Source organism: Bombina bombina, chromosome 4 (assembly GCF_027579735.1).
Source record: "Bombina bombina isolate aBomBom1 chromosome 4, aBomBom1.pri, whole genome shotgun sequence".
Lineage (NCBI taxonomy): Eukaryota > Metazoa > Chordata > Amphibia > Anura > Bombinatoridae > Bombina > Bombina bombina.
The window spans coordinates 11,612,468-11,673,072 of record NC_069502.1 but is presented as its reverse complement, the minus strand read 5'-3'; the positions used below and the strand labels follow the sequence as shown (position 1 = coordinate 11,673,072).

Here is a 60,605-nt window from a genome sequence, read left to right as displayed (position 1 = left end):
TGGCTGCTGTGTGATAGAGAGAGAGACAGAGGCTGCTGTGTGATAGAGAGAGAGACAGAGGCTGCTGTGTGATAGAGAGAGAGACAGAGGCTGCTGTGTGATAGAGAGAGAGACAGAGGCTGCTGTGTGATAGAGAGAGAGACAGAGGCTGCTGTGTGATAGAGAGAGAGACAGAGGCTGCTGTGTGATAGAGAGAGAGACAGAGGCTGCTGTGTGATAGAGAGAGAGACAGAGGCTGCTGTGTGATAGAGAGAGAGACAGAGGCTGCTTGTGTGATAGAGAGAGAGACAGAGGCTGCTGTGTGATAGAGAGAGAGACAGAGGCTGCTGTGTGATAGAGAGAGAGACAGAGGCTGCTGTGTGATAGAGAGAGAGACAGAGGCTGCTGTGTGATAGAGAGAGAGACAGAGGCTGCTGTGTGATAGAGAGAGAGAGACAGAGGCTGCTGTGTGATAGAGAGAGAGAGACAGAGGCTGCTGTGTGATAGAGAGAGAGACAGAGGCTGCTGTGTGATAGAGAGAGAGACAGAGGCTGCTGTGTGATAGAGAGAGAGACAGAGGCTGCTGTGTGATAGAGAGAGAGACAGAGGCTGCTGTGTGATAGAGAGAGAGACAGAGGCTGCTGTGTGATAGAGAGAGAGACAGAGGCTGCTGTGTGATAGAGAGAGAGACAGAGGCTGCTGTGTGATAGAGAGAGAGACAGAGGCTGCTGTGTGATAGAGAGAGACTGCTGTGTGATAGAGAGAGAGACAGAGGCTGCTGTGTGATAGAGAGAGAGAGAGAGACAGAGGCTGCTGTGTGATAGAGAGAGAGAGACAGAGGCTGCTGTGTGATAGAGAGAGAGAGACAGAGGCTGCTGTGTGATAGAGAGAGACAGAGGCTGCTGTGTGATAGAGAGAGAGAGACAGAGGCTGCTGTGTGATAGAGAGAGAGAGACAGAGGCTGCTGTGTGATAGAGAGAGAGAGACAGAGGCTGCTGTGTGATAGAGAGAGAGAGACAGAGGCTGCTGTGTGATAGAGAGAGAGAGACAGAGGCTGCTGTGTGATAGAGAGAGAGAGACAGAGGCTGCTGTGTGATAGAGAGAGAGAGACAGAGGCTGCTGTGTGATAGAGAGAGAGAGACAGAGGCTGCTGTGTGATAGAGAGAGAGACAGAGGCTGCTGTGTGATAGAGAGAGAGACAGAGGCTGCTGTGGGATAGAGAGAGAGACATAGACTGCTGTGGGATAGAGAGGCAGAGGCTGCTGTGGGAGAGAGGCAGAGGCTGCTGTGTGATAGAGAGAGACAGAGGCTGCTGTGTGATAGAGAGGCAGAGGCTGCTGTGTGATAGAGAGGCAGATGCTGCTGTGTGATAGAGAGGCAGAGGCTGCTGTGGGATAGAGGCAGAGGCTGCTGTGGGATAGAGGCAGAGGCTGCTGTGGGATAGAGGCAGGCTGCTGTGTGATAGAGAGAGGCTGCTGTGTGATAGAGAGAGGCTGCTGTGTGATAGAGAGAGGCTGCTGTGTGATAGAGAGAGGCTGCTGTGTGATAGAGAGAGGCTGCTGTGTGATAGAGAGAGGCTGCTGTGTGATAGAGAGGCAGAGGCTGCTGTGGGATAGAGAGGCAGAGGCTGCTGTGGGATAGAGAGGCAGATGCTGCTGTGGGATAGAGAGGCAGATGCTGCTGTGTGATAGAGAGGCAGATGCTGCTGTGTGATAGAGAGGCAGATGCTGCTGTGTGATAGAGAGGCAGATGCTGCTGTGTGATAGAGAGGCAGATGCTGCTGTGTGATAGAGAGGCAGATGCTGCTGTGTGATAGAGAGGCAGATGCTGCTGTGTGATAGAGAGGCAGATGCTGCTGTGTGATAGAGAGGCAGATGCTGCTGTGTGATAGAGAGGCAGAGGCTGCTGTGGGATAGAGAGGCAGAGGCTGCTGTGGGATAGAGAGGCAGAGGCTGCTGTGGGATAGAGAGGCAGAGGCTGCTGTGGGATAGAGAGGCAGAGGCTGCTGTGGGATAGAGAGGCAGAGGCTGCTGTGTGATAGAGAGGCAGAGGCTGCTGTGTGATAGAGAGGCAGAGGCTGCTGTGTGATAGAGAGGCAGAGGCTGCTGTGTGATAGAGAGGCAGAGGCTGCTGTGTGATAGAGAGGCAGAGGCTGCTGTGTGATAGAGAGGCAGAGGCTGCTGTGTGATAGAGAGGCAGAGGCTGCTGTGTGATAGAGAGGCAGAGGCTGCTGTGTGATAGAGAGGCAGAGGCTGCTGTGTGATAGAGAGGCAGAGGCTGCTGTGTGATAGAGAGGCAGAGGCTGCTGTGTGATAGAGAGGCAGAGGCTGCTGTGTGATAGAGAGGCAGAGGCTGCTGTGTGATAGAGAGGCAGAGGCTGCTGTGTGATAGAGAGGCAGAGGCTGCTGTGTGATAGAGAGGCAGAGGCTGCTGTGTGATAGAGAGGCAGAGGCTGCTGTGTGATAGAGAGGCAGAGGCTGCTGTGTGATAGAGAGGCAGAGGCTGCTGTGTGATAGAGAGGCAGAGGCTGCTGTGTGATAGAGAGGCAGAGGCTGCTGTGTGATAGAGAGGCAGAGGCTGCTGTGTGATAGAGAGGCAGAGGCTGCTGTGTGATAGAGAGGCAGAGGCTGCTGTGTGATAGAGAGGCTGCTGTGTGATAGAGAGAGAGAGACAGAGGCTGCTGTGTGATAGAGAGAGAGAGACAGAGGCTGCTGTGTGATAGAGAGAGAGAGACAGAGGCTGCTGTGTGATAGAGAGAGACTGCTGTGTGATAGAGAGAGAGAGACAGAGACTGCTGTGTGATAGAGAGAGAGAGAGACAGAGACTGCTGTGTGATAGAGAGAGAGACAGAGGCTGCTGTGTGATAGAGAGAGAGAGACAGAGGCTGCTGTGTGATAGAGAGAGAGAGACAGAGGCTGCTGTGTGATAGAGAGAGAGAGACAGAGGCTGCTGTGTGATAGAGAGAGAGAGAGACAGAGGCTGCTGTGTGATAGAGAGAGAGAGAGACAGAGGCTGCTGTGTGATAGAGAGAGAGAGACAGAGGCTGCTGTGTGATAGAGAGAGAGAGACAGAGGCTGCTGTGTGATAGAGAGAGAGAGACAGAGGCTGCTGTGTGATAGAGAGAGAGAGACAGAGGCTGCTGTGTGATAGAGAGAGAGACAGAGGCTGCTGTGTGATAGAGAGAGAGACAGAGGCTGCTGTGTGATAGAGAGAGAGACAGAGGCTGCTGTGTGATAGAGAGAGAGACAGAGGCTGCTGTGTGATAGAGAGAGAGACAGAGGCTGCTGTGTGATAGAGAGAGACTGCTGTGTGATAGAGAGAGAGACAGAGGCTGCTGTGTGATAGAGAGAGAGACAGAGACTGCTGTGTGATAGAGACAGACAGAGACTGCTGTGTGATAGAGACAGAGACAGAGGCTGCTGTGTGATAGAGACAGAGACAGAGGCTGCTGTGTGATAGAGACAGAGACAGAGGCTGCTGTGTGATAGAGACAGAGACAGAGGCTGCTGTGTGATAGAGAGAGAGACAGAGGCTGCTGTGTGATAGAGAGAGAGACAGAGGCTGCTGTGTGATAGAGAGAGAGACAGAGGCTGCTGTGTGATAGAGAGAGAGACAGAGGCTGCTGTGTGATAGAGAGAGAGACAGAGGCTGCTGTGTGATAGAGAGAGAGAGAGAGGCTGCTGTGTGATAGAGAGAGAGACAGAGGCTGCTGTGTGATAGAGAGAGAGACAGAGGCTGCTGTGTGATAGAGAGAGAGACAGAGGCTGCTGTGTGATAGAGAGAGAGACAGAGGCTGCTGTGTGATAGAGAGAGAGACAGAGGCTGCTGTGTGATAGAGAGAGAGACAGAGGCTGCTGTGTGATAGAGAGAGAGACAGAGGCTGCTGTGTGATAGAGAGAGAGACAGAGGCTGCTGTGTGATAGAGAGAGAGACAGAGGCTGCTGTGTGATAGAGAGAGAGACAGAGGCTGCTGTGTGATAGAGAGAGAGACAGAGGCTGCTGTGTGATAGAGAGAGAGACAGAGGCTGCTGTGTGATAGAGAGAGAGACAGAGGCTGCTGTGTGATAGAGAGAGAGACAGAGGCTGCTGTGTGATAGAGAGAGAGACAGAGGCTGCTGTGTGATAGAGAGAGAGACAGAGGCTGCTGTGTGATAGAGAGAGAGACAGAGGCTGCTGTGTGATAGAGAGAGAGACAGAGGCTGCTGTGTGATAGAGAGAGAGACAGAGGCTGCTGTGTGATAGAGAGAGACTGCTGTGTGATAGAGAGAGAGAGACAGAGGCTGCTGTGTGATAGAGAGAGAGAGACAGAGGCTGCTGTGTGATAGAGAGAGAGAGACAGAGGCTGCTGTGTGATAGAGAGAGAGAGACAGAGGCTGCTGTGTGATAGAGAGAGAGAGACAGAGGCTGCTGTGTGATAGAGAGAGAGAGACAGAGGCTGCTGTGTGATAGAGAGAGAGAGACAGAGTCTGCTGTGTGATAGAGAGAGAGAGACAGAGGCTGCTGTGTGATAGAGAGAGAGAGACAGAGGCTGCTGTGTGATAGAGAGAGAGAGACAGAGGCTGCTGTGTGATAGAGAGAGAGAGACAGAGGCTGCTGTGTGATAGAGAGAGAGACAGAGGCTGCTGTGTGATAGAGAGAGAGACAGAGGCTGCTGTGGGATAGAGAGAGAGACAGAGGCTGCTGTGGGATAGAGAGAGAGACATAGACTGCTGTGGGATAGAGAGAGAGGCAGAGGCTGCTGTGTGATAGAGAGAGACAGAGGCTGCTGTGTGATAGAGAGAGAGGCAGAGGCTGCTGTGTGATAGAGAGAGACAGAGGCTGCTGTGTGATAGAGAGGCAGAGGCTGCTGTGTGATAGAGAGGCAGATGCTGCTGTGTGATAGAGAGGCAGAGGCTGCTGTGGGATAGAGGCAGAGGCTGCTGTGGGATAGAGGCAGAGGCTGCTGTGGGATAGAGGCAGAGGCTGCTGTGGGATAGAGGCAGGCTGCTGTGTGATAGAGGCAGGCTGCTGTGTGATAGAGAGAGGCTGCTGTGTGATAGAGAGAGGCTGCTGTGTGATAGAGAGGCAGAGGCTGCTGTGTGATAGAGAGGCAGAGGCTGCTGTGTGATAGAGAGGCAGATGCTGCTGTGTGATAGAGAGGCAGATGCTGCTGTGTGATAGAGAGGCAGATGCTGCTGTGTGATAGAGAGGCAGATGCTGCTGTGTGATAGAGAGGCAGATGCTGCTGTGTGATAGAGAGGCAGATGCTGCTGTGTGATAGAGAGGCAGATGCTGCTGTGTGATAGAGAGGCAGATGCTGCTGTGTGATAGAGAGGCAGATGCTGCTGTGTGATAGAGAGGCAGATGCTGCTGTGTGATAGAGAGGCAGAGGCTGCTGTGTGATAGAGAGGCAGAGGCTGCTGTGTGATAGAGAGGCAGAGGCTGCTGTGTGATAGAGAGGCAGAGGCTGCTGTGTGATAGAGAGGCAGAGGCTGCTGTGTGATAGAGAGGCAGAGGCTGCTGTGTGATAGAGAGGCAGAGGCTGCTGTGTGATAGAGAGGCAGAGGCTGCTGTGTGATAGAGAGGCAGAGGCTGCTGTGTGATAGAGAGGCAGAGGCTGCTGTGTGATAGAGAGGCAGAGGCTGCTGTGTGATAGAGAGGCAGAGGCTGCTGTGTGATAGAGAGGCAGAGGCTGCTGTGGGATAGAGAGGCAGAGGCTGCTGTGGGATAGAGAGGCAGAGGCTGCTGTGGGATAGAGAGGCAGAGGCTGCTGTGGGATAGAGAGGCTGCTGTGTGATAGAGAGGCAGAGGCTGCTGTGTGATAGAGAGGCAGAGGCTGCTGTGTGATAGAGAGGCAGAGGCTGCTGTGTGATAGAGAGGCAGAGGCTGCTGTGTGATAGAGAGGCAGAGGCTGCTGTGTGATAGAGAGGCAGAGGCTGCTGTGTGATAGAGAGGCAGAGGCTGCTGTGTGATAGAGAGGCAGAGGCTGCTGTGTGATAGAGAGGCAGAGGCTGCTGTGTGATAGAGAGGCAGAGGCTGCTGTGTGATAGAGAGGCAGAGGCTGCTGTGTGATAGAGAGGCAGAGGCTGCTGTGTGATAGAGAGGCAGAGGCTGCGGTGTGATAGAGAGGCAGAGGCTGCGGTGTGATAGAGAGGCAGAGGCTGCGGTGTGATAGAGAGGCAGAGGCTGCGGTGTGATAGAGAGGCAGAGGCTGCGGTGTGATAGAGAGGCAGAGGCTGCGGTGTGATAGAGAGGCAGAGGCTGCGGTGTGATAGAGAGGCAGAGGCTGCGGTGTGATAGAGAGGCAGAGGCTGCGGTGTGATAGAGAGGCAGAGGCTGCGGTGTGATAGAGAGGCAGAGGCTGCGGTGTGATAGAGAGGCAGAGGCTGCGGTGTGATAGAGAGGCAGAGGCTGCGGTGTGATAGAGAGGCAGAGGCTGCGGTGTGATAGAGAGGCAGAGGCTGCGGTGTGATAGAGAGGCAGAGGCTGCTGTGTGATAGAGAGAGGCTGCTGTGTGATAGAGAGGCAGAGGCTGCTGTGGGATGAGTGGATAGAAACAATACTGTTGCTTAGGGGGAGGCTGCATGGAATTGCTAAGTCCCGTTACATACACAAGTGCCCTTCCGTTTGCAGACCTAGAGCGGGGCCCACGCCAGCTGATGAGGACGGGCATCGCACTGATTTTTGTTGGTCACGTAAACTTCATTATTGGTGCCATTGTGCACGGGACAGTCCTCAGACATGTGTCAAACCCAGAGAAGCGAGTAAGCCCTGAATACTGCACAGCCAACATCACATCTGTAGTGTCTGGCCTACTGGTGAGTACAGGGCTCCAGGGGCCACATAGCGCCAATATCCCCCATAATGTAACATTGTATTACTGCTGCCTCTGTAGCCCCCAATGATGACCTGACCTTTGTCTCCTCCCACAGAGCATCACGACTGGCATCTGTGCTATACTGGTGTCCCGAAACCTGAACAGAGTGAAGATCGTAAGTGACCCAGTTCTGCATACAACGCCAAACTCTGTGTCTGTCTGTCTCTCAAGACAAGAATACTTTATTAGCATGACATTATTGCATGTGTTGCCAAAGTAATCTGTTTTATTGTAACATATCAATAACAATTTATAAAGTAGGAGTATAGTGGGTAAATATGATAGTTCATTTACTCTGATTGGGGGTTCTAGTCATGTGACAGTCTGCTACATATCTTACTACTATCCTTGTAGCTCTCTTGTTTTCTCCTAAGAGTACGCATAGTCTTTCTTGTTCCGACATCTGTGAGAAGTCTGTTATTTCTTTCATTATTACTGGGAAGTATTTATCCCTTAAGGGTTTGTATCTTGTACAGTACAAGAGAAAGTGCGCTTCAGTCTCTATGTCCCCACTGTCACACTGTGCACATTGTCTGGCTGCCCTGCGTCTCCATTGTGCCTGATATCTGCCAGTCTCTATTTCCAGCTGGTGGTCAGAGATTCTGTATTTAGTGAGTATCTGTCTGTGCTTTGGGTTGGTGACACTTGTGAGATACTCAGCTAGTTTGTACTCTCTCTGTAGTGACCTGTAACACTCCCTCTTGTTCTGTTACCCAGTCTGTACCTCCCAGTGCCCAGTGTACCTCTCCTTCAGAGCTGTTTGTAAGGTGTTTAGTGACGTGTGAGATACTCAGCTAGTCTGTACTCTCTGTAGTGACCTGTAACACTCCCTCTTGTTCTGTTACCCAGTCTGTACCTCCCCGTGCCCAGTGTACCTCTCCTTCAGAGCTGTGTGTAAGGTGTTTAGTGACACATGTGAGATACTCAGCTAGTCTGTACTCTCTCTGTAGTGACCTGTAACACTCCCTCTTGTTCTGTTACCCAGTCTGTACCTCCCAGTGCCCAGTGTACCTCTCCTTCAGAGCTGTGTGTAAGGTGTTTAGTGACACATGTGAGATACTCAGCTAGTCTGTACTCTCTCTGTAGTGACCTGTAACACTCCCTCTTGTTCTGTTACCCAGTCTGTACCCCCTAGTGCTCAGTGTACCTCTCCTTCAGAGCTGTGTGTAAGGTGTTTAGTGACACATGTGAGATACTCAGCTAGTCTGTACTCTCTCTGTAGTGACCTGTAACACTCCCTCTTGTTCTGTTACCCAGTCTGTACCTCCCAGTGCTCAGTGTACCTCTCCTTCAGAGCTGTGTGTAAGGTGTTTAGTGACACATGTGAGATACTCAGCTAGTCTGTACTCTCTCTGTAGTGACCTGTAACACTCCCTCTTGTTCTGTTACCCAGTCTGTACCTCCCAGTGCCCAGTGTACCTCTCCTTCAGAGCTGTGTGTAAGGTGTTTAGTGACACATGTGAGATACTCAGCTAGTCTGTACTCTCTCTGTAGTGACCTGTAACACTCCCTCTTGTTCTGTTACCCAGTCTGTACCTCCCAGTGCCCAGTGTACCTCTCCTTCAGAGCTGTGTGTAAGGTGTTTAGTGACACATGTGAGATACTCAGCTAGTCTGTACTCTCTCTGTAGTGACCTGTAACACTCCCTCTTGTTCTGTTACCCAGTCTGTACCTCCCAGTGCCCAGTGTACCTCTCCTTCAGAGCTGTGTGTAAGGTGTTTAGTGACACATGTGAGATACTCAGCTAGTCTGTACTCTCTCTGTAGTGACCTGTAACACTCCCTCTTGTTCTGTTACCCAGTCTGTACCTCCCAGTGCCCAGTGTACCTCTCCTTCAGAGCTGTGTGTAAGGTGTTTAGTGACACATGTGAGATACTCAGCTAGTCTGTACTCTCTGTAGTGACCTGTAACACTCCCTCTTGTTCTGTTACCCAGTCTGTACCTCCCAGTGCCCAGTGTACCTCTCCTTCAGAGCTGTGTGTAAGGTGTTTAGTGACACATGTGAGATACTCAGCTAGTCTGTACTCTCTGTAGTGACCTGTAACACTCCCTCTTGTTCTGTTACCCAGTCTGTACCTCCCAGTGCCCAGTGTACCTCTCCTTCAGAGCTGTGTGTAAGGTGTTTAGTGACACATGTGAGATACTCAGCTAGTCTGTACTCTCTCTGTAGTGACCTGTAACACTCCCTCTTGTTCTGTTACCCAGTCTGTACCTCCCAGTGCCCAGTGTACCTCTCCTTCAGAGCTGTGTGTAAGGTGTTTAGTGACACATGTGAGATACTCAGCTAGTCTGTACTCTCTCTGTAGTGACCTGTAACACTCCCTCTTGTTCTGTTACCCAGTCTGTACCTCCCAGTGCCCAGTGTACCTCTCCTTCAGAGCTGTGTGTAAGGTGTTTAGTGACACATGTGAGATACTCAGCTAGTCTGTACTCTCTCTGTAGTGACCTGTAACACTCCCTCTTGTTCTGTTACCCAGTCTGTACCTCCCAGTGCCCAGTGTACCTCTCCTTCAGAGCTGTGTGTAAGGTGTTTAGTGACACATGTGAGATACTCAGCTAGTCTGTACTCTCTCTGTAGTGACCTGTAACACTCCCTCTTGTTCTGTTACCCAGTCTGTACCTCCCAGTGCCCAGTGTACCTCTCCTTCAGAGCTGTGTGTAAGGTGTTTAGTGACACATGTGAGATACTCAGCTAGTCTGTACTCTCTCTGTAGTGACCTGTAACACTCCCTCTTGTTCTGTTACCCAGTCTGTACCTCCCAGTGCCCAGTGTACCTCTCCTTCAGAGCTGTGTGTAAGGTGTTTAGTGACACATGTGAGATACTCAGCTAGTCTGTACTCTCTCTGTAGTGACCTGTAACACTCCCTCTTGTTCTGTTACCCAGTCTGTACCTCCCAGTGCCCAGTGTACCTCTCCTTCAGAGCTGTGTGTAAGGTGTTTAGTGACACATGTGAGATACTCAGCTAGTCTGTACTCTCTCTGTAGTGACCTGTAACACTCCCTCTTGTTCTGTTACCCAGTCTGTACCTCCCAGTGCCCAGTGTACCTCTCCTTCAGAGCTGTGTGTAAGGTGTTTAGTGACACATGTGAGATACTCAGCTAGTCTGTACTCTCTCTGTAGTGACCTGTAACACTCCCTCTTGTTCTGTTACCCAGTCTGTACCTCCCAGTGCCCAGTGTACCTCTCCTTCAGAGCTGTGTGTAAGGTGTTTAGTGACACATGTGAGATACTCAGCTAGTCTGTACTCTCTCTGTAGTGACCTGTAACACTCCCTCTTGTTCTGTTACCCAGTCTGTACCTCCCAGTGCCCAGTGTACCTCTCCTTCAGAGCTGTGTGTAAGGTGTTTAGTGACACATGTGAGATACTCAGCTAGTCTGTACTCTCTCTGTAGTGACCTGTAACACTCCCTCTTGTTCTGTTACCCAGTCTGTACCTCCCAGTGCCCAGTGTACCTCTCCTTCAGAGCTGTGTGTAAGGTGTTTAGTGACACATGTGAGATACTCAGCTAGTCTGTACTCTCTGTAGTGACCTGTAACACTCCCTCTTGTTCTGTTACCCAGTCTGTACCTCCCAGTGCCCAGTGTACCTCTCCTTCAGAGCTGTGTGTAAGGTGTTTAGTGACACATGTGAGATACTCAGCTAGTCTGTACTCTCTCTGTAGTGACCTGTAACACTCCCTCTTGTTCTGTTACCCAGTCTGTACCTCCCAGTGCCCAGTGTACCTCTCCTTCAGAGCTGTGTGTAAGGTGTTTAGTGACACATGAGATACTCAGCTAGTCTGTACTCTCTCTGTAGTGACCTGTAACACTCCCTCTTGTTCTGTTACCCAGTCTGTACCTCCCAGTGCCCAGTGTACCTCTCCTTCAGAGCTGTGTGTAAGGTGTTTAGTGACACATGTGAGATACTCAGCTAGTCTGTACTCTCTGTAGTGACCTGTAACACTCCCTCTTGTTCTGTTACCCAGTCTGTACCTCCCAGTGCCCAGTGTACCTCTCCTTCAGAGCTGTGTGTAAGGTGTTTAGTGACACATGTGAGATACTCAGCTAGTCTGTACTCTCTGTAGTGACCTGTAACACTCCCTCTTGTTCTGTTACCCAGTCTGTACCTCCCAGTGCCCAGTGTACCTCTCCTTCAGAGCTGTGTGTAAGGTGTTTAGTGACACATGTGAGATACTCAGCTAGTCTGTACTCTCTGTAGTGACCTGTAACACTCCCTCTTGTTCTGTTACCCAGTCTGTACCTCCCAGTGCCCAGTGTACCTCTCCTTCAGAGCTGTGTGTAAGGTGTTTAGTGACACATGTGAGATACTCAGCTAGTCTGTACTCTCTCTGTAGTGACCTGTAACACTCCCTCTTGTTCTGTTACCCAGTCTGTACCTCCCAGTGCTCAGTGTACCTCTCCTTCAGAGCTGTGTGTAAGGTGTTTAGTGACACATGTGAGATACTCAGCTAGTCTGTACTCTGTAGTGACCTGTAACACTCCCTCTTGTTCTGTTACCCAGTCTGTACCCCCCAGTGCCCAGTGTACCTCTCCTTCAGAGCTGTGTGTAAGGTGTTTAGTGACACATGTGAGATACTCAGCTAGTCTGTACTCTCTCTGTAGTGACCTGTAACACTCCCTCTTGTTCTGTTACCCAGTCTGTACCGCCCAGTGTACCTCTCCTTCAGAGCTGTGTGTAAGGTGTTTAGTGACACATGTGAGATACTCAGCTAGTCTGTACTCTCTCTGTAGTGACCTGTAACACTCCCTCTTGTTCTGTTACCCAGTCTGTACCTCCCAGTGCTCAGTGTACCTCTCCTTCAGAGCTGTGTGTAAGGTGTTTAGTGACACATGTGAGATACTCAGCTAGTCTGTACTCTCTGTAGTGACCTGTAACACTCCCTCTTGTTCTGTTACCCAGTCTGTACCTCCCAGTGCCCAGTGTACCTCTCCTTCAGAGCTGTGTGTAAGGTGTTTAGTGACACATGTGAGATACTCAGCTAGTCTGTACTCTCTCTGTAGTGACCTGTAACACTCCCTCTTGTTCTGTTACCCAGTCTGTACCTCCCAGTGCCCAGTGTACCTCTCCTTCAGAGCTGTGTGTAAGGTGTTTGGTGACGTGTGAGATACTCAGCTAGTCTGTACTCTCTCTGTAGTGACCTGTAACACTCCCTCTTGTTCTGTTACCCAGTCTGTACCTCCCAGTGCCCAGTGTACCTCTCCTTCAGAGCTGTGTGTAAGGTGTTTGGTGACACATGTGAGATACTCAGCTAGTCTGTACTCTCTCTGTAGTGACCTGTAACACTCCCTCTTGTTCTGTTACCCAGTCTGTACCTCCCAGTGCCCAGTGTACCTCTCCTTCAGAGCTGTTTGTAAGGTGTTTGGTGACTCTCTCATGGGCTGTGCTTTTGCTGATGTGGTTTTGCAGGTCTGATGTATATTCTCTAAATGCTTTTGATGCTGGGTCACAGAGTGCTTGGTGGTAAAGTGTGCTTGTGTCACTATTTGTGAGGTGACACCAGAATTTGTACACCCGTTTTTGCATTGGTAGCAGCAATGGGAATCTTCCCAGCTCTGCTCTGCACCCATTGTTAGGGGCGCTTCTGTGTACCCGCAGTGCATATTTACAGAATTGGAGATGTGCAATTTCTGTGAGAGTTTTGTCCCATTCTCGGTAGTTCTGGGTCAGTGTTGGGCCCCAGACCTCACAGCCATACAGCAGGATTGGTACAATGGTGCTTACAAATACCTTAAGTAACAGTTCTGTAGGAGGGCTTAGACTGTCCCCTTAAGTAACAGTTCTGTAGGAGGGTTTAGACTGTCCCCTTAAGTAACAGTTCTGTAGGAGGGTTTAGACTGTCCCCTTAAGTAACAGTTCTGTAGGAGGGTTTAGACTGTCCCCTTAAGTAACAGTTCTGTAGGAGGGTTTAGACTGTCCCCTTAAGTAACAGTTCTGTAGGAGGGTTTAGACTGTCCCCTTTAACAGTTCTGTAGGAGGGTTTAGACTGTCCCCTTAAGTAACAGTTCTGTAGGAGGGTTTAGACTGTCCCCTTAAGTAACAGTTCTGTAGGAGGGTTTAGACTGTCCCCTTAAGTAACAGTTCTGTAGGAGGGTTTAGACTGTCCCTTTAAGTAACAGTTCTGTAGGAGGGTTTAGACTGTCCCCTTAAGTAACAGTTCTGTAGGAGGGTTTAGACTGTCCCCTTAAGTAACAGTTCTGTAGGAGGGTTTAGACTGTCCCCTTAAGTAACAGTTCTGTAGGAGGGTTTAGACTGTCCCCTTAAGTAACAGTTCTGTAGGAGGGTTTAGACTGTCCCCTTAAGTAACAGTTCTGTAGGAGGGTTTAGACTGTCCCCTTAAGTAACAGTTCTGTAGGAGGGCTTAGACTGTCCCCTTAAGTAACAGTTCTGTAGGAGGGCTTAGACTGTCCCCTTAAGTAACAGTTCTGTAGGAGGGTTTAGACTGTCCCCTTTAAGTAACAGTTCTGTAGGAGGGTTTAGACTGTCCCCTTAAGTAACAGTTCTGTAGGAGGGTCTAGACTGTCCCCTTAAGTAACAGTTCTGTAGGAGGGTTTAGACTGTCCCTTTAAGTAACAGTTCTGTAGGAGGGTTTAGACTGTCCCCTTAAGTAACAGTTCTGTAGGAGGGTTTAGACTGTCCCTTTAAGTAACAGTTCTGTAGGAGGGTTTAGACTGTCCCCTTAAGTAACAGTTCTGTAGGAGGGTTTAGACTGTCCCCTTAAGTAACAGTTCTGTAGGAGGGTTTAGACTGTCCCCTTAAGTAACAGTTCTGTAGGAGGGTTTAGACTGTCCCTTAAGTAACAGTTCTGTAGGAGGGTCTAGACTGTCCCCTTAAGTAACAGTTCTGTAGGAGGGTTTAGACTGTCCCCTTAAGTAACAGTTCTGTAGGAGGGCTTAGACTGTCCCCTTAAGTAACAGTTCTGTAGGAGGGTTTAGACTGGCTAGCGGCTTCTTTATTGCATGGAAGGCTCTAAGGGCTTTTTCTTGCAGTGTTTTGATGCCCAGTGTAAAGCTCCCTGATGCACTCAGTGTAAGCACAAGATGGGTATAATGTAATGAGTGCTCTACCTCTTTAGAGAACAATAGGAATTTGAGTTTTTGCTGGAGATTTTGGGGCTTTCTCTGGAAAATCATGACTTTTGTTTTTTCCATATTCACTTCCATTGCCCATGACTTACAGTGTCTGCAGTAGGTCTAGTTTTTCTTGCAAACCCACTGCTGTGGGGGACAGGATGAGCAGGTCATCTGCATATAAGAGACAATGGATTTCCTTCCCATTCAGGGATATACCTGGTGCTGTGAATTTCTCCAGTTCTGTGGGCAGATCATTAATGTACAGGTTGAATAATGTGGGGCTGAGGCTGCATCCTTGTCTGACGCCTCTTTTGTTCAAAGCTCTTTGTTTGTAGTTTGTTTATCTTTACATTTGAGGGATGAATACATTGTCTTTATTATGTCATATGTCTTCCCACCAATTCCACTTTGCAGCAGTTTCATGTATAGGCCAGGGTGCCAGATTGAGTCAAATGCTTTTTTGAAGTCCACAAAACATGCAAACACCTTCCCTGATGGTGAGCTTTTCACATACTTGTTAGTTATAGCTTGTAATGTGAAGATGTGGTCTGTGGTTCTTTGTTTAGGGAGGAAACCTATCTGACTCATGTGCAGGGTTCTGCTGTCTATTAGAACTGTTAATATTCTCTGGTTCAGGATTGTGCAGAAGTTTGCTCACATTGCTGTTTACACAGACTCCCCTGTAGTTATTTGGGTCAGTTTGATCCCCATGTTTGTGGATTGGGGTAACCAGACCTTCTGTCCATGTTTCTGGGACGTGCCCTGATTGTAAGAGGATATTAAACAGTTTTGTGAGAGCCTCTTGGAGCTGTGGGCTGCTGTGAATCAGCATCTCATTTAGTATTTGGTCAGATCCACAAGCTTTTCTTGGTTTTAATGCCCTTATGCCTTCTGCAACTTCCCGTAGTGTGAAGGGGAAGTCTAGAGGAGTTTGATAGTTCTTTATTACATCTTCTAAATTTAACAGTTTTTCACGAGTTTCTTTTTGTGACGTATTGAGCTTATTAGGTTCTAGATCTTTGTATAATCTGTCCATATGTCACCATCTTGGATTGGAATATGCCCAGTGGCTTTTGAGGTGAATTTTTTTCTACAAGCTCCAAAAGGAATTATCTGATTCTTGAATTTGGGAAAGTGTTTTATTTAGGTGGTTTATTTCTTTTTAAAGACACAATGAGTCCACGGATTTCATCCTTGTGGGATTACGCCTCCTGGTCAGCAGGAGGAGGCAAAGAGCACCACAGCAGAGCTGCTATTTATAGCTCCTCCCTTCCCTCCCACTCCAGTCATTCTTTTTGCCTACGTTAGTGATAGGAGATGGCAAAGTGAGGTGTTCAAAAAGATTCTTCAATCAAGAGTTTATTATTTTTAAAGTGGTGCTAGAGTGTGCTGCTTTGTTCTAGGGTGTAGGCGTAGTCCATGTCAGTCTCTTCAGTAAGACTTTGGTGGCTTTAGAGTAATGGGAGCTTGTGGGACATAATTCTCACTGCGCCTCCCATATTTCATACTGCCTTAACTTTTCCTATAGTCTGAGGGAATATGACTCAGTCTTGATTTCTCTGCAGGTCAATGTGAGGAAGAGGACCTCTCACACCTGTGAACTGCCTTGCTGTCGGGCAGCAATGTAAGGTAAGTGCTACTTTTATTTTCTGGGAGCAGAGACAACTCAGAACAGAGTAAGCACATTAAGATATACCTTTCACGGCATACAAAGGGGCTCAATTTAACTTGGGGCACTTTATTTCATGGATAAAGTCTCCTAGGCTGGAAAGGACCGTTGACAGTATTTTATAGCAGGCTAGTTTTTGAGTGCCGTTATGTTGGCTGGATAAACTCTCCTAGGCTGGAGAGGCCGTTGACAGTATTTCTCTTGTAGTGTATCCAGTCCACGGATCATCCATTACTTATGGGATATTAACTCCTCCCCAACAGGAAGTGCAAGAGGATTCACCCAGCAGAGCTGCTTTATAGCTCCTCCCCTAACTGCCATTACCAGTCATTCTCTTGCACCCAACGAATAGATAGGATGTGTGAGAGGACTGTGGTGATTATACTTAGTTTCATACCTTCAATCAAAAGTTTGTTATTTTATAATAGCACCGGAGTGTGTTATTCCTTCTCTGGTAGAATTTGAAGAAGAATCTACCTGAGTTTTTCTATGATTTTAGCCGGAGTAGTTAAGATCATATTGCTGTTTCTCGGCCATCTGAGGAGAGGTAAACTTCAGATCAGGGGACAGCGGGCAGATTAATCTGCAAAGAGGTATGTAGCAGCTTATGGAATTGATGAGAAAATTCTGCCATACCGATATAATGTAAACTCAGCCTTAAATGCAGTAGCAGCAACTGGTATCAGGCTGTCATGTATGTATATTTTACACTTCAGTATTCTGGGGAATGGCACTTCACTGGAATTATACTGTATGCATAAAACTTTAGCCTAATTTGCAGGGACTAGCAACAGGCTTTTTAATAACACTCAATTTATTAATGTTAAACGTTTTTTGCTGGCATGTAAAATCGTTTAATTTTCTGAGGTACTGGGTGAAAAAATGTTTTGGGCACTATTTTTTTCCACTTGGCAGTCGTTTTATTTAATTTATGACAGTTTACTGATCTCTCTCACTGTTATGTGTGAGGGGGAGGGACCTTTTTTGGTGCTTTTGCTACGCATCAAAAAATTCAGTCAGAAGTTTATTGTCTTCCCTGCATGATCCGGTTCATCTCTACAGAACTCAGGGGTCTTCAAAACTTGTTTTGAGGGAGGTAATCACTCACAGCAGAGCTGTGATTAAAAAAAACGTTTATTTCTGTATTTTTTTTTTTCTGCTATCAGGGTTAGTTATCCTTTGCTAATGGGAGCAATCCTTTGCTAAAATTGTGTTTTTTACAAAGATTTGATGCTATAACTTTTCAGTTTATTATTTTCAACTGTCATAACTTTTTCTGTGCTTCTTATAGGCACAGTACGTTTTCATATTATAGTAAATTACTTGAAAAGTATTTCCAAGTTGCTAGTTTATTTGCTAGTGTGTTAAACATGTCTGATTCAGAGGAAGATATCTGTGCTATATGTGCTAAAGCCAAAGTGGAGCCCAATAGAAATTTATGTACTAACTGTATTGATGCTACTTTAAATAAAAGTCAATCTGTACAAATTGAACATATTTCACCAAACAACGAGGGGAGAGTTATGCCGACTAACTCGCCTCACGTGTCAGTACCTGCATCTCCCGCTCGGGAGGTGCGTGATATTGTAGCGCCGAGTACATCTGGGCGGCCATTACAAATCACATTACAGGATATGGCTACTGTTATGACTGAAGTTTTGGCTAAATTACCAGAACTAAGAGGTAAGCGTGATCACTCTGGGGTGAGAACAGAGTGCGCTGATAATATTAGGGCCATGTCAGACACTGCGTCACAATTTGCAGAACATGAGGACGGAGAGCTTCATTCTGCGGGTGACGGTTCTGATCCAAACAAACTGGATTCAGATATTTCAAATTTTAAATTTAAGCTGGAAAACCTCCGTGTATTACTAGGGGAGGTGTTAGCGGCTCTGAATGATTGTAACACAGTTGCAATACCAGAGAAAATGTGTAGGTTGGATAAATATTTTGCGGTACCGGCGAGTACTGACGTTTTTCCTATACCTAAGAGACTTACTGAAATTGTTACTAAGGAGTGGGATAGACCCGGTGTGCCGTTCTCACCCCCTCCGATATTTAGAAAGATGTTTCCAATAGACGCCACCACACGGGACTTATGGCAAACGGTCCCTAAGGTGGAGGGAGCAGTTTCTACTTTAGCTAAGCGTACCACTATCCCGGTGGAGGATAGCTGTGCCTTTTCAGATCCAATGGATAAAAAGTTAGAGGGTTACCTTAAGAAAATGTTTGTTCAACAAGGTTTTATATTGCAACCTCTTGCATGCATTGCGCCTGTCACGGCTGCAGCAGCATTTTGGTTTGAGTCTCTGGAAGAGACACTTGAATCAGCTCCATTAGATGAGATTACACACAAGCTTAAAGCCCTTAAGTTAGCTAACTCATTTATTTCAGATGCCGTAGTACATTTAACTAAACTTACGGCTAAGAATTCCGGATTCGCCATTCAGGCACGCAGAGCACTGTGGCTAAAATCCTGGTCAGCTGACGTTACTTCTAAATCTAAATTGCTTAATATACCTTTCAAAGGGCAGACCTTATTCGGGCCCGGGTTGAAAGAAATTATCGCTGACATTACAGGAGGTAAAGGCCATGCCCTGCCTCAAGACAGAGCCAAACCTAAGGCTAGACAGTCTAATTTTCGTTCCTTTCGTAATTTCAAAGCAGGAGCAGCATCAACTTCCTCTGCACCAAAACAGGAAGGAGCTGTTGCTCGCTACAGACAAGGCTGGAGACCTAACCAGTCCTGGAACAAGGGCAAGCAGGCCAGGAAACCTGCTGCTGCCCCTAAGACAGCATGAATCGAGGGCCCCCGATCCGGGAACAGATCTAGTGGGGGGCAGACTTTCTCTCTTCGCCCAGGCTTGGGCAAGAGATGTCCAGGATCCCTGGGCGTTAGAGATCATATCTCAGGGATACCTTCTAGACTTCAAATTCTCTCCCCCAAGAGGGAGATTTCATCTGTCAAGGTTGTCAACAAACCAAATAAAGAAAAAGGCGTTTCTACGCTGCGTACAAGATCTTTTATTAATGGGAGTGATCCATCCGGTTCCGCGGTCGGAACAAGGACAAGGGTTTTACTCAAATCTGTTTGTGGTTCCCAAAAAAGAGGGAACTTTCAGGCCAATCTTGGATTTAAAGATCCTAAACAAATTCCTAAGAGTTCCATCGTTCAAAATGGAAACTATTCGGACAATTTTACCCATGATCCAAAAGGGTCAGTACATGACCACAGTGGATTTAAAGGATGCTTACCTTCACATACCGATTCACAAAGATCATTACCGGTATCTAAGGTTTGCCTTTCTAGACAGGCATTACCAGTTTGTAGCTCTTCCATTCGGATTGGCTACGGCTCCGAGAATCTTCACAAAGGTTCTGTGTGCTCTTCTGGCGGTACTAAGACCGCAAGGAATTGCGGTAGCTCCGTACCTAGACGACATTCTGATACAAGCTTCAAGCTTTCAAACTGCCAAGTCTCTTACAGAGTTGGTACTGGCATTTCTAAGGTCGCATGGATGGAAGGTGAACGAAAAGAAGAGTTCTCTCTTTCCACTCACAAGAGTTCCCTTCTTGGGGACTCTTATAGATTCTGTAGAAATGAAGATTTACCTGACAGAAGACAGGTTAACAAAGCTTCAAAATGCATGCCGTGTCCTTCATTCCATTCAACACCCGTCAGTAGCTCAATGCATGGAGGTGATCGGCTTAATGGTAGCAGCAATGGACATAGTACCCTTTGCACGTCTACATCTCAGACCGCTGCAATTGTGCATGCTAAGTCAGTGGAATGGGGATTACTCAGACTTGTCCCCTACTCTGAATCTGGATCAAGAGACCAGAAATTCTCTTCTATGGTGGCTTTCTCGGCCACATCTGTCCAGGGGGATGCCATTCAGCAGGCCAGACTGGACAATTGTAACAACAGACGCCAGCCTACTAGGTTGGGGCGCTGTCTGGAATTCTCTGAAGGCTCAGGGACAATGGAATCAGGAGGAGAGTCTCCTACCAATAAACATTCTGGAATTGAGAGCAGTTCTCAATGCCCTTCTGGCTTGGCCCCAGTTAACAACTCGGGGGTTCATCAGGTTTCAGTCGGACAACATCACGACTGTAGCTTACATCAACCATCAGGGAGGGACAAGAAGCTCCCTAGCAATGATGGAAGTATCAAAGATAATTCGCTGGGCAGAGTCTCACTCTTGCCACCTGTCAGCAATCCACATCCCGGGAGTGGAGAACTGGGAGGCGGATTTCTTAAGTCGTCAGACTTTTCATCCGGGGGAGTGGGAACTTCATCCGGAGGTCTTTGCCCAAATACTTCGACGTTGGGGCAAACCAGAGATAGATCTCATGGCGTCTCGACAGAACGCCAAGCTTCCTCGTTACGGGTCCAGATCCAGGGATCCGGGAGCGGTTCTGATAGATGCTTTGACAGCACCTTGGACCTTCGGGATGGCTTATGTGTTTCCACCCTTCCCGATGCTTCCTCGATTGATTGCCAGAATCAAACAGGAGAGAGCATCAGTGATTCTAATAGCGCCTGCATGGCCACGCAGGACTTGGTATGCAGATCTAGTGGACATGTCATCCTGTCCACCTTGGTCGCTACCTCTGAAACAGGACCTTCTGATCCAGGGTCCCTTCAAACATCAAAATCTAATTTCTCTGAAGCTGACTGCTTGGAAATTGAACGCTTGATTTTATCAAAACGTGGTTTTTCTGAGTCAGTTATTGATACCTTAATACAGGCTAGGAAGCCTGTTACCAGAAAGATTTACCATAAGATATGGCGCAAATACTTATATTGGTGCGAATCCAAGAGTTACTCATGGAGTAAGGTTAGGATTCTGAGGATATTGTCTTTTTTCTACAAGAAGGTTTAGAAAAGGGTTTATCCGCTAGTTCCTTAAAGGGACAGATTTCAGCTCTGTCCATTCTTTTACACAAACGTCTGTCAGAAGTTCCGGACGTTCAAGCTTTTTGTCAGGCTTTAGCTAGGATCAAGCCTGTGTTTAAAACTGTTGCTCCACCATGGAGTTTGAACTTAGTTCTTAATGTTTTACAGGGGGTTCCGTTTGAACCCCTTCATTCCATTGATATCAAGTTGTTATCTTGGAAAGTTCTGTTTTTAATGGCGATTTCCTCGGCTCGAAGAGTCTCTGAGTTATCTGCCTTACATTGTGATTCTCCTTATCTGATTTTTCATTCAGACAAGGTAGTTCTGCGTACTAAACCTGGGTTCCTACCTAAGGTGGTCACTAACAGGAATATCAATCAAGAGATTGTGGTTACATCTTTGTGTCCTAATCCTTCTTCGAAAAAGGAACGTCTGCTACACAATCTAGATGTAGTCCGTGCCCTGAAATTTTATCTACAGGCAACTAAGGATTTTCGACAAACGTCTTCCCTGTTTGTCGTTTATTCTGGTCAGAGGAGAGGTCAAAAAGCTTCGGCTACCTCTCTCTCCTTTTAGCTTCGTAGCATAATACGGTTAGCCTATGAGACTCCTGGACAGCAGCCTCCTGAAAGAATTACAGCACATTCTACTAGAGCTGTGGCTTCCACTTGGGCCTTTAAGAATGAGGCTTCTGTTGAACAGATTTGCAAGGCTGCAACTTGGTCTTCTCTTCATACTTTTTCCATATTTTACAAATTTGACACTTTTGCTTCTTCGGAGGCTGTTTTTGGAAGAAAGGTTCTACAGGCAGTGGTTCCTTCCGTATAAAGAGCCTGCCTGTCCCTCCCGTCATCCGTGTACTTTAGCTTTGGTATTGGTATCCCATAAGTAATGGATGATCCGTGGACTGGATACACTTAACAAGAGAAAACATAATTTATGCTTACCTGATAAATTTATTTCTCTTGTAGTGTATCCAGTCCACGGCCCGCCCTGTCACTTTAAGGCAGGTAATTTTTCCATTAAACTACAGTCACCACTGCACCCTATGGTTTTCCTTTCTCTGCATGTTTTCGGTCGAATGACTGGTAATGGCAGTTAGGGGAGGAGCTATATAGCAGCTCTGCTGGGTGAATCCTCTTGCACTTCCTGTTGGGGAGGAGTTAATATCCCATAAGTAATGGATGATCCGTGGACTGGATACACTACAAGAGAAATAAATTTATCAGGTAAGCATAAATTATGTTTTTTTCTTTCGTGATTCAGATAGAGCATGCAATTTTAAGCAACTTTCTAATTTACTCCGATTATCAAATTCTCTTGGTATCTTTTATTTGAAATGTAAGTTTAGATGGCGGCCCATTGTTGGTGAACACACTGTTTATTGGTGGGTGAATTTATCCACCAATCAGCAAGGACAAGTGCTTTCCATGTTTCTGGACCAATTTATGCATTGCTTTTACTTTTTGTGAGAGGACCCTCTTTTCAGTGAATCCACCATGAAATCCCAGTTGCAATGTTGCAGCCACTTTAACTCTTTCATTGTGCTTCTCATTGTTAAAGTGATGGTAAACTTAAAATGTTTTAAAATAAGGTCCAGAATCTAAGCAATATTTCTCTTACATTGGTGTATCCAGTCCACGGATTCATCCTTACTTGTGGGATATTCTCAATCCCTACAGGAAGTGGCAAAGAGAGCACACAGCAGAGCTGTCCATATAGCTCCCCTCAGGCTCCGCCCCCCCAGTTATTCTTTTTGCTGCTCTAACAAGTAGCATCTCCACGGGAGTGTAAAGGGAATGTGGTGTTAGTTTGTAGTTTTTTATTTCTTCAATCAAAAGTTTCTTATTTTAAAATAGTGCCGGTTTGTACTATTTACTCTGAGGCAGAAAATGATGAAGATTCTGCTGAGAGGAAAATGATTTTAGCACCTTGTAACTAAAATCCATTGCTGTTCCCACGCAGGACTGTTGAGTACAGGAAAACTTCAGTTGGGGGGAACAGTTTGCAGGCTTAACTGCTTTAAGGTATGTTTCAGTCATTTTTTTCTAGTCAAGACTTAGTAATGCTAGAAGACTGACAGGAATCCCCATGTGGGAAAGGTAAGCCATATTCTGAGACTTAGTATAGAAGGAAGGCTTATTGAAAGGGCTCAATACACTGGTGGACACTGTTAAGGGACAATCAATTATTTTTTAAGATAATCTGACATTATACACGTTTTATATTGCATTTAAAACACTTTTTGGGGTTTTATTCTGCATGGCATATATTTAGACACCTATTTTGGCTTGCGAAGGCCCCACAAACTCCTGAAGGAAGATGGAGGGGGCCTGAATTTCGCGCCTCAGTTGCGCAGTTGATTTTACAAACGGCTTCATGCAGATACATGTGAAGGGTCCAAAGATTACTTGAGGACTTCAGAGAGGCTTATTTTCGATCAAAACTAATCCCCAAAGAAGGTAGGAACACAGCAAAGGCTGTGACATGGTTAATTTGCTCCGGTTTGGGCAGTAGGGGGTTAATTGACTTGAAATTTGCTGTGCAATCATTTCAAAGCATTAGGATCATATGGTGAAAATTTCATAAAGATTGGATGATTTTTGGAGGTTTAGTAAAAAAAGTATGCGCTTTTTATTATTTAAAGGCACAGTACTGTTTTTTCAAAAATTGTATTTTACTGTATTTGAGTGCTGTCTAAGTCTGTTTAACATGTCTGAGCCTACAGATAGACCTTGTTCTATGTGTTTAAAAGCCATGGCGGTCCCACCTTTTACATTTGTGTGCTAACATATCCAAACATTTTAAAGACCATGCAGTGACACTTAAAAATGTGGCCCAAGATGATTCTTTAACGGAAGGTAATGAGCATAGCCCTCCTTTCTCTCCCCATGTGTCGACACCAGTTACGCCCGCACAAGCGATGCCTAGTACCTCTAGCGCATTGGCCCCTATTACATTGCAACAATTAGCAGCAGTCATGGATAATTCCCTTGCAGCATTTCTATCCAAACTGCCTGTTTTTCCTACAAAGCGTGATAGCTCAGAGGATGAGCAATCAGAAGTTTTGGATAATTTATCTGTTGTACCCTCACAACCCTCTGACGTGGCGGTGAGGGATGTACTGTCTGAGGGAGAAATTTGTGACGCAGGTAAAATTTCTCAGCGGGCAGAATCAGATTTCTTAGCGTTTAAATTTAAGCTGGAACACCTCCGCGTACTGCTTAAGGAGGTTTTAGCTACGCTGGTTGATTGTGACCCTATGGTGGTCCCAGAAAAATTGTGTAAAATGGACAAGTTTTTAGAAGTCCCTGTATACACTGATGCGTTTCCGATCCCTAAGAGGGTGGCGGATATTGTGACTAGGGAGTGTGAGAGACCAGGCGTACCTTTTTGTTCCCCCCCCCCCTATCTTTAAGAAAATGTTCCCCATAACTGACCCCAGGCGGGACGCGTGGCAGGCGGTCCCTAAGGTAGAGGGAGCAGTTTCAACACTAGCTAAGCGCACAACTATACCAATAGAAGACAGTTGTGTTTTCAAAGATCCTATGGATAACAAATTAGAAATTAGAAGGGTTACTAAAGAAAATATTTGTTCAACAAGGTATCCTCCTTCAACCAGTTGCCTGCATTATTCCTGTAACTACTGCAGCGGCTTTTTGGTTGAGGTGCTGGAGGAGTCGCTCCAGAGGGAGACTTCATATGACAGTCATGGATAGAATTCATGCTCTAAAGATGGTTAATTCTTTCATTACAGATGCCGCTTTACAATTAACTAAATTAGCGGCAAAAAATTCTGCTTTTGCCATTGTGGCGCGAAGAGCGCTCTGGCTCAAATTATGGTCGGCTGACGTGTCGTCCAAAACAAAATTACTTAATATCAGGAAAGGGCCATGCCCTTCCACAAGATAGACCTTTTAAGGCCAATTTGCGCTCCTTTCGCAATTTCAGGAGCGGACCTGCTTCAACCTCTGCAACCGCAAAGCAAGAGGGTAACGTTTCCCAGCCCAAAGCAACATAAAAGCCTTTGCAGGGCTGGAACAGAGGTAAACAGGCCAAGAAGCCTGCTGCTGCTACCAAGACAGCATGAAAGGGTAGCCCCCGCGCCGGGACCGGATCTAGTAGGGGGCAGACTTTCTTTCTTGCTCACGCTTGGGCAAGAGATGTTCCAGATCCCTGGGCATTAGAAATCGTTGCTAAAGGGTATCTTCTAGAATTCGAAGACTCTCCCCCAAGGGGAAGGTTCCACATTTCTCGTTTGTCTTCAGACCAGACAAAGAAACAGGCGTTCTTACGCTGTGTAGAAGATCTTCTAAAGATGGGAGTGATACACCCAGTTCCAACTGCAGAGCAAGGACTGGGTTTTTACTCAAACCTGTTTGTAGTTCCCAAAAAGGAAGGAACTTTCAGGCCAATCCCTGGATTTAAAAATTCTAAACAAATTCCTCAGAGTTCCATCATTCAAAATGGAAACCATTCAGACAATCTTACCATTGATCCAGGAAGATCAATATATGACTACCGTGGACTTAAAGGTTGCGCACCTACATATTCCTATCCACAAATATCACCATCAGATCCTAAGGTTCGCCTTTCTGGACAAGAATTTTCACAAAGGTGCTAGGGTCCATTCTAGCTGTACTAAGACCGCGGGGCATTGCAGTAGCACCTTATCTGGACGACATATTAATTCAGGAGTCGTCTTTTCAAAGAGCCAAGGCACATACAGAAATGGTTCTGGCCTTTCTAAGGTCTCACGGGTGGAAGGTGAACGTTGAAAAAAGTTCTCTGTCCCCGCTCACAAGGGTTCCCTTCCTGGGAACGCTAATAGACTCGGTACTGATGAAAATATTTCTGACAGAGGTCAGGAAGTTAAAACTTTTAACTACTTGCCGAGTTCTTCATTCTGTTCCTCGGCCTTCTGTGGCTCAGTGCATGGAGGTAATCGGGTTAATAGTTGCGGCAATGGACGTTGTTCCCTTTGCCAGAATTCATCTCAGACCACTGCAGCTGTGCATGCTCAAACTGTGGAATGGGGATTATGCAGATTGTTTCCTTAGATACAAATGGATGAGAAAACCAGATATTATCTTCTCTGGTGGTTGTCTCCGGATCACCTGTCCCAGGGAATGTGCTTCCGCAGACCAGAGTGGATCATTGTCACGACTGATTCCAGTCTGTTAGGCTGGGGTGCTGTCTGGGACTCCCTGAAAGCTCAGGGCCTATGGTCTCGGGAAGAGTCTCTTCTCCCGATAAACATTTTGGAACTGAGAGCGATATTCAACACGCTCCAGGCATAGCCTCAACTAGCGGAGGCCAGGTTCATCAGGTTTCAGTCGGACAACATCACGACTGTAGCGTACATCAATCATCAGGGAGGAACAAAGAGTTCCCTAGCGATGAAGGAAGTAACCAAGATCATCAAATGGGCGGAGGATCACTCCTGCCATCTATCTGCAATTCACATCCCAGGAATAGACAACTGGGAGGCGGATTTTCTGAGTCGTCAGACCTTTCACCCGGGGGAGTGGGAACTATTTCTTCTGCTCGAAGAGTTACAGAATTGTCTGCTTTGCAGTGTAATTCACCCTATCTGGTGTTTCATGCAGATAAGGTTGTTTTGCGTACAAAACCTGTTTTCCTTCCGAAAGTGGTTTCTAATATTAACCAGGAAATCATTGTTCCTTCTCTGTGTCCTAATTCAGTTTCTAAGAAGGAACGGCTGTTACACAATCTTGATGTGGTTCGTGCTTTAAAATTCTATTTAAAAGCAACTAAAGATTTCAGACACACGTCATCCTTGTTTGTTGTCTATTTTGGTAAGAGGAGAGATCAAAAAGCTATCGCTTCCTCTCTTTCCTTTTGGCTGAAAAGCATTATCCGATTGACTTATGAGACTGCTGGACAGCAGCCTCCTGAACGAATTACAGCTCTTTCCACCAGAGCTGTGGCTTCCACATGGGCTTTCAAGAATGAGGCTTCTGTTGAACAGATCTGTAAGGCAGCGACTTGGTCTTCACTGCATACTTTTGCCAAATTTTACAAATTCGATACTTTTGCTTCTTCTGAGGCTATTTTTTTTGAGAGACAGGTTTTGCAAGTAGTGGTGCCTTCCGTTTAGGTTACCTGACTTGTTCCCTCCCTTCATCCGTATCCTAAAGCTTTGGTATTGGTTCCCACAAGTAAGGATGAATCCGTGGACTGGATACACCAATGTAAGAGAAAACAGAATTTATGCTTACCTGATAAATTTCTTTCTCTTACGGTGTATCCAGTCCACGGCCCGCCCTGGCAATTAAGTCAGGTTCAAATTTATTTTTGTAAAACTACAGTCACCACTGCACCCTATGGTTTCTCCTTTTTCTCCTAACCGTCGGTCGGATGACTGGGGGGGCGGAGCCTGAGGGGAGCTATATGGACAGCTCTGCTGTGTGCTCTCTTTGCCACTTCCTGTAGGGATTGAGAATATCCCACAAGTAAGGATGAATCCGTGGACTGGATACACCGTAAGAAAAAGAATTTATGCTTACCTGATAAATTTCTGTTTTTACATGGGTTTCAGCCAGGAGAGCAAGGGGAATGCAGCAGTGACTGCAGATGAGGGAATACTGTTAAAATGTCAGTATTTTTTATGCCATGTTCCTGCAATATCATTTGATAAAAAAGTAAACAATTTGCTTGCTCTGTTTGTTTTGTCTTTTTTGAGGTTGTGGACAGGTGTATTTTATACTGATAAGTTCAAACAGGTGCCATTAATACAGGTAATGAGTGGAGGACAGAGGAGCCTCTTAAAGAAGAAGATACAGGTCTGTGAGAGCCAGAAATCTTGCTTGTTTGTAGGTGACCAAATACTTATTTTTCACCATAATATGCAAATAAATTCTTTCCAAATCAGACAATGTGATTGTCTGGATTTGTTTCCACATTTTGTCTCTCATAGTTGAGGTAAACCTATGATGAAAATTACAGGCCTTGTTGATGAGGATGTTTTCTTTAAATCCTTTTTTGGGCTGCTCCAGTTTTGAGGTCCTCTGGGTATATAATTTCATAGCATTCCTGGCCACTTGGGGTTCATTTTCTGTGCAGTATTATTGTTTAGATATGCAAAATATGTTTGTTTAATCCAAAGTAAAAGTGATATACACCAGCTATGGTCTCCAAAAAGATTGTATTCCGGTAACCTTTAGATCTTGTTAGTATTTAATTTGCATTCTAAGTAGTAGAAGACTCGTTTCCATGCATTAAAAGGATGTGATGCTTCTCTTGTCTCAGGGTATAGAGGTGGTAGTAGTATTTAGCTCAGAGTTTTACTTACTCTATGAGTAGATTCTAGGTTTTCCAAATAGAAGTAGAATTGTATTGTATTACAGGGAGTGCAGAATTATTAGGCAAATGAGTATTTTGACCACATCATCCTCTTTATGCATGTTGTCTTACTCCAAGCTGTATAGGCTCGAAAGACTACTACCAATTAAGCATATTAGGTGATATGCATCTCTGTAATGAGAAGGGGTGTGGTCTAATGACATCAACACCCTATATCAGGTGTGCATAATTATTAGGCAACTTCCTTTCCTTTGGCAAAATGGGTCAAAAGAAGGACTTGACAGGCTCAGAAAAGTCAAAAATAGTGAGATATCTTGCAGAGGGATGCAGCACTCTTAAAATTGCAAAGCTTCTGAAGCGTGATCATCGAACAATCAAGCGTTTCATTCAAAATAGTCAACAGGGTCGCAAGAAGCGTGTGGAAAAACCAAGGCGCAAAATAACTGCCCATGAACTGAGAAAAGTCAAGCGTGCAGTTGCCAAGATGCCACTTGCCACCAGTTTGGCCATATTTCAGAGCTGCAACATCACTGGAGTGCCCAAAAGCACAAGGTGTGCAATACTCAGAGACATGGCCAAGGTAAGAAAGGCTGAAAGACGACCACCACTGAACAAGACACACAAGCTGAAACGTCAAGACTGGGCCAAGAAATATCTCAAAACTGATTTTTCTAAGGTTTTATTGACTGATGAAATGAGAGTGAGTCTTGATGGGCCAGATGGATGGGCCCGTGGCTGGATTGGTAAAGGGCAGAGAGCTCCAGTCCGACTCAGACGCCAGCAAGGTGGAGTACTGGTTTGGGCTGGTATCAAAGATGAGCTTGTGGGGCCTTTTCGGGTTGAGGATGGAGTCAACTCCCAGTCCTACTGCCAGTTTCTGGAAGACACCTTCTTCAAGCAGTGGTACAGGAAGAAGTCTGCATCCTTCAAGAAAAACATGATTTTCATGCAGGACAATGCTCCATCACACGCGTCCAAGTACTCCACAGCGTGGCTGGCAAGAAAGGGTATAAAAGAAGAAAATCTAATGACATGGCCTCCTTGTTCACCTGATCTGAACCCCATTGAGAACCTGTGGTCCATCATCAAATGTGATATTTACAAGGAGGGAAAACAGTACACCTCTCTGAACAGTGTCTGGGAGGCTGTGGTTGCTGCTGCATGCAATGTTGATGGTGAACAGATCAAAACACTGACAGAATCCATGGATGGCAGGCTTTTGAGTGTCCTTGCAAAGAAAGGTGGCTATATTGGTCACTGATTTTTGTTTTGTTTTTGAATGTCAGAAATGTATATTTGTGAATGTTGAGATGTTATATTGGTTTCACTGGTAAAAATAAATAATTGAAATGGGTATATATTTGTTTTTTGTTAAGTTGCCTAATAATTATGCACAGTAATAGTCACCTGCACACACAGATATCCCCCTAAAATGGCTATAACTAAAAACAAACTAAAAACTACTTCCAAAACTATTCAGCTTTGATATTAATGAGTTTTTTGGGTTCATTGAGAACATGGTTGTTGTTCAATAATAAAATTAATCCTCAAATACAACTAGCCTAATAATTCTGCACTCCCTGTATATCCAGTAAAGATTCTGAGAGTTACCTTAATTCTCACAGCCTGTAGCTTAGAAGTTACGCAGCATCTTGTTTTCATCGTCAAATTTATAATCCTGTATTATCTCCAAAAAGATTGTATTCCGCTAACCTTTAGATCAGTTCCCTTCTCTGTCAGTACAATACTACCACTCACCTGTGTCTCACCACTGTATATCTCTGTTCAGCACTGGGCTCTCCTCGTCCTGGCCCTAGTGAATGGGCTCCTGTCGGCCGCGTGCTTTGTGGGTCTTGTTGTTGCGGTGTCGCTGACGATCGCTAATGGAGGGAAGAACCTGATATCTGGGTGTAACTCATCTGTGTTGCCTGCGGAGACTCGCTCTGTAATAATGAGTAATGAGTGTCCGTTCGACACCACCAGGATCTACGTAAGTTGTAATGCTGAGATGTGCATCCTGGCACTGCCGTACCTACCTCCCTATATCATCTGTAATGAGGTATAATCTGTCCCATCACCCCGGCACTGCCGTACCTACCTCCCTATATCATCTGTAATGAGGTATAATCTGTCCCATCACCCTGGCACTGCCGTACCTACCTCCCTATATCATCTGTAATGAGGTATAATCTGTCCCATCACCCTGGCACTGCCGTACCTACCTCCCTGTAACATCTGTAATGAGGTATAATCTGTCCCATCACCCCGGCACTGCCGTACCTACCTCCCTATAACATCTGTAATGAGGTATAATCTGTCCCATCACCCTGGCACTGCCGTACCTACCTCCCTGTATCATCTGTAATGAGGTATAATCTGTCCCATCACCCCGGCACTGCCGTACCTACCTCCCTATATCATCTGTAATGAGGTATAATCTGTCCCATCACCCTGGCACTGCCGTACCTACCTCCCTATATCATCTGTAATGAGGTATAATCTGTCCCATCACCCTGGCACTGCCGTACCTACCTCCCTGTAACATCTGTAATGAGGTATAATCTGTCCCATCACCCTGGCACTGCCGTACCTACCTCCCTGTATCATCTGTAATGAGGTATAATCTGTCCCATCACCCCGGCACTGCCGTACCTACCTCCCTATAACATCTGTAATGAGGTATAATCTGTCCCATCACCCTGGCACTGCCGTACCTACCTCCCTGTATCATCTGTAATGAGGTATAATCTGTCCCATCACCCTGGCACTGCCGTACCTACCTCCCTGTATAATCTGTCCCATCACCCTGGCACTGCCGTACCTACCTCCCTATATCATCTGTAATGAGGTATAATCTGTCCCATCACCCTGGCACTGCTGTACCTACCTCCCTAGATCATCTGTAATGAGGTATAATCTGTCCCATCACCCCTGGCACTGCCGTACCTACCTCCCTATATCATCTGTAATGAGGTATAATCTGTCCCATCACCCTGGCACTGCTGTACCTACCTCCCTGTAACATCTGTAATGAGGTATAATCTGTCCCATCACCCTGGCACTGCCGTACCTACCTCCCTATAACATCTGTAATGAGGTATAATCTGTCCCATCACCCTGGCACTGCCGTACCTACCTCCCTGTATCATCTGTAATGAGGTATAATCTGTCCCATCACCCCTGGCACTGCCGTACCTACCTCCCTGTATCATCTGTAATGAGGTATAATCTGTCCCATCACCCCGGCACTGCCGTACCTACTTCCCTGTATCATCTGTAATGAGGTATAATCTGTCCCATCACCCTGGCACTGCCGTACCTACCTCCCTATATCATCTGTAATGAGGTATAATCTGTCCCATCACCCTGGCACTGCTGTACCTACCTCCCTGTAACATCTGTAATGAGGTATAATCTGTCCCATCACCCTGGCACTGCCGTACCTACCTCCCTATAACATCTGTAATGAGGGATAATCTGTCCCATCACCCTGGCACTGCCGTACCTACCTCCCTGTATCATCTGTAATGAGGTATAATCTGTCCCATCACCCCCGGCACTGCCGTACCTACCTCCCTGTATAATCTGTCCCATCACCCCTAGCACTGCCGTACCTACCTCCCTATAACATCTGTAATGAGGGATAATCTGTCCCATCACCCCCGGCACTGCCGTACCTACCTCCCTATATCATCTGTAATGAGGTATAATCTGTCCCATCACCCCTGGCACTGCCGTACCTACCTCCCTATAACATCTGTAATGAGGTATAATCTGTCCCATCACCCCGGCACTGCCGTACCTACCTCCCTGTATAATCTGTCCCATCACCCGGCACTGCCGTACCTACCTCCCTATATCATCCGTAATGAGGTATAATCTGTCCCATCACCCCGGCACTGCCGTACCTACCTCCCTATATCATCCGTAATGAGGTATAATCTGTCCCATCACCCCTGGCACTGCCGTACCTACCTCCCTATATCATCCGTAATGAGGTATAATCTGTCCCATCACCCCCGGCACTGCCGTACCTACCTCCCTATATCATCCGTAATGAGGTATAATCTGTCCCATCACCCCGGCACTGCCGTACCTACCTCCCTATATCATCCTTAATGAGGTATAATCTGTCCCATCACCCCCGGCACTGCCGTACCTACCTCCCTATATCATCTGTAATGAGGTATAATCTGTCCCATCACCCGGCACTGCCGTACCTACCTCCCTATAACATCTGTAATGAGGTATAATCTGTCCCATCACCCTGGCACTGCCGTACCTACCTCCCTGTATCATCTGTAATGAGGTATAATCTGTCCCATCACCCCTGGCACTGCCGTACCTACCTCCCTGTATCATCTGTAATGAGGTATAATCTGTCCCATCACCCCTGGCACTGCCGTACCTACCTCCCTGTATCATCTGTAATGAGGTATAATCTGTCCCATCACCCCTGGCACTGCCGTACCTACCTCCCTATATCATCTGTAATGAGGTATAATCTGTCCCATCACCCCTGGCACTGCTGTACCTACCTCCCTGTAACATCTGTAATGAGGTATAATCTGTCCATCACCCTAGCACTGCCGTAGCTACCTCCCTATAACATCTGTAATGAGGTATAATCTGTCCCATCACCCCGGCACTGCCGTACCTACCTCCCTATATCATCTGTAATGAGGTATAATCTGTCCCATCACCCCGGCACTGCCGTACCTACCTCCCTATAACATCTGTAATGAGGTATAATCTGTCCCATCACCCCGGCACTGCCGTAGCTACCTCCCTGTATTATCTGTAATGAGATATGTGCCTTCACCCTGGGCACTGCCGTAATTACCTCGCTCTAATATCTATAATATCTAATGTTATAGACTGGCATGGTTGCTGGTGAGTACGCTTGTTGTGGCTGGGTTATAGACTGCATGTTTTCTGGCACATGCGCGTGTTGTTGCTTGGTTATAGACGGGCATGGTTGCTGGCACATGCACTTGTTGGGGTTGGGTTATGGACTGATATGGATGTCGGCATGTGCTTGTTATGGCCTGGCATGGTTTTCGGCACATAAGCTTGTTGTGGCATGGTTGCTGGTGAGTACGCTTGTTGTGGCTGGTTTATGGACCGATGGTTGCTGGTGAGTGCGCTTGTGGCGGGATTATGGACTGATATGGTTGTCGGCACATGTGCTTGTTGTTGGCTGGGTTATGGACTGGCATGGTTGCCGGCACATGCGCTTGTTGTTGGCTGGGTTATGGACTGGCATGGTTGCCCCGGCACATGCGCTTGTTGTTGGCTGGGTTATGGACTGGCATGGTTGCCGGCACATGCGCTTGTTGTTGGCTGGGTTATGGACTGGCATGGTTGCTGGCACATGCGCTTGTTGTGGCTGGGTTATGGACTGGCATGGTTGCCGGCACATGCGCTTGTTGTGGCTGGGTTATGGACTGGCATGTTTACTGTGATTGTGTGAGACCTCAGTTTGTGTTGGCTTCTCATTCTCCCTCATGTCTCCATAGGACACAACCCTTGCGCTATGGTTCCCCTCCATGTTCCTCTCGGCCATTGAGGCTGTATTATCCGTGCGCTGCTGTGTGGTCGCGTTTATACTGCGTGGAATTGGCCCTTGTGGTGAGAACTACCTCAGAGAAAAGGTATGTAGGAATATCAGCCATGTTTAAAAAGGATCAGGGTTTGGGCTCACTAAATACAAAAGGGGGGAGAAATAGTTTTTCATCACACTCTAACTCCACAATGAACCCATGACCCAGAACTAATCACCTAAGGTTTACCTGACAGATTACACCAAAGGGGGATTATTTGTTCAGCACGGTAATATTAGAGATGCTGCCCCCCCCCCCTGCCCTCTGGTCACTACCATACATCTCTCCCCATTATACTGGAGATACAGTTACCCTAATGTTGTATTGATGTATTTATGCTTTTGTATACCTGTCTGTACTATTTTTGGGGCCGACATATGGGCACAATGTATGGCCATTATATACATTATACACGTTTTATTTGCACATCTTATAAGAGATTTACAGTTGGTAATATGTTTATTACATTGTTTGAAAAAAGCTTTATTAAGTGTGAAAATATAACAAACAAAAACAAGGATCAGGGTGCCCCCAGTCCTGCCTTATACCTATTCTTGTGCGTTCCTGCAGCTTGGCCTCTAGTGTCCCCAGAAGGGCTGCCATCCTGTTGCTTGTAGTGGCCCTGCACTCTGATTTGCTGATGGAACAAAGGCCTGTAAATAGAAGCCCATTGCCAAAAGAGCTTTGCACTCCATTGGTGGCGTCGTGAGCACTGTTGGTGATATTCACCCTGGACTGAATAACTCTTCAGACCACGACAGGTTAAAGAGGGTTCGTTTATTGAAAATCACACTGCAGTGAGAAGAGAATGAATACAAAGTTTTTCTCTGGGGGGGTCAGTCCCCTTCCCAAACATTTATACAGGAGGCAGGGCATTCCTGAACTCGATATCTAGGCTAATACAGTTTATGATTGGCTGGCTAAAATGCAAGGGTTTCCACCAAATATGGTTATAACATAAGTAAAAAACACAGTTAGACAGAATTCCATTCACTAAGTTCTATTCCTCAAAGTAGCTGGTTTAACTGTCTGACCGTATATCAAAAAAGGGCAAAGGTCAGGGATGAACTAATGTCTGCTCTTATGTTAACAAAGAGAGCTGTGTAAAAAGCATATCATTCTACAAGCTTACTAATTTATGGTATTCATCCATCCATATACTCACATATGTTTGGCCTACCAGGATAACAAGGGAATTGAATGTTTAGATACAAGGATAGAAAAGGATTAGATTTAGAAGAAAAATAAAGAGACATACACTAGCTACTATAAAACATTGCCCTTAAGCATGACTTCTGACTAACAATGCCTGCATAGAAATTAACCCATTCAGACCTCACTAAGCACTGCAGGAAAAACAGTTACAGATATTGCTTATTATTTTCAACCTTGGCTCATGGGCTCATCCCCCTTCTTTATTTTTTTATTTTAGCTGCAGGAAGAAGAAGCCGAGCGAGAGAAACAAGAAGATGGTGCGAGGCCAGAGACTCACCAGCTGATTGAAGCAAGAGCATAAAATGATCCTGGTATGCCATCGAGGTAACTATATGTGCCCAAGAGTGAGTGGGTAAACCAGCCCTTTTGTAGGTGAAGCAATAGGGTTGTGGTGGTGGTGTTGTCAGTCCCTATAGCTCCGTAATGAGCTCCCATGAGAGACACTCGCTCATCAATACCTTCCTCAAAAAGCTCCTCATGGTCAGAAGTGGCTGCTACACTGTGTTCAAGTATCTGACCCAGAAAGTTGATAAATCCACAGACCCGGAGGCACCAAGAATTGAACCAGTTGCTTTATATGTATTCATTTGCTGCTCAGCATAGCCACTTGCTGTCACTGTCCTTAGTATTGTCTCTGGCTCTCTCACTGGGTAACTTGCTGCTCAGTATCGTCTCTGGCTCTCTCACTGGGTAACTTGCTGCTCAGTATCGTCTCTGGCTCTGTCACTGTGTAACTTGCTGCTCAGTATCGTCTCTGGCTCTCTCACTGGGTAACTTGCTGCTCAGTATCGTCTCTGGCTGTCTCACTGGGTAACTTGCTGCTCAGTATCGTCTCTGGCTCTCTCACTGTGTAACTTGCTGCTCAGTAACGTCTCTGGCTCTCTCACTGGGTAACTTGCTGCTCAGTATCGTCTCTGGCTCTCTCACTGGGTAACTTGCTGCTTAGTAACGTCTCTGGCTCTCACTGTGTAACTTGCTGCTCAGTATCGTCTCTGGCTCTGTCACTGGGTAACTTGCTGCTCAGTATCGTCTCTGGCTCTCTCACTGGGTAACTTGCTGCTCAGTATCGTCTCTGGCTCTGTCACTGGGTAACTTGCTGCTCAGTATCGTCTCTGGCTCTCTCACTGGGTAACTTGCTGCTCAGTATCGTCTCTGGCTCTCTCACTGGGTAACTTGCTGCTCAGTATCGTCTCTGGCTCTCTCACTGTGTAACTTGCTGCTCAGTAACGTCTCTGGCTCTCTCACTGGGTAACTTGCTGCTTAGTAACGTCTCTGGCTCTCACTGTGTAACTTGCTGCTCAGTAACGTCTCTGGCTCTCTCACTGGGTAACTTGCTGCTCAGTATCGTCTCTGGCTCTCTCACTGTGTAACTTGCTGCTCAGTAACGTCTCTGGCTCTCTCACTGTGTAACTTGCTGCTTAGTAACGTCTCTGGCTCTCACTGGGTAACTTGCTGCTCAGTATCGTCTCTGGCTCTCTCACTGGGTAACTTGCTGCTCAGTATCGTCTCTGGCTGTCTCACTGGGTAACTTGCTGCTCAGTAACGTCTCTGGCTCTCACTGGGTAACTTGCTGCTCAGTAACGTCTCTGGCTCTCTCACTGGGTAACTTGCTGCTCAGTAACGTCTCTGGCTCTCTCACTGGGTAACTTGCTGCTCAGTATCGTCTCTGGCTGTCTCACTGGGTAACTTGCTGCTCAGTATCGTCTCTGGCTGTCTCACTGGGTAACTTGCTGCTCAGTAACGTCTCTGGCTCTCTAACTGGGTAACTTGCTGCTCAGTAACGTCTCTGGCTCTCTCACTGGGTAACTTGCTGCTCAGTAACGTCTCTGGCTCTCTCACTGGGTAACTTGCTGCTCAGTACCGTCTCTGGCTCTCTCACTGGGTAACTTGCTGCTCAGTACCGTCTCTGGCTCTCTCACTGGGTAACTTGCTGCTCAGTACCGTCTCTGGCTCTCTCACTGGGTAACTTGCTGCTCAGTACCGTCTCTGGCTCTCTCACTGGGTAACTTGCTGCTCAGTAACGTCTCTGGCTCTCTCACTGGGTACCTTGCTGCTCAGTAACGTCTCTGGCTCTCTCACTGGGTAACTTGCTGCTCAGTATCGTCTCTGGCTCTGTCACTGGGTAACTTGCTGCTCAGTATCGTCTCTGGCTCTGTCACTGGGTAACTTGCTGCCCAGTAACGTCTCTGGCTCTCTCACTGGGTAACTTGCTGCTCAGTATTGTCTCTGGCTCTCTCACTGGGTAACTTGCTGCTCAGTAACGTCTCTGGCTCTCTCACTGGGTAACTTGCTGCTCAGTATCGTCTCTGGCTGTCTCACTGGGTAACTTGCTGCTCAGTATCGTCTCTGGCTCTCTCACTGTGTAACTTGCTGCTCAGTATCGTCTCTGGCTGTCTCACTGGGTAACTTGCTGCTCAGTAACGTCTCTGGCTCTCTCACTGTGTAACTTGCTGCTCAGTATCGTCTCTGGCTGTCTCACTGGGTAACTTGCTGCTCAGTAACGTCTCTGGCTCTCTCACTGGGTAACTTGCTGTCATTGTCCTTAGTATCGTCTCTGGCTCTCACTGGGTAACTTGCTGCTCAGTATCGTCTCTGGCTCTCTCACTGGGTAACTTGCTGCTCAGTATCGTCTCTGGCTCTCTCACTGGGTAACTTGCTGCTTAGTATCGTCTCTGGCTCTCTCACTGGGTAACTTGCTGCTCAGTATCGTCTCTGGCTCTCTCTCACTGGGTAACTTGCTGCTCAGTATCGGCTCCGGCTCTCTCACTGGGTAACTTGCTGCTCAGTATTGTCTCTGGCTCTCTCACTGGGTAACTTGCTGCCCAGTAACGTCTCTGGCTCTCTCACTGGGTAACTTGCTGCCCAGTAACGTCTCTGGCTCTCTCACTGGGTAACTTGCTGCTCAGTATCGTCTCTGGCTGTCTCACTGGGTAACTTGCTGCTCAGTATCGTCTCTGGCTGTCTCACTGGGTAACTTGCTGCTCAGTATCGTCTCTGGCTGTCTCACTGGGTAACTTGCTGCTCAGTATCGTCTCTGGCTCTCTCACTGGGTAACTTGCTGCTCAGTATCGTCTCTGGCTCTCTCACTGGGTAACTTGCTGCTCAGTAACGTCTCTGGCTCTCTCACTGGGTAACTTGCTGCTCAGTATCGTCTCTGGCTGTCTCACTGGGTAACTTGCTGCTCAGTATCGTCTCTGGCTCTCTCACTGGGTAACTTGCTGCTCAGTATCGTCTCTGGCTCTCTCACTGGGTAACTTGCTGCTCAGTAACGTCTCTGGCTCTCTCACTGGGTAACTTGCTGCTCAGTAACGTCTCTGGCTCTCTCACTGGGTAACTTGCTGCTCAGTAACGTCTCTGGCTCTCTCACTGGGTAACTTGCTGCTCAGTATCGTCTCTGGCTCTCACTGGGTAACTTGCTGCTCAGTATCGTCTCTGGCTCTCTCACTGGGTAACTTGCTGCTCAGTATCGTCTCTGGCTCTCTCACTGGGTAACTTGTTGCTTAGTATCGTCTCTGGCTCTCTCACTGGGTAACTTGCTGCTCAGTATCGTCTCTGGCTCTCACTGTGTAACTTGCTGCTCAGTAACGTCTCTGGCTCTCTCACTGGGTAACTTGCTGCTCAGTATCGTCTCTGGCTCTCTCACTGGGTAACTTGCTGCTCAGTATCGTCTCTGGCTCTCTCACTGGGTAACTTGCTGCTCAGTATTGTCTCTGGCTCTCTCACTGGGTAACTTGCTGCTCAGTATCGTCTCTGGCTCTCTCACTGGGTAACTTGCTGCTTAGTATCGTCTCTGATTCTCTCACTGGGTAACTTGCTGCTCAGTAACGTCTCTGGCTCTCTCACTGGGTAACTTGCTGCTCAGTATCGTCTCTGGCTCTCTCACTGGGTAACTTGCTGCTCAGTATCGTCTCTGGCTCTCTCACTGGGTAACTTGCTGCTCAGTATCGTCTCTGGCTCTGTCACTGGGTAACTTGCTGCTCAGTATCGTCTCTGGCTCTCTCACTGTGTAACCTGCTGCTCAGTGTCGTCTCTGGCTCTCTCACTGGGTAACTTGCTGCTCAGTGTCGTCTCTGGCTCTCTCACTGGGTAATTTGCTGCTCAGTATCGTCTCTGGCTCTCTCACTGTAATTTTCTGCTCAGTAACGTCTCTGGCTCTCTCACTGGGTAACTTGCTGCTCAGTAACGTCTCTGGCTCTGTCACTGGGTAACCTGCTGCTCAGTAACGTCTCTGGCTCTCTCACTGGGTAACCTGCTGCTCAGTATCGTCTCTGGCTCTCTCACTGGGTAACTTGCTGCTCAGTATCGTCTCTGGCTCTCTCACTGGGTAACTTGCTGCTCAGTATCGTCTCTGGCTCTCTCACTGGGTAACTTGCTGCTCAGTATCGTCTCTGGCTCTCTCACTGGGTAACTTGCTGCTCAGTATCGGCTCCGGCTCTCTCACTGGGTAACTTGCTGCTCAGTATTGTCTCTGGCTCTGTCACTGGGTAACTTGCTGCCCAGTAACGTCTCTGGCTCTCTCACTGGGTAACTTGCTGCCCAGTAACGTCTCTGGCTCTCTCACTGGGTAACTTGCTGCTCAGTATCGTCTCTGGCTGTCTCACTGGGTAACTTGCTGCTCAGTATCGTCTCTGGCTCTCTCACTGGGTAACTTGCTGCTCAGTATCGTCTCTGGCTCTCTCACTGGGTAACTTGCTGCTCAGTATCGTCTCTGGCTCTCTCACTGGGTAACTTGCTGCTCAGTATCGTCTCTGGCTCTCTCACTGGGTAACTTGCTGCTCAGTAACGTCTCTGGCTCTCTCACTGTGTAACTTGCTGCTCAGTATCGTCTCTGGCTCTCTCACTGTAATTTTCTGCTCAGTAACGTCTCTGGCTCTCTTACTGGGTAACTTGCTGCTCAGTAACGTCTCTGGCTCTGTCACTGGGTAACCTGCTGCTCAGTAACGTCTCTGGCTCTCTCACTGGGTAACCTGCTGCTCAGTATCGTCTCTGGCTCTCTCACTGGGTAACTTGCTGCTCAGTAACGTCTCTGGCTCTCTCACTGGGTAACTTGCTGCTCAGTAACGTCTCTGGCTCTCTCACTGGGTAACTTGCTGCTCAGTATCGTCTCTGGCTCTCTCACTGGGTAACTTGCTGCTCAGTATCGTCTCTGGCTCTCTCACTGGGTAACTTGCTGCTCAGTATCGTCTCTGGCTCTCTCACTGTGTAACTTGCTGCTCAGTATCGTCTCTGGCTCTCTCACTGGGTAACTTGCTGCTCAGTAACGTCTCTGGCTCTCTCACTGGGTAACTTGCTGCTTAGTATCGTCTCTGGCTCTCTCACTGGGTAACTTGCTGCTCAGTAACGTCTCTGGCTCTCTCACTGGGTAACTTGCTGCTCAGTATCGTCTCTGGCTCTCTCACTGGGTAACTTGCTGCTCAGTATCGTCTCTGGCTCTCTCACTGGGTAACTTGCTGCTCAGTATCGTCTCTGGCTCTCTCACTGGGTAACTTGCTGCTCAGTATCGTCTCTGGCTCTCTAACTGGGTAACTTGCTGCTCAGTATCGTCTCTGGCTCTCTCACTGGGTAACTTGCTGCTCAGTATCGTCTCTGGCTCTGTCACTGGGTAACTTGCTGCTCAGTATCGTCTCTGGCTCTGTCACTGGGTAACTTGCTGCTCAGTATCGTCTCTGGCTCTCTCACTGGGTAACTTGCTGTAGCACAGTCCAAAGGAAACAGCAGCACTCACCAATTATGCAAAAACTTCCATCTTTATTGGGATATTCAAAGAGAAAAATACGTCATTTCGGACCTCTAGTCCTTAGTCATGTCAATACATAAATGCAGGTAACACACCTTAATATAGGGGATGGGGGTTAAAAAAAACCACACCTACCAATTAACTTTTTAACTGTGAAAACACAAATACTATTGCAGTGTAACCTGACTGAAAGAGGATGCGACGAGGAACCTGACGAGCACATAAAGATACATATACATAAAATTGTTTATACATAGTTGCAAATAGCAACAGTACAGAATATCAGATACAAAATATCATTGTTACATTTCTTAAGAAAATTCAAAGAAAAACAGGTCATGTTCTTTATTCCAATAGGAAACAGTTTCTAATTTATTAATCCAAAATACCTTTTTTTTGTTTTAAAAACAGCTCTCTGTCTCCTCCCCTCCTTGGTATGCTAATGTGATCAATAACTTGAAACCTAAGTTGGCATATGCTGTGACCTGCCTGAATAAAATGTTCTGCTACTGGGGGGGCGTGTCCTAGCCGCAGCAGTGAGGAGTCGCAAATTTGAGGAGCTCTCTATAAACTCATAATTTGTCGGTAATCTCTTCTCTAGTCAGCTTCTATCACTCCTAAACTGTGCAACTAACAGAGAAACCGCTAAGGACCTATTTGGTACCAACTATTACCTTGTTTACACCGACAAACACAAAAAAAGCAACTTGAGTCTCCACGGATTGACGACTGCGGCCTCATATTTATTTTACATTTCACCATCCCCCCCCCGGTTGGTTAGCAGCCGGGTAAAGCAGACTTACGCTAATGAAAACCCTATTATCTACTCCCTGGAACCTTATACTTTGACATGGAGTGGGATCTACATTTGCAGTTGCAGATCATGCTTGAAACGCTGACACTACGGATGCATCGCAATTTTGATGACCTGCGCCATACCTTGCGAACAGCCAGTGGTAACGCAGCACCTCAAGATGGAGCCAGTACTCGCCTTCCTACTCCAGCCAGCAGTGATCCTCCGAGTAATAGTATGGTGGAGAAACCGGAGATCACCCGATCTGCAAGCAACACCCCGATCTCTTATAACACCGGAGCCGCCTCCTTCATCCATATCTGTCAGACAGAAATTGCCATTGAACCTATCTCAGCCGTTCCTGGGAGGGTGCGGCCGACCCCCGGAGATACGTGGGGGCCCCAAAGAGGAAGTCTGACTTAGTGTTTATGCAGCGGAGGGGTAATCGAGGAGCCGCCAGAAAGGGTATTGTGGAGATTTTTGTCACTCATAGCTCACACTCACCTACATCTGAAGCCCTGATTTATGCTAAACTGTTGACTCTATGGACATCAAAAGGTGTAGCTGACTTTTGTACAGGTAATTGGCTTGATACGGGCCAGCCACCCAGAAGAGGACTGAGCTAATCATAAGGACTTCTTTCCCTGATCGAAATAGTGGACATCGCTGTTTTAATTTAAGGTCCGCTTTTTGTTTGCATATAGTTGTTTGTTTTTTGAGCCCTTCCTGCCTATGTGGATCCTTATCTAGCGCTACTAAGCCTGTTGTGCACAACTCATCGCCCACATGGCCGCCTCCTAGTTCTGTTTTGACACACTTCTTTATATACAACCCCAGTTTTGATCGTGCTTGGACGGTATTAGGATAACATCAGTAACTAGTTTCCACCCAAATTCAATTGTGGGGAATAGTTATCTCACTTCTGAGGTATAAGTTTTATTGTTGACTCCTGTCTAATATGCAACAGAGGTATATGTCGTTATACAGGGGGATGTGATGCCATGCTGTATTTAAAAGGAGACCATTAGGCTATAATGTTAGATATCTCAAATTGGTTTTTGCCACTAGATGCCTATGTTTAGGTTTTTCTCTCCTTCCTAATACATTTGTTAGAATGATGCTGTAGGTGCTTCGCGAGAGACATAGGAAACCGCTTCACTATGGGCCTGATACATTCATTATCCGTTCATCATTTAATATCTGTCCTTTTCCTCCTCATGCTTAATATGTCACTATCTGATCCTGTATTATGTCTGCACCCGGATTTGTTCAATGTTACATGTATTGGTATATTGGTCATCTTACCTACCTGATGTATCTATGGTTACCCCACCTCCTCTCGTAATTATTACTGCTGACATCCCAATCGGCCCATATTATTCCCTCTAATTGAATCTACTTAGTACCCTCTCCATGTCATAGTTTAATCACTAGCCCAATTTGACATTATATCACTCTACCTATCCCTCCCTCCCCCTTATACGAGTGGCTTTGGCCCACTGATTCCTCCTCCGCCATCCCCTCTAAAAAGAAAGAGGTCCCATTTTAATACTAAATGGTTAGCCGCTGATTATGTAAGTTTTTTACTCTGACGCATACTTGCAAGTATGTCTGTGAATTGTTATGAATGTCTTTGTAACAAAACATACTAGAGGTCTTTATCATAATTTCTTAATTTTTATGTTATCCAGCCTCATAAGCAATGTACTTTATGTGGATTTAAATGTCAGATTATATCACCTATACTGTTTATTTGCTGACTATTGTCTATGCCCAAATCTAAATCATAACCTTGTTGTTCTTCGCTACTTTTGAAACCTCAATAAAAACACAATTTAAAAAAAAATGTTCTGCTACTGGATTTTTTAGCTTGCTATTCCTAATATCAGACCTATGTTCACATATTCTCTCCCGGACCATCCTAGTGGTCTCTCCGATATAGCTCCGCAAACATGGGCATTTGATTATATATATGGCATAAGTAGTATTAGATGTAAATAAACCCCTAATGCTATATTTCTTGCCAGTGCGGGGATGGTAGAAATATTTACCTTTTACCATGCTACAGTGACGTGCACTCATAGGAGGCAGGTGAGGCAGTGCCTTCCCCGGGCCAGATGGTGCATTACAGCCTTATTTATAAAAATAATAAAAAAAATTATTCTTTTTTTTTTTTTTATCTTAAAAGGTGACCCCCCCCAACGCCCCCACCCCTCCACCAAATTCATTATTTTATTTCCATTTTGATTTAAAAATAAAAAAAGTAATATACATTCATTTCTCCAACATAGGTGTGTCCGGTCCACGGCGTCATCCTTACTTGTGGGATATTCTCTTCCCCAACAGGAAATGGCAAAGAGCCCAGCAAAGCTGGTCACATGATTCCTCCTAGGCTCCGCCTTCCCCAGTCATTCTCTTTGCCGTTGTACAGGCAACATCTCCACGGAGATGGCTTAGAGTTTTTTAGTGTTTAACTGTAGTTTTTATTATTCAATCAAGAGTTTGATATTTTAAAATAGTGCTGGTATGTACTATTTACTCTGAAACAGAAAAGAGATGAAGATTTCTGTTTGTAAGAGGAAAATGATTTTAGCAACCGTTACTAAAATCGATGGCTGTTTCCACACAGGACTGTTGAGAGGAATTAACTTCAGTTGGGGGAACAGTGAGCAGACTTTTGCTGCTTGAGGTATGACACATTCTAACAAGACGATGTAATGCTGGAAGCTGTCATTTTCCCTATGGGATCCGGTAAGCCATTTTTATTACAGAAAGGAAAAAAAGGGCTTCACAAGGGCTTTTTAAGACTGTAGACATTTTCTGGGCTAAATCGATTTATATATAAACATATTTTATACTCCATAGCCTTGAGGAATTATTTTAATCTTGGGAATTATGTAAAATAACCGGCAGGCACTGTATTGGGACACCTTATTCTCTAGGGGCTTTCCCTAATCACAGGCAGAGTCTCATTTTCGCGGCCTCTATTGCGCACTTGTTTTTGAGAAAGCATGACCATGCAGATGCATGTGTGAGGAGCTCTGATACATAGAAAAGACTTTCTGAAGGCGTCATTTGGTATCGTATTCCCCTTTGGGCTTGGTTGGGTCTCAGCAAAGCAGATACCAGGGACTGTAAAGGGGTTAAATATAAAAACGTCTCCGGTTCCGTTATTTTAAGGTTAAAGCTTCCAAATTTGGTGTGCAATACTTTTAAGGCTTTAAGGACACTGTGGTGAAATTTTGGTGAATTTTGAACAATTCCTTCATACTTGTTTCGCAATTGCAGTAATAAAGTGTGTTCAGTTTAAAATTTAAAGTGACAGTAACTGTTTATTTTAAAACGTTTTTTTGTACATTGTTATCAAGTTTTTGCCTGTTTAACATGTCTGAACTACCAGATAGACTGTGTTCTGAATGTGGGGAAGCCAAGGTTCCTTCTCATTTAAATAGATGTGATTTATGTGACACAAAATTTAGAGAAAATGATGCCCAAGATGATTCCTCAAGTGAGGGGAGTAAGCATGGTACTGCATCATCCCCTCCTTCGTCTACACCAGTCTTGCCCACACAGGAGGCCCCTAGTACATCTAGCGCAGCCAATACTCCTTACTATGCAACAATTAACGGCTGTAATGGATAATTCTATCAAAAACATTTTAGCCAAAATGCCCACTTATCAGCGAAAGCGCGACTGCTCTGTTTTAGAAAATACTGAAGAGCATGAGGACGCTGATGATATTGGTTCTGAGGGCCCCTACACCATCTGAGGGGGCCAGGGAGGTTTTGTCTGAGGGAGAAATTTCAGATTCAGGGAAAATTTCTCAACAAGCTGAACCTGATGTGATTACATTTAAATTTAAATTGGAACATCTCCGGCGCTCTGCTTAAGGAGGTGTTATCCACTCTGGATGATTGTGGAGAATTTGGTCATTCCAGAGAAACTATGTAAAATGGACAAGTTCCTAGAGGTCCCGGGGCCCCCCGAAGCTTTTCCCTATACCCAAGCGGGTGGCGGAACATTGTAAATAAAGAATGGGAAAGGCCCGGGTATACCTTTCGTCCCTCCCCCCATATTAAAAAATTGTTTCCTATGGTCGACCCCAGAAAGGACTTATGGCAGACAGTCCCCAAGGTCGAGGGGCGGTTTCTTACTCTAAACAAACGCACCACTATACCCATAGAAGATAGTTGTGCTTTCAAAGATCCTATGGATAAAAAATTAGAAGGTTTGCTTAAAAAGATGTTTGTTCAGCAAGGTTACCTTCTACAACCAATTTCATGCATTGTTCCTGTCACTACAGCAGCGTGTTTCTGGTTCGATGAGCTAGAAAAGGCGCTCAATAATAATTCTTCTTCTTATGAGGAGATTATGGACAGAATTCATGCTCTCAAATTGGCTAATTCTTTCACCCTAGACGCCACTTTGCAATTGGCTAGGTTAGCGGCGAAAAATTCTGGTTTTGCTATTGTGGCGCGCAGAGCGCTTTAGTTAAAATCTTGGTCAGCGGATGCGTCTTCCAAGAACAAATTGCTTAACATTCCTTTCAAGGGGAAAACGCTGTTTGGCCCTGACTTGAAAGAGATTATCTCGGATATCACTGGGGGCAAGGGCCACGCCCTTCCTCAGGATAGGTCTTTCAAGGCCAAAAATAAACCGAATTTTCGTCCCTTTCGCAGAAACGGACCAGCCCCAAGTGCTACGTCCTCTAAGCAAGAGGGTAATACTTCTCAAGCCAAGCCAGCCTGGAGACCAATGCAAGGCTGGAACAAAGGAAAGCAGGCCAAGAAACCTGCCACTGCTACCAAGACAGCATGAGATGTTGGCCCCCGATCCGGGACCGGATCTGGTGGGGGGCAGACTCTCTCTCTTCGCTCAGGCTTGGGCAAGAGATGTTCTGGATCCTTGGGCACTAGAAATAGTCTCCCAAGGTTATCTTCTGGAATTCAAGGGGCTTCCCCCAAGGGGGAGGTTCCACAGGTCTCAATTGTCTTCAGACCACATAAAAAGACAGGCATTCTTACATTGTGTAGAAGACCTGTTAAAAATGGGAGTGATTCATCCTGTTCCTTTAGGAGAACAAGGGATGGGGTTCTACTCCAATCTGTTCGTAGTTCCCAAAAAAGAGGGAACATTCAGACCAATCTTAGATCTCAAGATCCTAAACAAGTTTCTCAAGGTTCCATCGTTCAAAATGGAAACCATTCGAACAATTCTTCCTTCCATCCAGGAAGGTCAATTCATGACCACGGTGGATTTAAAGGATGCGTATCTACATATTCCTATCCACAAGGAACATCATAGGTTCCTAAGGTTCGCATTCCTGGACAAGCATTACCAGTTTGTGGCACTTCCGTTCGGATTAGCCACTGCTCCAAGGATTTTCACAAAGGTACTAGGGTCCCTTCTAGCGGTGCTAAGACCAAGGGGCATTGCAGTAGTACCTTACTTGGACGACATTCTGATTCAAGCGTCGTCCCTTCCTCAAGCAAAGGCTCACACGGACATTGTCCTGGCCTTTCTCAGATCTCACGGGTGGAAAGTGAACGTAGAAAAAAGTTCTCTATCTCCGTCAACAAGGGTTCCCTTCTTGGGAACAATAATAGACTCCTTAGAAATGAGGATTTTTCTGACAGAGGCCAGAAAATCAAAACTTCTAAACTCTTGTCAAATACTTCATTCTGTTCCTCTTCCTTCCATAGCGCAGTGCATGGAAGTAATAGGTTTGATGGTAGCGGCAATGGACATAGTTCCTTTTGCGCGAATTCATCTAAGACCATTACAACTGTGCATGCTCAGTCAGTGGAATGGGGACTATACAGACTTGTCTCCGACGATACTAGTAGATCAGAGGACCAGAGATTCACTTCGTTGGTGGCTGTCCCTGGACAACCTGTCACAGGGGATGAGCTTCCGCAGACCAGAGTGGGTCATTGTCACGACCGACGCCAGTCTGGTGGGCTGGGGCGCGGTCTGGGGACCCCTGAAAGCTCAGGGTCTTTGGTCTCGGGAAGAATCTCTTCTCCCGATAAATATTCTGGAACTGAGAGCGATATTCAATGCTCTCAAGGCTTGGCCTCAGCTAGCAAAGGCCAAATTCATACGGTTTCAATCAGACAACATGACGACTGTTGCGTACATCAACCATCAGGGGGGAACAAGGAGTTCCCTGGCGATGGAAGAAGTGACCAAAATCATTCAATGGGCGGAGACTCACTCCTGCCACTTGTCTGCAATCCACATCCCAGGAGTGGAAAATTGGGAAGCGGATTTTCTGAGTCGTCAGACATTGCATCCGGGGGAGTGGGAACTCCATCCGGAAATCTTTGCCCAAATTGCTCAATTGTGGGGCATTCCAGACATGGATCTGATGGCCTCTCGTCAGAACTTCAAGGTTCCTTGCTACGGGTCCAGATCCAGGGATCCCAAGGCGACTCTAGTAGATGCACTAGTAGCACCTTGGACCTTCAAACTAGCTTATGTATTCCCGCCGTTTCCTCTCATCCCCAGGCTGGTAGCCAGGATCAATCAGGAGAGGGCATCAGTGATCTTGATAGCTCCTGCGTGGCCACGCAGGACTTGGTATGCAGACCTGGTGAATATGTCATCGGCTCCACCATGGAAGCTACCTTTGAGACGAGACCTTCTTGTTCAAGGTCCGTTCGAACATCCGAATCTGGTCTCACTCCAACTGACTGCTTGGAGATTGAACGCTTGATCTTATCAAAGCGAGGGTTCTCAGATTCTGTCATTGATACTCTTGTTCAGGCCAGAAAGCCTGTAACTAGAAAAATTTACCACAAAATATGGAAAAAATATATCTGTTGGTGTGAATCTAAAGGATTCCCTTGGGACAAGGTAAAAATTCCTAAGATTCTATCCTTTCTTCAAGAAGGTTTGGAGAAAGGATTATCTGCAAGTTCCTTGAAGGGACAGATTTCTGCCTTGTCTGTGTTACTTCACAAAAAGCTGGCAGCTGTGCCAGATGTTCAAGCCTTTGTTCAGGCTCTGGTTAGAATCAAGCCTGTTTACAAACCTTTGACTCCTCCTTGGAGTCTCAATTTAGTTCTTTCAGTTCTTCAGGGGGTTCCGTTTGAACCCTTACATTCCGTTGATATTAAGTTATTATCTTGGAAAGTTTTGTTTTTGGTTGCAATTTCTTCTGCTAGAAGAGTTTCAGAATTATCTGCTCTGCAGTGTTCTCCTCCTTATCTGGTGTTCCATGCAGATAAGGTGGTTTTACGTACTAAACCTGGTTTTCTTCCGAAAGTTGTTTCTAACAAAAACATTAACCAGGAGATAGTCGTGCCTTCTTTGTGTCCGAATCCAGTTTCAAAGAAGGAACGTTTGTTGCACAATTTGGATGTTGTTCGTGCTCTAAAATTCTATTTAGATGCTACAAAGGATTTTAGACAAACATCTTCCTTGTTTGTTGTTTATTCTGGTAAAAGGAGAGGTCAAAAAGCAACTTCTACCTCTCTCTCTTTTTGGATTAAAAGCATCATCAGATTGGCTTATGAGACTTCCGGACGGCAGCCTCCTGAAAGAATCACAGCTCATTCCACTAGGGCTGTGGCTTCCACATGGGCCTTCAAGAACGAGGCTTCTGTTGATCAGATATGTAAGGCAGCGACTTGGTCTTCACTGCACACTTTTACTAAATTTTACAAGTTTGATACTTTTGCTTCTTCTGAGGCTATTTTTGGGAGAAAGGTTTTGCAAGCCGTGGTGCCTTCCATCTAGGTGACCTGATTTGCTCCCTCCCTTCATCCGTGTCCTAAAGCTTTGGTATTGGTTCCCACAAGTAAGGATGACGCCGTGGACCGGACACACCTATGTTGGAGAAAACAGAATTTATGTTTACCTGATAAATTACTTTCTCCAACGGTGTGTCCGGTCCACGGCCCGCCCTGGTTTTTTAATCAGGTCTGATAATTTATTTTCTTTAACTACAGTCACCACGGTATCATATGGTTTCTCCTATGCAAATATTCCTCCTTTACGTCGGTCGAATGACTGGGGAAGGCGGAGCCTAGGAGGGATCATGTGACCAGCTTTGCTGGGCTCTTTGCCATTTCCTGTTGGGGAAGAGAATATCCCACAAGTAAGGATGACGCCGTGGACCGGACACACCGTTGGAGAAAGTAATTTATCAGGTAAACATAAATTCTGTTATTGTGCAAGAAAGAAGAGGCGAGCTATCCTTTCATTGCACAATATGAATGTAACTGGAATGTGTTGTATATGGGCTGCTAGAGACTGCCACCCACTGGAATAATAGCTAGGTGCAGCAGTCTCTTGCGGCCCATATACTGCTGCTCCCACCGGAGACTTGACTCTTCAAGCCTTGGGAGCCTATTACAACTCGCACAGCCTAAGCATGGATAGCACCCCATATTTTTTTCTGAAATATATTTCTGTCCCTTGATTTTCAAAGGGCCTATATCAGCCTTGATTGATCTATCCCTGAGATTTTTACTTCTCTTATAGGCAGGCATAAAACCTGACTGAAATTCAGTAACTAAGGGGTTACATTTACTTAGAATGTGCCAATGTTTCCTAAGAATAGAGTTTATATCATTGCTCAATGCATTGAATTTTGTGACAAAAACAATCCGATCCTGTTTAGACTTCATCTTAACCTTAGGTTTCGATGTCTCAAGCAAACTATTGCGTGGCAATGTTGCTACCTCTTCAATTTCCTTGTCAATTAGCCCTATAGGATAACCCCTCACTTTAAATTTGTCACCCATCTGGTTCAGTCTCTGTCTAACCAGAGTATCATGTGATACAATTCTCCTTACTCTAAGGAGTTGACTACAAGGCAATGACCTCTTAAGTGATTCTGGGTGAAAACTATTAAAGTGAAGGAGGCTATTTTTATCTGTGGATTTTGTGTAAAGGTCTGTTCCAAAGTTATTGCCTAATTTATAGACCCTGGTGTCTAAAAACTCGATGCTTTCCTCACTATATTTCAATGAAAACTTGATATGTATAGTTGCGCTTTTCGGCTGATTAACAAATTCCCATAGGGATCCAATGTCGCCCAACCACTCACCAAATATATTGTCTATGTAGCGCCACCAGTTGGCGCCACATGGAATGATGAGATCGTTCTCAAAAACGAATTTCTCTTCAAAGATGTTAATAAATATATTTGCGTATGTTGGGGCGACCTTGGACCCCATGGCCGTACCCTGTTTTTGAATGTAAAATTCATCTTGGAATAAGAAGTAATTACATCTAAGTACAATTTCAAGAAGATCTAAAAACAAAGTCAATTTGACAACTATTGAATGTACTAAACTGTTGTAAAACCTTTTTCACTGCTCCCATGCCAGATGTATGTGTTATGAAGGTGTATAGGCTAGATACATCTAATGTGTATAGAATGCTTTTATCAGTGGCAATGTTTAAATCACTTAATTTAACAAAAAAAAATAGATAAAAAATAACCACAGATAAAAATATTAGTCGAGTTGGCGCGATCAGGCTAACTTTCCAAACATTACAAAGTGTTAATGATAAATTAGTCTAAAAGGTGATCTGATAAATTATATAAATATAAAAAATACAATAGAAACTCTGGATGCACAAATTATCAAGCAGACCGAAAATAAAGTCGATAAGCAAATGGCTACACAACTGACATACCAATGAATGATATATCAAACGTTAAAAGACAATATTTCTCCAACATAGGTGTGTCCGGTCCACGGCGGTCATCCTTACTTGTGGGGATATTCTCTTCCCCAACAGATAATGGCAAAGAGCCCAGCAAAGCTGGTCACATGATTCCCTCCTAGGCTCCGCCTACCCCAGTCCATTCTCTTTGCCGTTGTACAGGCAACATCTCCACGGAGATGGCTTAGAGTTTTTTAGTGTTTTAACTGTAGTTTTTATTATTTCAATCAAGAGTTTGTTATTTTATGAAATAGTGCTGGTATGTACTATTTACTCAGAAACAGAAAAGAGATGAAGATTTCTGTTTGCATGAGGAAAATGATTTTAGCAACCGTCACTAAAATCCATGGCTGTTCCACACAGGACTGTTGAGAGCAATTAACTTCACGTTGGGGGAACAGTGAGCAGTCTCCTGCTGCTTGAGGTATGACACATTCTAACAAGACGATGTCATGCTGGAAGCTGTCATTTTCCCTATGGGATCCGGTAAGCCAGTTTATTACGATCGTAAATAAGGGCTTCAAAAAGGGCTTATAAGGACTGTAGACTTTTTCTGGCTAAATCGATTCATTATTAACACATATATTTAGCCTTGAGGAATCATTTTATTTGGGTATTTTGATATAATCATATCCGGCAGGCACTGTTTTAGACACCGTATTCTTTAGGGGCTTTCCCAAAGCATAGGCAGAGCCTCCATTTTCGTGCCGGGTGTTGCGCACTTGTTTTTGAGAGGCATGGCATGCAGTCGCATGTGAGAGGAGCTCTGATACTTAGAAAAGACTTTCTGAAGGCGTCATTTGTATCGTATTCCCCCTTGGGGCGTTGTTGTGGGTCTCAGCAAAGCAGATACAGGGACTGTAAAGGGGTTAAAGTTCAAACGGCTCCGGTTCCGTTATTTTAAGGTTAAAGCTTCCAAATTTGGTGTGCAATACTTTTAAGGGCTTTAAGACACTGTGGTGAAAATTTGGGTGAATTTTGAACAATTCCTTCATGTTTTTTCGCAATTGCAGTAATAAAGTGTGTTCAGTTTAAAATTTAAAGTGACAGTAACGGTTTATTTTAAACGTTTTTTGTACTTTGTTATCAAGTTTATGCTGTTTAACATGTCTGAACCTACCAGATAGACTGTGTTCTGAATGTGGGGAAGCCAGAATTCCTATTCATTTAAATAAATGTGATTTATGTGACAATGACAAATGATGCCCAAGATGATTCCTCAAGTGAGGGGAGTAAGCATGGTACTGCATCATTCCCTCCTTCGTCTACACGAGTCTTGCCCACTCAGGAGGCCCCTAGTACATCTAGCGCGCCAATACTCCTTACTATGCAACAATTAACGGCTGTAATGGATAATTCTGTCAAAGACATTTTAGCCAAAAGAACACTTATCAGCGTAAGCGCGACTGCTCTGTTTTAGATACTGAAGAGCATGACGACGCTGATAATAAATTTTCTGAAGGGCCCCTAACCCAGTCTGATGGGGCCAGGGAGGTTTTGTCTGAGGGAGAAATTACTGATTCAGGGAACATTTCTCAACAAGCTGAACCTGATGTGATTGCATTTTAAATTTAAGTTGGAACATCTCCGCATTCTGCTTAAGGAGGTATTATCCACTCTGGATGATTGTGACAAGTTGGTCATCCCCAGAGAAACTATGTAAAATGGACAAGTTCCTAGAGGTGCCGGGGCTCCAGAAGCTTTTCCTATACCCAAGCGGGGTGGCGGTCATTGTTAATAAAGAATGGGAAAAGGCCCCGGTATTCCTTTCGTCCCTCCCCCCATATTTAAAAAATTGTTTTCCTATGGTCGACCCCAGAAAGGACTTATGGCAGACAGTCCCCAAGGTCGAGGGAGCGGTTTCCACTTTAAACAAACGCACCACTATACCCATAGAGGATAGTTGTGCTTTCAAAGATCCTATGGATAAAAAATTAGAAGGTTTGCTTAAGAAAATGTTTGTTCAGCAGGGTTACCTTCTACAACCAATTTCATGCATTGTCCCTGTCACTACAGCCGCATGTTTCTGGTTCGATGAGCTGATAAAGGCGGTCGATAGTGATTCTCCTCCTTATGAGGAGATTATGGACAGAATCAATGCTCTCAAATTGGCTAATTCTTTCACCCTAGACGCCACTTTGCAATTGGCTAGGTTAGCGGCTAAGAATTCAGGGTTTGCTATTGTGGCGCGCAGAGCGCTTTGGTTGAAATCTTGGTCGGCCTGATGCGTCTTCCAAGAACAAGCTACTTAACATTCCTTTCAAGGGGAAAACGCTGTTTGGCCCTGACTTGAAAGAGATTATCTCTGATATCACTGGGGGTAAGGGCCACGCCCTTCCTCAGGATCGGCCTTTCAAGGCAAAAAATAAACCTAATTTTCGTCCCTTTCGTAGAAACGGACCAACCCAAAGTGCTACGTCCTCTAAGCAAGAGGGTAATACTTCTCAAGCCAAGCCAGCTTGGAGACCAATGCAAGGCTGGAACAAGGGAAAGCAGGCCAAGAAACCTGCCACTGCTACCAAGACAGCATGAAATGTTGGCCCCCGATCCGGGACCGGATCTGGTGGGGGGCAGACTCTCTCTCTTCGCTCAGGCTTGGGCAAGAGATGTTCTGGATCCTTGGGCGCTAGAAATAGTCTCCCAAGGTTATCTTCTGGAATTCAAGGGACTTCCCCCAAGGGGGAGGTTCCACAGGTCTCAGTTGTCTTCAGACCACATAAAAAGACAGGCATTCTTACATTGTGTAGAAGACCTGTTAAAAATGGGAGTGATTCATCCTGTTCCATTAAGAGAACAAGGGATGGGGTTCTACTCCAATCTGTTCATAGTTTCCAAAAAAGAGGGAACGTTCAGACCAATCTTAGATCTCAAGATCTTAAACAAGTTTCTCAAGGTTCCATCGTTCAAGATGGAAACCATTCGAACTATTCTTCCTTCCATCCAGGAAGGTCAATTCATGACCACGGTGGATTTAAAGGATGCGTATCTACATATTCCTATCCACTAGGAACATCATCGGTTCCTAAGGTTCGCATTCCTGGACAAACATTACCAGTTCGTGGCGCTTCCTTTCGGATTAGCCACTGCTCCAAGGGTTTTCACAAAGGTACTAGGGTCCCTTCTAGCTGTGCTAAGACCAAGGGGCATTGCTGTAGTACCTTACTTGGACGACATTCTGATTCAAGCGTCGTCCCTTCCTCAAGCAAAGGCTCACACGGACATTGTCCTGGCCTTTCTCAGATCTCACGGATGGAAAGTGAACGTGGAAAAGAGTTCTCTATCTCCGTCAACAAGGGTTCCCTTCTTGGGAACAATAATAGACTCCTTAGAAATGAGGATTTTCCTGACAGAGGCCAGAAAAACAAAACTTCTAGACTCTTGTCGGATACTTCATTCCGTTCTTCTTCCTTCCATAGCTCAGTGCATGGAAGTGATCGGGTTGATGGTAGCGGCAATGGACATAGTTCCTTTTGCGCGCATTCATCTAAGACCATTACAACTGTGCATGCTCAGTCAGTGGAATGGGGACTATACAGACTTGTCTCCGAAGATACAAGTAAATCAGAGGACCAGAGACTCACTCCGTTGGTGGCTGTCCCTGGACAACCTGTCACAAGGGATGACATTCCGCAGACCAGAGTGGGTCATTGTCACGACCGACGCCAGTCTGATGGGCTGGGGCGCGGTCTGGGGATCCCTGAAAGCTCAGGGTCTTTGGTCTCGGGAAGAATCTCTTCTACCGATAAATATTCTGGAACTGAGAGCGATATTCAATGCTCTCAAGGGCTTGGCCTCAGCTAGCGAGGGCCAAGTTCATACGGTTTCAATCAGACAACATGACAACTGTTGCGTACATCAACCATCAGGGGGGAACAAGGAGTTCCCTAGCGATGGAAGAAGTGACCAAAATCATTCTATGGGCGGAGTCTCACTCCTGCCACCTGTCTGCTATCCACATCCCAGGAGTGGAAAATTGGGAAGCGGATTTTCTGAGTCGTCAGACATTGCATCCGGGGGAGTGGGAACTCCATCCGGAAATCTTTGCCCAAGTCACTCAGCTGTGGGGCATTCCAGACATGGATCTGATGGCCTCTCGTCAGAACTTCAAAGTTCCTTGCTACGGGTCCAGATCCAGGGATCCCAAGGCGGCTCTAGTGGATGCACTAGTAGCACCTTGGACCTTCAAACTAGCTTATGTGTTCCCGCCGTTTCCTCTCATCCCCAGGCTGGTAGCCAGGATCAATCAGGAGAGGGCGTCGGTGATCTTGATAGCTCCTGCGTGGCCACGCAGGACTTGGTATGCAGATCTGTGAATATGTCATCGGCTCCACCTTGGAAGCTACCTTTGAGACGAGACCTTCTTGTTCAGGGTCCGTTCGAACATCCGAATCTGGTTTCACTCCAGCTGACTGCTTGGAGATTGAACGCTTGATCTTATCGAAGCGAGGGTTCTCAGATTCTGTTATCGATACTCTTGTTCAGGCCAGAAAGCCTGTAACTAGAAAGATTTACCACAAAATTTGGAAAAAATATATCTGTTGGTGTGAATCTAAAGGATTCCCTTGGGACAAGGTGAAGATTCCTAGGATTCTATCCTTCCTTCAAGAAGGATTGGAAAAAGGATTATCTGCAAGTTCCCTGAAGGGACAGATTTCTGCCTTGTCCTGTGTTACTTCACAAAAAGCTGGCAGCTGTGCCAGATGTTCAAGCCTTTGTTCAGGCTCTGGTTAGAATTAAGCCTGTTTACAAACCTTTGACTCCTCCTTGGAGTCTCAATTTGGTTCTTTCAGTTCTTCAGGGGGTTCCGTTTGAACCCTTACATTCCGTTGATATTAAGTTATTATCTTGGAAAGTTTTGTTTTTAGTTGCAATTTCTTCTGCTAGAAGAGTTTCAGAATTATCTGCTCTGCAGTGTTCTCCTCCTTATCTGGTGTTCCATGCAGATAAGGTGGTTTTACATACTAAACCTGGTTGTCTTCCAAAAGTTGTTTCTAACAAAAACATTAACCAGGAGATTATCGTACCTTCTCTGTGTCCGAAACCAGTTTCAAAGAAGGAACGATTGTTGCACAATTTGGATGTTGTTCGTGCTCTAAAATTCTATTTAGATGCTACAAAGGATTTTAGACAAACATCTTCCTTGTTTGTTGTTTATTCCGGTAAAAGGAGAGGTCAAAAAGCAACTTCTACCTCTCTTTCTTTTTGGATTAAAAGCATCATCAGATTGGCTTACGAGACTGCCGGACGGCAGCCTCCCGAAAGAATCACAGCTCATTCCACTAGGGCTGTGGCTTCCACATGGGCCTTCAAGAACGAGGCTTCTGTTGATCAGATATGTAGGGCAGCGACTTGGTCTTCACTGCACACTTTTACCAAATTTTACAAGTTTGATACTTTTGCTTCTTCTGAGGCTATTTTTGGGAGAAAGGTTTTGCAAGCCGTGGTGCCTTCCATTTAGGTGACCTGATTTGCTCCCTCCCTTCATCCGTGTCCTAAAGCTTTGGTATTGGTTCCCACAAGTAAGGATGACGCCGTGGACCGGACACACCGATGTTGGAGAAAACAGAATTTATGTTTACCTGATAAATTACTTTCTCCAACGGTGTGTCCGGTCCACGGCCCGCCCTGGTTTTTTTTTTTAATCAGGTCTGATAATTTATTTTCTTAACTACAGTCACCACGGTACCATATGGTTTCTCCTATGCAAATATTCCTCCTTAACGTCGGTCGAATGACTGGGGTAGGCGGAGCCTAGGAGGGATCATGTGACCAGCTTTGCTGGGCTCTTTGCCATTTCCTGTTGGGGAAGAGAATATCCCACAAGTAAGGATGACGCCGTGGACCGGACACACCGTTGGAGAAAGTAATTTATCAGGTAAACATAAATTCTGTTTTCAAGGCTGTCAACAAACCAGATAAAGAAAGAGGCGTTTCTACGCTGTGTACAAGACCTTTTACTAATGGGAGTGATCCACCCAGTTCCGCGGTCGGAACACGGACAAGGGTTTTACTCAAATCTGTTTGTGGTTCCCAAAAAAGAGGGAACCTTCAGACCAATATTGGATTTAAAGATCCTAAACAAATTCCTAAGAGTTCCATCGTTCAAAATGGAAACTATTCGGACAATCTTACCCATGATCCAAAGGGGTCAGAATCTTTACAAAGGTTCTGGGCTCTCTTCTGGCGGTACTAAGACCGCGAGGAATCTCGGTAGCTCCGTACCTAGACGACATTCTGATACAAGCGTCAAGCTTCCAAACTGCCAAGTCTCATACAGAGTTAGTACTGGCATTTCTAAGGTCACATGGGTGGAAAGTGAACGAGGAGAAGAGTTCTCTCTTACCACTCACAAGAGTTCCCTTCTTGGGGACTCTTATAGATTCTGTAGAAATGAAAATTTACCTGACAGAGGACAGGTTAACAAAACTTCTAAATGCTTGCCGTGTCCTTCATTCCATTCAACACCCGTCAGTGGCTCAATGCATGGAGGTAATCGGCTTAATGGTAGCGGCAATGGACATAGTTCCTTTTGCACGCCTGCATCTCAGACCGCTGCAATTGTGCATGCTAAGTCAGTGGAATGGGGATTACTCAGATTTGTCCCCTATGCTGAATCTGGATCAAGAGACCAGAGATTCTCTTCTATGGTGGCTTTCTCGGCCACATCTGTCAAGGGGGATGCCCTTCAGCAGGCCAGACTGGACAATTGTAACAAGACGCCAGCCTACTAGGTTGGGGCGCTGTCTGGAATTCCCTGAAGGCTCAGGGATCATGGACTCAAGAGGAGAGTCTCCTTCCAATAAACATTCTGGAATTGAGAGCAGTTCTCAATGCCCTTCTGGCTTGGCCTCAGTTAGCAACTCTGAGGTTCATCAGGTTTCAGTCGGACAACATCACGACTGTGGCTTACATCAACCATCAGGGAGGGACAAGGAGTTCCCTAGCGATGATGGAAGTATCAAAGATAATTCGCTGGGCAGAGTCTCACTCTTGCCACCTGTCAGCGATCCACATCCCAGGCGTGGAGAACTGGGAGGCGGATTTCCTAAGTCGCCAGACTTTTCATCCGGGGGAGTGGGAACTTCATCCGGAGGTCTTTGCCCAAATACTTCGACGTTGGGGCAAACCAGATATGGATCTCATGGCGTCTCGCCAGAACGCCAAGCTTCCTTGTTGCGGGTCCAGGTCCAGGGACCCGGGAGCGGTCCTGATAGATGCTTTGACAGCACCTTGGACCTTCAGGATGGCTTATGTGTTTCCACCCTTCCCGATGCTTCCTCGTTTGATTGCCAGGATCAAACAGGAGAAAGCATTGGGGATTCTAATAGCGCCTGCGTGGCCACGCAGGACCTGGTATGCAGATCTAGTGGACATGTCATCCTGTCCACCTTGGTCTCTGCCTCTGAGACAGGACCTTCTAATTCAGGGTCCTTTCAAACATCAAAATCTAATTTCTCTGAAGCTGACTGCATGGAAATTGAACGCTTGATTTTATCAAAGCGTGGATTTTCGGAGTCCGTAATTGATACCTTAATACAGGCTAGGAAACCTGTTACCAGGAAAATTTACCATAAGATATGGCGTAAATACTTACACTGGTGCGAATCCAAGAGTTACTCATGGAGTAAGGTTAGGATTCCTAGGATATTGTCTTTTCTACAAGAAGGTTTAGAAAAGGGGTTATCTGCAAGTTCTTTAAAGGGACAGATCTCAGCTCTGTCCATCCTTTTACACAAACGTCTGTCAGAAGTTCCAGACGTTCAGGCTTTTTGTCAGGCTTTGGCTAGGATTAAGCCTGTGTTTAAGACTGTAGCTCCACTATGGAGCTTAAACTTAGTTCTTAACGTTTTACAGGGTGTTCCATTTGAACCCCTTCATTCCATTGATATCAAGCTGTTATCTTGGAAAGTTCTGTTTTTAATGGCTATTTCCTCGGCTCGTAGAGTCTCTGAGTTATCAGCCTTACATTGTGATTCTCCTTATCTGATTTTTCATTCAGATAAGGTAGTTCTGCGTACTAAACCTGGGTTCTTACCTAAGGTAGTCACTAACAAGAATATCAATCAAGAGATTGTTGTTCCATCATTGTGCCCTAACCCTTCTTCAAAGAAGGAACGACTTCTGCACAGACGTAGTCCGTGCCCTGAAATTTTATTTACAGGCAACTAAAGATTTTTGCCAAACTTCTTCCCTGTTTGTCGTTTATTCTGGACAGAGGAGAGGTCAAAAAGCATCTGCTACCTCTCTCTCTTTTTGGCTTCGTAGCATAATACGTTTAGCCTATGAGACTGCTGGACAGCAACCTCCTGAAAGGATTACAGCTCATTCTACTAGAGCTGTGGCTTCCACTTGGGCCTTTAAGAATGAGGCCTCTGTTGAACAGATTTGCAAGGCTGCAACTTGGTCTTCTCTTCATACTTTTTCCAAATTTTCCAAATTTGACACTTTTGCTTCTTCGGAGGCTGTTTTTGGGAGAAAGGTTCTTCAGGCAGTGGTTCCTTCCGTATAAAGATCCTGCCTGTCCCTCCCGTCATCCGTGTACTTTAGCTTTGGTATTGGTGTGCCATAAGTAATGGATGACCCGTGGACTGACTACACTTAACAGGAGAAAACATAATTTATGCTTACCTGATAAATTCCTTTCTCGTGTAGTCAGTCCACGGCCCGCCCTGTTTTTTATGGCAGGTCTAAATTTTAAATTATACTCCAGTCACCACTGCACCCTATAGTTTCTCCTTTCTCGTTTGGTTTTCGGTCGAATGACTGGGTGTGACGTAGAGGGGAGGAGCTATATAGCAGCTCTGCTTGGGTGATCCTCTTGCACTTCCTGTTGGGGAGGAGTTAATATCCCATAAGTAATGGATGACCCGTGGACTGACTACACTACAGGAGAAAGGAATTTATCAGGTAAGCATAAATTATGTTATTTCTACCATCCCCGCACTGGCAAGAAATATAGCATTAGGGGTTTATTTACATGTAATACTACTTATGCCATATATATTATCAAATGCCCATGTGGGCGGAGCTATATCGGAGAGACCACTAGGATGGTCCGGGAGAGAATGTGTGAACATAGGTCTGATATTAGGAATAGCAAGCTAAAAAATCCAGTAGCAGAACATTTTATTCAGGCAGGTCACAGCATATGCCAACTTAGGTTTCAAGTTATTGATCACATTAGCATACCAAGGAGGGGAGGAGACAGAGAGCTGTTTTTAAAACAAAAAAAAGGTATTTTGGATTAATAAATTAGAAACTTTGTTTCCTATTGGAATGAATAAAGAACATGACCTGTTTTTCTTTGAATTTTCTTAAGACATGTAACAATGATATTTTGTATCTGATATTCTGTACTGTTGCTATTTGCAACTATGTATAAACAATTTTATGTATATGTATCTTTATGTGCTCGTCAGGTTCCTCGTCGCATCCTCTTTCAGTCAGGTTACACTGCAATAGTATTTGTGTTTTCACAGTTAAAAAGTTAATTGGTAGGTGTGGTTTTTTTTAACCCCCATCCCCTATATTAAGGTGTGTTACCTGCATTTATGTATTGACATGACTAAGGACTAGAGGTCCGAAATGACGTCTTTTTCTCTTTGAATATCCCAATAAAGATGGAAGTTTTTGCATAATTGGTGAGTGCTGCTGTTTCCTTTGGACTGTGCTACATTGTTACAGGGGCTTTGTGTGGTACCCCTACAGCTTGCACCACCAATCAACCATTGTGCTGTACCATTTGGACTGCAGCTGTGTAACTTGCTGCT

At 45.9% G+C, this 60,605-nt stretch overlaps 1 protein-coding gene across 1 annotated transcript; it reads left to right on the top strand.

Moving 5' to 3' along the window:
- Positions 1-6,500: 6,500 nt before the first annotated feature.
- KRTCAP3 (keratinocyte associated protein 3) lies at positions 6,501-42,997 on the top strand. The gene is made up of 6 exons (XM_053709395.1): positions 6,501-6,776; positions 6,891-6,950; positions 29,593-29,793; positions 33,323-33,457; positions 34,839-34,945; positions 40,770-42,997. Exons 1-5 carry the CDS (start codon positions 6,543-6,545, stop codon positions 34,920-34,922), a joined length of 714 nt encoding a protein of 237 aa, XP_053565370.1. The 5' UTR covers positions 6,501-6,542; the 3' UTR covers positions 34,923-34,945; positions 40,770-42,997.
- Positions 42,998-60,605: the final 17,608 nt, after the last annotated feature.

Coding starts and splice junctions, on each gene's coding strand:
- KRTCAP3 (XM_053709395.1), top strand. CDS start 6,543: ATGGAATTGCTAAGTCCCGTTACATACACAAGTGCCCTTCCGTTTGCA. Junction 6,951..29,592: donor ACCTGAACAGAGTGAAGATC/GTAAGTGACCCA, acceptor ATCTCTGTTCAG/CACTGGGCTCTCCTCGTCCT. Junction 33,458..34,838: donor AGAACTACCTCAGAGAAAAG/GTATGTAGGAAT, acceptor TTTTTATTTTAG/CTGCAGGAAGAAGAAGCCGA.